Genomic DNA, 68555 nt, shown 5'->3' with positions numbered 1-68555 from the left:
CCGCCCGGCCAGGGTGAGCTTTGAAGCACAAAAACCATGTTCCAGGTTACCAGCTAACAAGACCAGCTAGCCGGAAGCAGAAAGTTAATACGTTCAGAGGCTTTTCCATGGCTGCAGACTTTGATGGGTTAGGCCTTTGTTTTCGTTTTGGCAGGTGGTGCTGTCTTCCGGAAGGAGTTTATAGCTGGCCCTTCCACCGTGGAGTCAGCTGTGCTAAGGCCTGGGGCCCTGCTACGCTAGTGCACGAACACACACGGGAATAAATGGGTCCAAGAATGAGGTGAGCATGTTGGGGATTGAAATCACACTCTCTGGCCTAGAGAGCACCGTGGGAAGAATATAAGGGACGGAACATAAGGAACAAACAAGTACCCAGAGAAACTCCAGAACATGAAGGGAATTATCAGGAGATTTGGTGTGTGTTCGTTCGTTCATTCGTTTGTTTAAATGCAGGGCTCTCAGGTAGCTTGGGCTGGGTTTTTGGACTTTCTATGCAGCAGAGAAGGACTTTGAACTCCTGCCCTTCCGCCTCTGCCTTTCAGTTGCTGAGAAGAAAAAGTAGGATACTAAGCTGATCCAGGCTCAGTTGCTCATTTATTTAGCTGTTGTTGTTGTTGTTGTTGTTGTTGTTGTTGTTGTTGTTTGAGACAGTTTCTCTGTGTAGTCCTGGCTGTCTTGGAACTTGTTCTGTAGACCAAACTGGCCTCAAATTCAGAGATGTGCCTGCCTCTGCCTCCCAAATGCTGGGATTAAAGGTGTGCGCCATTAAAGAATAAAAGTAGAAGTGTTGCTATAGAGATAATAGGATTCCCCAAAAGAAAAAAAAATTAAATAAATTTTTAAACAGAGAGGAAGAGATATTTAAGTTGGTAAAGTTGCTAATTTATTTTTAATAGAGAGAAATGGAAGATCTGCAATGAAAAGGCGCTATATTGGGTAACTTAGAAAAAATGCATTTAGACTAATTATATTTAAACTGAGGAACATAAAGTCGGCTCCAGCTCTAAACGCTTCTACGAGCAGCCGACGTCCTGCAGAGGAGCTCTGAAGCAGGCTCGATGCGCGTCATCAGCTTGTCCGAGTGAGACGGAACACTCCAGGCAGCACAGTGATGGATTAGAGTGGCCGAGGATGGCCAAACCTGGGCTTCCTGCTCAGCCGGTCCCCACAGCTCCAAAGGCTGCTGGGCAGATGGAACTCCAGCCGAGAAAGCCCAGAAAGTATCCAGCGAGGTCCTGTGCATCATCTTGGCACCTACAGAGTCTCCCTCTTGTAGGCACGGAGCCACAGAGCATTTACACAGGGAAGCTGAAGCCACACTTTCTGCGGGACCTCCTGTCAGCAGCGTCCCTTCGATGAGAGCTGTTGGCCCCTGCCTCTGTGAGAGCAAACAGATTTGGGAGTGTGACCAGAAGCCAGACAGCATTGCCCTCTGTGAGGTGATAAGGTGGCCCAGACTTGCAAATGCATTTGTCTAATTAACTTCAAGCCAAAGAAGCAGAAAGTGGCCTCTCCTTATATCTTCAGGCCCTGCGTTCTTCTTTTGGTTTGGTTTTGGTTTTTCAAAACAGGGTTTCTCTGTGTATCTGTGTAGCCTTGACTGTCCTGGACTCTCTTTGTAGACCAGGCTGGCCTCGAACTCACAGAGATCCGCCTGCCTCTGCCTCCCGAGTGCTGGGATTAAAGGTGTGCGCCACCATCCCCGGCTGGGCCCTGGGTTCTAACCCCAGCAACACAAATAATTTTTTTTCCGTAACGGAATCATACACACATTCTAATTCAGGACAACATTCGCAGACGAGGAGGAGAAAGAATACAATACGTGGCTGTGTAGGCAGAAGCTTTCAGCTGATGAGTGTTAATAATTTACTTCAAGTGATTTGAAACAAATACAGGAAAACATTCAAACTCAACAAAACTAATTTGAATATTGTATTATTTTCTTAGTTTTCTATACAACTAAAATATTTCAACACTAGATTGAGAGAGAGAGAGAGAGAGAGAGAGAGAGAGAGAGAGAGAGAGAGAGAGAGAGACAGGCGTGATAGTGCACACCTTTAATCCCAGCACTTGGGAGGCAAGAGGCACACAGATCTCTGTGAGTTCGAGGCCAGCCTGGTCTACAAAGCGAGTCCAGGATGGTCAAAATAACATAGAGAAACCCTGTCTCGAAAAAAGAAAAGAAAAAGAAAAAAAGAATAATAATTTAAGAAGGAAAAGAGAGAGACTCCATGGAGAGAAAGACAGCTGCATACAGGAAAGGGAGCTGGGTAAGTGTGAGCCTTTCCCAGGAAACCACCGAGGGCCACAGACAGTGCTGCAGTGTCTGCAGGGCTCAGAGCAAAGGATGAGGGCCCCAAGAGCTGTACTCCGCCTGCCAAGTAACAACAGTCTCAAGCCGAAAGGACGCGGGAGTCCATGAGCCAAGAGGCTTTGAAATCCAACCAACTGAATAATGAATCAGATAAAGGTGCAGGGATGAAGCTTGCGAACCCTGAATTCAGAGACCTGAGGCTCAACACGCACACAGGCATCCTGATGGCCCGCAGTGAGCGTGGCAGATGCAGCAACACGCTAATACTGACGAGCTCCAGTCATCAGAGCGTGGTAGACTGAGGCAGCGGAAACAGGAGTAGAAGTGAATTCACTATTTTCCCCCATCTTCTTTGAAGAGTTGCTGTGCTGCAACTGCATAAAATAAAATGCGCTGAAGAGTTGGGTTTTTTTCTGCGAGTTTTTTTTTTTAAGGAATTAATATTTCTCAAAATCTGAAATTCAGTCACTTGTTCATCTTTCTCTCCAGGTAAATACAGGTAAAACTTATGTAGGACTTTTTAAAATAGTGTGTGTATCGTGGTACCATTTTTGTACCTTTTTTCCTGTGGATACATCTCACAGTCTATGTAATTGTATTCTGTCCTCTCTTGGTATCCTCAGGGATAATCTGTATTGCTCTCCGCCCCACTGTCTTCCAAGCTCCCGCTACTATGGCCCATTAAGCCCCACTTAGTGTTTTTCCAGTCCAAAGTCCCAGAGTTCACACTCTGGCAGCAAGCAGCATGGCCAGGCCTGTCACAGCAAAACCCCACTCCTGGTACCAACCTCTGTCCGATTGACGTGAAGAAACACCATGGCCACTGCCACTCTTTTTTTTTCCCCCTTGAGACAGGGTTTCTTTGTGTAGCCCTGGCTGACCTGGAACTTGCTCTGTAGACTAGGCTGGCCTTGAACTCTTGTCTCCAGAGTGCTGGGATTAAAGGCTTGTACCACCAAGCCCCACCAGTGTCAACTCTGAACAAAAGAAAAGCATTTCACTAGACCTGGCTTTCAGTTTAGGAGGTTTAGTTCATTATCCTCAAGGCAGGGGGCATGGTGGTGCCAACACACACACACACACACACACACACACACACACACACACACCCCAGTGACATGCTTCCTTCAACAAAGCCACACCTACCCCAACAAGGCTACACATCCTAATAGTGCCACTGCCTGGTGACCAAGCGTTCAAATCTATAAGTAAGCCCTGGGGGCCATTCTTAGTCAACCGGCAACAGAGCGGCTCTTGTTTGTTTGACTCTTGCTGTTGTGTCCTGTCCCAGCTGTCCTGTTCTGTCCTCCCCTGCCTGCGCTTTGTTTCCTTTGCTGCTGCTGTTAGGACAGGGTCAGAGTCCTTCCTGTCCCAAAAGAAGCAGCAAAGGTGGCACACGTCTCTAATCCCAGTGCCCTGGGGAGGCAGAAGCAAGCAAATTCTGTTGGGTTCAAGACCAGCCTGGTCTACCTCGTTAATCCCAGCATTCAGGAGACCAAGTTTGAGGCCAGCCTGATCTACAAAGCGAGTTCCAGGGCAAGCAGGGCTACACAAATAAACCTAAGGAAAAGCTTAAGAGATCAAAGTACACTATGTTGGCACCAAAAAAAGGGGGGGGGGGAGCTAGAAGGCTGTCTCCTGCAATTGTGGTGTCCAGGAGATGGTACTTTAAGATAAAGTGGGGCTGGAGCCATGGCTCAGTGGTTAAGAGCACTGCCTGCTCTTCCAAAGGACCCTGGTTCAATTCCCAGCACCCACACGGCAGCTCACAACTGTCTGTAACTCCAAGATCTGACACCCCTACACCAACACGTGCACATAAATTAAAATTAAAATTAAATTAAATTAAGATAAAGTTGTAGGACAGTAGAAATGGAAAAATACAGGCCATCTGTTGGCCAGGCTAGCCTCAACTCAGCAGTCCTCTTGCCTCATCCTCCCAAGGGCTTGAATTGCAACCACATGTTGCCACAGTTGGCTGAGATTCACTTTTGAGGTAAAAGCAGTAGATCTTGTTAGTCAACTGGATGTGAGAAGTAAGGGAACCCAATAAGAAGAAAAACTCCTGGGACCAGGCTTGGCACAGACTAGGCTTCTGTCAACTCGACACAAACCAGAGTCATGCTGGAAGAGGAACCGCAATTGAGAAAATATCCCCACACTATTGGCCAACTGTATGCGTGTTGTTGTTGTTGTTGTTGTTGGTTTTTGGTTTTTGGTTTTGTTTTTTTTTTTTTGACTGGAGTGGCAAGGCCCAGCTTCCTGTGGGCGGTACCACCCTGGACTGCTGGTCCTGAGGGCTATAAGAAAGCTGACTGAGCAAGCCATGGAGAACAAGGCAGTCATCAGCACTCCCCCTATGGCCTTTCCAGAAGCTCCTGGCTCCAGGTTCCTGTCCTGACTTCCTTCAGCGAGGAACTGTGGTATGCAAGTGTAAGTGAAATAAACCTTTCTTCCCCAAGCCGGGCGTGGTGGCGCACACCTTTAATCCCAGCACTTGGGAAGGCAGAGGCAGGCGGGTCTCTGTGAGGTCGAGGCCAGCCTGGTTTACAAAGAGAGTCCAGGACAGCCAAGGCTACAGAGAGAATCCCTGTCTCAAAAACAAAAAACAAAACAAAAAACCTTCCTTCCCCAAGTTGCTTTTGTTCATGGTGTTTGATCACAGCAATAAACCCTAAGACAAATGTAGACACCCGAATGAGACAGCAAAGAACCCAGGAGAGAAAGCATGGGTTTGGGATGCAGTAAAACTCATCCTCCACATACGAGCACTGGCTCTGTGCCAGGTACTGTAAAACAACACAGTAAACAAGACAGGAGAAAACTCTCCCTCGTGGAGACTAAGCTGTAGTGAAAAAAAGCAATAAACAAATGACATCTTTGAGATTTATAAATGTTATATCAAAATACAAAGCAGCGTGGTAGTCCCAGCTGGCGCGGAGGCGGAGGCTAGAGCATGCCAAGTTCAAGGCCTGCCGGGGAAACTTCAAAAGAGCCTGTCTCGAAGTAAAACTTAAAGCCAGACGTGATGGTGCACACCTGTAATCCCAATACTCACGGAAGCAGAGGCAGGAGGATTTCTGTGAGTTCGAGGACAGCCTGGTCTACAAATCGAATCCAGGAGAACCAAGGCTATACCGAGAAACCCTGTCTCAAAAAAAAAAAAAAAAAAGGTAAAACTTAAGACAAAAAGTGAGGAAGTGAGGTTACAGCTCAGTGGAAAGGTACTGACTTAGCATTTGTGAAGCCCTGGCTTTAATCCTTAGTACAAAAATAAAAGAAAATAGTAGCCAGGTGTAGCGGCATGTGCTCCAAGTGAGTAAAACACACCTGATAAAGCAAGTGGGCGCTTCTCAAGGTGACTCACCATGTGTTCCTGGACAGATAGTGTTTATGGGATCTTGGTGCCCCACCAAGGTACATCTCTAAAGGTTGCTAAGAAACCACTTCCTTTCTCTCTAACTTCACCTAAGGAGTGTAATTCCTCCTTAAAAGTTAGAGGTTTTCTCAGTAAGCAAAGTGGTCATGTACACTCACGAGCAGCACCAGCTATGCCCAGGAGGGAGAAGTAATGGGACAATGAAGTCCTACGTCATCTTAACGCCAAGTAAGCCTAGTTACTGTCATCATTGTCGCTGGTGTCCTTGATGGAGGTGTCTCTGAGAATGCATCGTCGGGCCCTGAACACGGGCAACTTATTCATTGCCTTCTGACAAGATGTATTGTGGAAAACACAGATTGTCTGTGGCCGCCAGGGCCTCGTTGGTGGAGTCTGAAGTCCCTCAGAAGTAGAAGCAGATGCGAAGCCCCCTTCCTCTCCCAGCATTCTCTTCTCCTCACCACCCCGCCTCAGCTCCTCCCTAGGGACACTGGGAAGTGCTAAGATTTTTGAGCAGAGGAGGCACGTGACCTAATCCACCTTTTTAGAAGGTTCACTTTGAGCTGAGCATGGGAGAGCACACCTGCAACCCTGTACTGGGGTTACAGCAAGTCCAAGGTCTGGGCCAGTTAGGCCTATCAAGTGATCTAGCTCCGAGCAAGGCTGACACCTGGTGCCATATGTAAAGTGAGTCATATAAAAAGAACGACAGGCAACGCTTGCTTTAGCTGAGAAGGGACCACGATTCGGGATGGTATCTGAGTATACCATAGTATAGTAACTGAGGTGGTGGTGGGAACAAGGGACTGACTCTGGATGCGTTGGAAAACCAAGCGGCACGACCTGAAAACAGACTCACCAGGGGATGTGAGGGAAGGGAAGGAGCCAGAGGCAGCTCCAGATTTGCAGACTACACTGGGGAGAACGGAGTTGGTGCTGAGGCAAGGGGCCATCAGGAGATTGGACTTACACATGTTCACTTTGAATTTGACCCTTTGCTTCTTGCTCTGTGTTCTAGTCCCTTGGCGAACGCATCCATGTTCAAAACTGAGTTAACATCTTTTTTTTTTTTTTTTTTTTTTTTTTTAGTTCTTTGAGAGGGTTTCTCTGTGTAGCCTTGACTAGCCTGGACTTGTTTTATAGACCAGGCTGGCCTCAAACTCACAGAGAAACGCCTGCCTCTGCCTCCCGACTGCTGGGATTAAAGGCATGTGCCACCACCTCCCGGCAATGTATTTTTTTTTTTCATTTTATCTTTATTTTATGTACATTGGTGTTTTGACTACACATATGTCTGTGTGAGGGTGTCAGATCCCCTGGAACTGGAATTAATTATAGACAGTTGTGAGCTGCCATGTGGATATTGAGAATTGAACCCAGGTCCTCTGGAAGAACAGCCAGTGCTCTTAACCAGTGAGCTATCTCTCCAGCTCCCTGGGTTAACATCTTGAGTGTCCATTTGATTGGCTCTGGAGTCAACTAAAAGACATGCCTCTGGATACGTTTGAGGGGAGTTCCCAGGAAGATTAACACTCTTCATCTTATGTTTAGAGACAGGGTCTCTCCTGAACCTGAGCCTCACTGGATCAGCTGGACAGCAAGGCCTAGGCATCCTGCCGTGATCATCCCCAGCGCTGGCATTACAGGTACATACCACCATGCCTGTTTGGATTTGTTTGTGTGCTTGGTTCTTAAATACATGGATTTTGGGGATGAGATTGCCATCCTCCTGTTCATGCAGTAACCACTGAGCTACCACCAGGAAGGGACACTCTTGGCTCTCGACTGTAGTGGTACCAATCCACAGAGAGTTAGTAAAAGAAGAGGCCTGAGCTGCAGATCTTTGCAGCATGAACGATGCGCCTTGGGTGAGTCACACACACACACACACACACACACACACACACACACACACACACACACACACACCAAGTCCTGAGCCTCAGTGCTTTCCACTGTGAAATGTCGGCACCGGCTCCTGCCTCACAGGGCTGCCAGAAGGAACAACAAACAAGCCTTGGATTCCAAAAACAAATGTTTGAACTTTTAGTGCTGGACACTATTAGGGTTGTAGTCTTCCAAAAGGGATTTTTTTTTTCCCTAGGAATCTAAATGGAAAACAAAAGCTGACGCAAGGGGCTGGGGAGATGGTTCAGCTGTCGAGGACACTCCCTGGCTGTCTTGTTGCCAGCACCTGCATGATGACTCACAGCCATCTGTAACTCCGGTTCCAGAGGATCCAACATCACTTGCAGGGCCCCACAAGCACTAGGCGCACATACGATGCACATACATAGACGCAGACAAAACACTTATATCCGTAAGAATAAATAAATAAGTCTTGATTGTTGTAAGTGCTGCTGTAAGTGTTTTTAGGTATTTTGCCCTTGTGTTACACAATATTCCAGGTCCTAAAGAATGACAAGTCAAGCCACTGATGGCTTTGCCGAACACAACTCACTGGACACTAAGGCGGGGCAACGTGAGACCCTAACAGAGGGCGCTGGGAAAGGCAGCTTACCAAGGCCTGCTGCTGGTCCTCGGGTCTGCCCAGTCTACACTGTCAGCGCTTTTCTCACCCCACACTTCCCAAGGAGCCCTACGTTCTGTCGAGTGACCTGACCTTGTCTTAGCTGTGTTTGGCCCTCTGGGACTTCTCTGGCTTCAGGCCCTGAGGCAAAACCCAGACTGCCACTAAAGTTTCTGGCCTCCAAAAAAACTCAGCTTCCTCCACATAACTCTAGGCTTGAACTTAGACCCTCTAAGAGCAAACTTGTAAATGCCTAGTAATTGTGGGTACAGTGATTTAGCCCCAACCCTCAAGAGACTGAGAGTTTAAGGCTAGCCAGACCTAGAGTGAGAGCCTATGTCAAAACAAGACATGTGGATGGGGGTGGGGGAGGGGCACGATGCCACAAAGATGGAAAGGATTATAAGAGACGTCTATGAATAACTATATGCCAAAAAGGGGGTTGTGGGAGGGGGCTCTGGAGTAGCCAAAATGGCTAGGTTATATAGAGACCCTGTTTCAAAAAATGAAAAGAAGATGAAGAAAACGAGGAGGAAGAGGAAAAGGAAGAAGGAAGCAGCAGCAGCTGGCTGTGGTGATGCTCGCTGCTCACCCATAATTCCTAGGGCAGAGGCAGAAAGGTTGGAGGCTGCCGTGAGCCTGAGAGATCAAGCAGAACTACACAGTGAGAGCCAGGCTAGGTAAGCTTACATAGCAAGACTGTCTCAAAAATCCAAACTAATAGCAAGACATTGAAACAACAGACTGACCATTTCATGAATTCGCATGCCACCCTTGCACAGGAGCCATGCTGATCTTCTCTGTATTATTCCAGTTTTAGTACTGGGCTGCTGAAGCAAGCACAACCCTGAGACATTTTGAAACACATAGGAATAGTACAATTCCATCCTCCTGTTTAAGTGTATTTCTGAGCCCATTAAGCAGACCTTCCGTAATTTGATCATTATGTATTGCATACACGTGTCAAGTTGACATCGCACCCCACAAAATACATACTGTTATTATATGTTGGAAATAACCAAAATAGAGCGTGCCTGTCATCCAGCACTTGGGACGTAGAAGCGGAAAGATAACAGAGTTCAAGTTCAAATTCAGTTATTACGTTTAGCCAGTTCAAGGCTACATGAGAGCCTGTCTCAAAACGACAAAGAAAGCAAACGAACCCCATAAAAATGTGATAGGCAAACAAAAGGAGAGAACTTGTAAGGGAAGAAAGGGAGTCAGATGAGGGCGAAGTGTCATGGGGAGAGCAGAGGACATGATTCAAGTGGGGGGGGCATAAAACTAGAGATAGGGTTCTGTTGTACAGCACTTGCTTAGCACACCTGAGACTGTAGATTCAGGTCCAGTACCAACCAAAGAGGAAGAGGGAGATTCAGGTCCAGTATCACCCAAAGAGAAGGGGGGAGATTCAGGTCCAGTACCACCCAAAGAGAAGGGGGGAGAGTCAGGTCCAGTACCACACAAAGAGAAGGGGGGAGATTCAGGTCCAGTACCACCCAAAGAGAAGGGGGGAGATTCAGGTCCAGTACCACCCAAAGAGAAGGGGGGAGATTCAGGTCCAGTACCACACAAAGAGAAGGGGGGAGATTCAGGTCCAGTACCACACAAAGAGAAGGAGGGAGATTCAGGTCCAGTACCACACAAAGAGAAGGGGGGAGATTCAGGTCCAGTACCACCCAAAGAGAAGGGGGGAGATTCAGGTCCAGTACCACCCAAAGAGAAGGGGGGAGATTCAGGTCCAGTACCACCCAAAGAGAAGGGGGGAGATTCAGGTCCAGTACCACCCAAAGAGGAGGGAGATTCAGGTCCAGTACCACACAAAGAGAAGGGGGGAGAAAGAGAAGAGAAGTGTGGACAAAGACATGGAGAGAACCGGCACCTCCGTGCTCTAGTGGCAGGGTTGTAAAATGATGCAGCTGCTACGGAAAACGGTCTTGAGACTTCACCAAAAATTGAAAGTAGGTCAACAAGACAGCTCATTGGGTTAAGGCTCATGTTGCCAAAGCTGGACAACCTGAGATAGATCCTTGGATTGTACACGGTAACAAAAAAGAATCAACTCTTTGTTTTCTGACCTCCACACATATGTACATACAGAAATAAATAAATAACTGATTGAAAGACAGGTAGGTAGATAGACAGATGTTTACATTTTTAAGTTAGAACAGACTTATAATATGACTCAGCATTCCAATTTCTGAGCATATCCAAAAGCACTGAAAACAAAGTATTTGGGTTTCCTCTGTGGGGTGTGTGTGTGTGTGTGTGTGTGTGTGTGTGTGTGTGTGTGTGTGTTATACATGCATGTATATAGGCACATGTGTGGAGGACCATGGCTGGCATCGTGTCTTCCTTGATCACCCTCCTATATATTGAGGCAAGGGCTTTCACTGAACCCAGTTCTCAAATTATTCCACACAATAGATACAAATGGAACCTTGACCAAATCATTCTATGAGGCCACAGTCACCCTGATGCCCAAACATAAAGACTCAACAAAGAAAGAGAATCACAGGCCAGTTTCACTCATGAACACAGACGCAACACATCAAGAAGATCATCCGCCCTGATCAAGCAGGCTTCATCCCAGAGAGTCAGTGGTGGTTCAATATAAAAACGTCAGAAAATGCCATTCACCATATAAACAAACTGAAAGGGAAAAAAACGCATGATCATCTGATTAGATCTAGAAAAGGCCCTTGACAAAATCCAACACCCTTCCACGATGAAGGTCCTGAAGATATAATGGATACAAGGCACATACCTAAATGTAATAAAGGAAACACAGCCTACAGCCAACATCAAATTAAATGAAGAGAAACGCAAAGCAATTTCATGAAAATCAGGGACAAGACAGGGCTGTCCACTCTCCATATCTATTCAATACAGTACTTGAAGTTTCAGCTGGGGTAGCAAGACAACTAAAGGAAATCAAGGCGATACAAATTGAAAAGGGAGAAGTCAGCTGGGCGTGGTGACGCACGCTTTTAATCTCAGCACTCGGGAGGCAGAGGCAGGTGGATCTCTGTGAGTTCGAGGCCAGCCTGGTCTACAAAGCGAGTCTAGGACAGCCAAGGCTACACAGAGAAACCCTGTCTTGAAAAACCAAAAAAAAAAAAAATAATATATATAAGTGACCCTAAAAATTCCACCAGAGAACTCTTATAGCTCATAAACACTTTCATCAAAGTGGCTGGATACAAGATTAACTAAAAAGAAAAAAATCAGTAGCCCTCCTATATGTAAGTGATAAATTAAGAAAATAGTCAAGGAAACAAAACCTTTCACAATAGCTTCAAATAATATAAAATATCTTGGGGTAACTCTAACCAAGAAAGTGAAAGACTTGTATGGCAAAAAGTTCAACTCTTTGAAGAAGAAAAAAAAAATTGAAGAAGATATCAGAAGGCAGAAAGATCTCCCATGCTCATAGCTCGGCGGGATTAATACAGCAAAAATGGCCATCTTACCAAAAGCCATCTACAGATCCAATGCAATCTCCATCAAATCTCAACACAATTTGTCTGTTTGTTTGCTTATTGTGGGGGTGCCTGCATGTATGTCTGTGCAGCGTGTGCATGCAGTGCATGCAGGGTCCAGATTCCTTGGGTCCAGACATTCAGGCAGTTGTTAGCTGCCGTGTGGGTGCTGGGAATTGAACCAGGGTCCTCCTAAAAAGCAACCAGGACACTTAATCAATGAGCCATCTCTCCAACACCCCAACAACAACACTATTTTTTACAGTCCTTGAAAGGACAATTCTCAATTTCATATGGAAAACAAAAAAAAACCCAGGATAGCTAAAAACAATCTTGAAAATTAAAAAAATAAAATAAAATAAAATAAAATAAAAACCTGCAGGAGGTACCACTATCCCTGACTTCAAGCTGTACTACAGAGCTACAGTAATAAAAACTCCATGGTATTGGCATAAAAAGAGACGTGTTGATCAATGGCATTGAATTTAAGACCCAGCTTAATCCACACATATATGAACACTTGCTTTTTTTTAGAAAGAATCCAGAAACACACACTTTGGGGCAGGGGGAATATCTTTTTCATCTTCAACAAATAGTCCTGGTCAAACTGGATGTCTGCATGTAGAAGAAAGAAAATAAATACATATTCATCACCCTACACAAAACCCAAGTTCAGGTGGATCAAAAACCTCAACATATAAGCAGATACACTGAACCTGATTGGAAAAAAAAAGCAGGAACATTTTGGCAGAGGAGACAACTTCCTGAACAGAACACTGATAATGCAGACACTAAGATCAACAATTAATAAATAGGACCTCGAGAAACTGAAAAGCTTCTGTTAGGCAAAGGACACCATCATTCCAACAAAGTGGGAGGCTACAAAATGAGAAAATACGTTTATAATAATCCAATTTTAAAATGGGGTACATATCTAAGCAGAACTCTCAATAAAGGAATCTCAGGTAGCTGAGAAACACTTAAAGAACTGTTCAACATCCTTAGTCATCAGGGGAATGCAAATCAAAACTACTCTGAAATTCCATCATACACCTGACAGAATGAATGTCTTAAAATCGATAACACAAGTGACATCTCAAGCTATTGAGGATGTGGAGCAAGAAAAATACTCCTCCATTGCTGGTGGTAGTACAAATTTGTACAGCCAATATGATTGTTCCTTAAAAAGTTGGGAATCAATCTACCTCAAGACCCAGTTAGCCGGGCGGTGGTGGCGCACGCCTTTAATCCCAGCACTCGGGAGGCAGAGGCAGGTGGATCGCTGTGAGTTCAAAGCCAGCCTGGTCTACAAAGTGAGTCCAGGACAGCCAAGGCTACACAGAGAAACCCTGTCTCGAAAAAAAACAAAACAAAACAAAACAAAAAAGACCCAGTTATACCACTCTTGGAAATATACCCAAAGGACACTCCATCCTACCACAAAGACTCAAGTATGTTCAATGAAGCTTTACTTATAACATCCAAAAACTATAAACAACCTAAATACCACTCAACAGAAGAATGGGTAAAGAAAATGTTGTACATTTACACAATGGAGTATTACTCAGCTGTTAAAAAGATGGCATCATGAAATTTGCAGGCAAATGATGGAACTGGGGAAAATCTTCCTGAGTGAGACTCAGACCCAGAAAGACAAATATGGTATGTACACACTTACAAATGACTAATAGTCATTAAGTAAATGATAATCAAGCTACGATCCATAGAGCCACGGTGGTTAGGTAAAGAAATGGCTCTGGGGGGACACCTGGATCTCCCTAGGAAAGATAGGGAAGGGGAAATTGAATAGAGTTTTCAGGTAGACTGGGGGCAGGTGGAAACAAGAACAGGAGGGATCCGGAGTGGGAGGAGATGGAATAGATGCAGACAACACAGGGAGAGACTGCTGGAATTAGAAAGCGATTGGGGAGTGGCGTGGAAACCTAGTGCAGTGAAAACTTCATGGACTCTTTGAGGGTGACCCTCGTGATGAAGGACACAGAGTCTCCACTGGCCATCTTTTGTAGCCAAGCAAGGCTTCCAGTCAAGGGACTGGGATGCATATGGTGGAGTTGTTGGCTGGGGAGATCCCGTGGAGAGCTCCAAACAATCAAGGCTGAGGTTAGGGCAGAGGGATTCTCTCTGCAAACTGATGGGGCGGGGCCACAGTGGGGGAGCATCCACACAGCTCTTTGAACATGGAGAGGTTCAAGCTGGTGCCCGCGTGGAGCCTTCACACTTACATTCTAGTCTCTTTGGTGCAGGAAGGTACTCTGCAGGCTACCTAAAGGAAATTGTGGACACCCACCCGGCCACAAAACCTTTGACCTACGATCTGTCCTGCTTCCATGGTGGCACAGAACTTGTGGGAGTGGCCAACCAATATCTGATTTGAGATTTAACTCAGCAAGAGGGGACCCATGCCTGACACTGCTTGGATGGCCAGGAACCAGAGACTGGATATCCCAGAGACCTGGGGTAGAACCAAATATGACCAATCTTTAAAAAAAAAAAAATTCAATGAAATGATTCCTAATGATATTCTGCTATCCTCGTAGATTGGTGCCTTGTGCACTCATCATCAAAGAGGCTTCCTCCTCTGACAGCTGATAGGAGAACATGCAAAGACCCACAGCCAGACACTATGCAGGGAAAGGGTCTAAATTGGAGACCTCCACCAGGCCCCTTCCCTCAGAGCTCAGAGAATCCTGTGGAAGCGGGGGCAGAGAGATTGTAGGAGCCAGACGGGATGGAAGACACCAAGAGAAGATGGCCCACTAAATCAACTAAGGCTCTATGGGCTCACAGAGCCTGAAGCAGCAAGCATGGGGCACTCGGGGGTCTACACCAGGTCCTGTTGTTGTTGTTGTTGTTAAAGATTTATTTATTTATTTATCATGTATACAGTACTCTGGATGCATGTACACCTGCAGGCCAGAAGGGGGCATCAGATCACATTATAGATGGTTGGGAGCCACCATGTGGTTGCTGGGAATTGAACTCAGGACCTCTGGAGGAGTAGTCAGTGCCCTTACCCTCTGAGCCGCCCGACCAAAGCCCCCTAGCTTGGTGTTTTTAATGGGACTCCTAAGTGCTAAGAGAGAGTAACTCTCTGATTCTTCTGCCTGTTCTTGGAACCTTTTCCTCTGTGGCATGGCCGTGTCCAGGCTCTGTGTGAGGGCCTTTGTCTTGTCTTGTTGTGTTCTGTTTTGTTGTGTTTGGTTGTTGTCATCTCTTGGAGGTCTGCTCTTTTCTGGTGGGAGATGGAGGGGGAGTGGATTGGGGAGAGGAGAAGTGGGGAAGAGCTAGGAGTGGAGGGAGAGGAAAATGTAATTGGGATATACTGTATGAGAGAAGAATCTATTTTCATAAAATAAATAAAAATTTTAAATGTTTTTAAAAAGAGGTTATTGTGATGCTATGTTGGGAAAGAAAGGCCAGCAGACCTTGACACCAGCCTGTCTGAGGCACACCAGTTTCAGAAAGTTGAAAAGTCTTAAATGCACTCCAATAAAAGTCTCTGCACCTGGGCCTGGTGTGGTGGCGCACGAGGCACTTGGATCTCTGAGTTCAAGGCCAATCTGGTTTATATAGTGAGTTCCAAGCCAGACAAGCCTACACAGTGAGACCCTGTCTTGAAAGAGATAAAGAAAGAAAGAAAGAAAGAAAGAAAGAAAGAAAGAAACAAGAAAAAGAAAGGGGAAAATAACCTGTGCGCCTGTGTGTCTTTGGGGGCGACCTTCCACTGTGGGTGCAGGCTGGCTTCCTGGCATGTGCCTATTGAGGGCTCCTCAGTGAAGTAGCAGAGAGATGGAAAGGCTGGCATTGCTCCCAGCAGCTGAAAACTGCTTCCCTTTCCTTCTCTGGCCTCCCACAACCCTCTCCACTTACACCCTGTATCCCCAGCCCACACCATCTCTGCATCTTAGAATTAGCCTCTGGAGAAGATCTAAGGCCTCCATGCTAAAGACTCAGGCTCAAGACGGAGGCGTCACGGGCCCTTTTACTTAATGATAAAGTGACGGAAGGACATCTATTATGCACCTGGAAGTTGGACATGAGTCTGAGAATAGCTTATGAGGGCCTTTGGGGATTGCAGGCAAACAACAGCATGCTGGGCTATGTATCCCTGGCTGGCCTTGAACTCCGGACTCTTATGCTTTGGCCTAGACTCTAGGATTACTCATGTGCCATCAGGCCCAGCTTAACTTCTGGCTTCTTGTTGTTCTTGTTGCTTTGTTTTCATATGAGGTTTTTCTTAGGAGATTCTCTAGAGCCTCGGGGTCCAGGGCAAAGATCACCAAGGTGAGATAAATTCCCAGAAAGTGTGGAACATATAAAATAATATTTAAAAAAAAAAATCACAAAGGAACCAGCTAGGAGTTACAAACTCCAAATCCAGCATTTATTTCAGTGGCAGAGCAGAGAGGAGGCTCAACCCAGGTTAGGTCATTCCCAAACAGAGACAGCTGGACAGGAGCCCCTGGGGATGCCTCTCCACCCAGCTAAGGGCTTGGGAGGAGGAGAAGAGGACAAATACTGGTACTGCCATTTCCACAGCTGCCACAGCCAGGAGCTGGGAGACCTCAAGCAGCAAGCTGACCTCTAGAGGCCAGGACAGACCCAGAATCAGGCAAGAGTCAGACAAGACCATCAGACATTGCAGGAGTGCGCAGACTCAAGAGATGAAGAAACTCTTGGTGGGGGAGGGGGAGTGCCCCAAACAGCATCGACATTTCACAAAGGGGACCCCCTCCCCCAGGGCCTGTAGGCTCCAGGGAACGCACTACCACAGTGAGAGACACTCACAAAGAGGCCCTGATAGGCCCCGCCCCCACCCCCTGTGCTGCTGAGCCAGGGTAGGAACAGGTCTGGAGGGAGAAGGAAAGAAAGAGTCAATAAAAAGCGTGGAAAGAACACTGGCAGGGCATTATGGGTCAGGACGTGGAAAGGGGCGCATGAGGCGCCCCTAGCTGCTGCTCTGCTGGCACTCCTGCTGCTCCTGCTGGCGGATGAGGTTGGCCATGGGGCTGGTGATGCCTCCTATCATGGTCCAGTATTCATCAAAGCAGATGCGCCCGTCATGGTTGGCATCGAGGTTCTGGATGAGCTTGTCGGCTGCCTTTCGGTTCCCTGTGTCCTGTGGAAGAACGGGAGTCAGTAAGATCTCGCGATGACCCAGGCAAGAGCCCCTAGGCAGAGCCCCGGAATCAGACCCGACAGCTACTGCCAGGCCACGAACAAACCTCCATGGCCAGGCTAGCAGGGTATGGGGGCGGGAGTGGGGGGAGCGGAGGTCACTGAGCAGGGCACAGGGAGGGGTGGCTGAGAGGACTGAGGGGAGAGATGGGGAGAGCGGGGGGGGGGGGTCGGGGGGGACAGGGGGGCAGTGTGAGAGGAATGCGGGGAGATGGGTGGGGGGAACGGTGGCGGGAGGGGTGGGTGGTGGGTGGGTACCGTCAACATGTGGTTCAGCTCTCTCTGGAGCATCTTGCGGAAACTGCTCTTGCTGATCTTGTTCTTGACCAGGCTGTGCTTGGATACGTATTTATAGAAGTTTTCCACCAGGACAACTACAGCCTTCTCCAGCTCTGTGTAGCAGTCAGCCATCTCCCTGCCTCAGCTCCTCTCTGGGCCTGGGGGACCAGAAAGAGGGAAGATGAGGAGGGACATCACACACACACACACACACACACACACACACACACACCAATATCCCCACACCGCTTGTCTTCCGGACAAGGGAGGGGAGAAGGTGTGGATTTGCAGAGTGTGGGGGTGACACCCCGGAAGGAGAGCTGTGTAACTAACTCCTCTAATCCAGGTGTTCCCCAGACTGCCAACTGCCAAGACAGGTTCCCCAGGCCCTTCCCCTGCCCTGGGCAGCCCTGCTGCACGTCAGAGCCCTCTGAGAGCAGGAGGCTGCAGTGGAGACAGGAGGCAGGCAACTATGCCCCCAAACACACACCCAGGTCCCCTGTTTTAGGGCAACCATAGTTGTGAAGAGTCAAGGCAGAGAGAACCAGGGCCTTTCATCTTCCACCCTGAGGACTGGCTGAGACCCCAGCTCTAGGCAACAAAGCAGGAACAGGAACGTCAGCCCACCTCAACCCCCAGCACAGGCTCTAAAGCAGTGAGTTCAGGGGCTCCAGCTACCACTGCCCATCTCTAGGAAAGAGCAAAGTCTGGCTCCGTCAGATCAGATTTTGTGTGGCTCCCCTCCTGGCCACACCCTGTCACCCTCTCCTCCCTCAAAACCATTCGTAAGTACACATCATGGCCCAGCGACACCCTTTACCCCATACCTAAGGAAGATCCTGGCCCAGTTCTGCCCCAGTTGGAGACAGACTCTGGGCCTCTGGACGCAGCTGCTGCCTGACAGAGGCCACACACATCACCCCCTCACCCCAGAACAAAAGGCCACTCACACTCCAAGCGGATACAGCCTTCTGAATAACAGGATATGAGGGGAGCAGGCGGATCTACTCTGCGAGTCACCGCCCATGTCCAGAGCCCCTCCAAATCAGCCTGGCAAATCAAAGTCCCCTTCCACCCCACCCCCCAGGACAAGAATGAACTCCTGGTACCCTCACCCAGCTGGTCCCAGGAAGGGGAGGTGGACACCAAAGGACACCACCACTGGGCAGGCCTGTGCACCCACAGTCTGATTCAAAAAGGCCCCCTCCTTCGCCAGGCCCCAGCACGCCGCCTGGCCTTACCACCCGCTTTCTACCCCTTGGGTAGATCATGTCTTCTCCCGTGCCCATCACCCTGCATGCTCCTCTTAGCTGACGCCTGCCTGTCACTCTGCCCCTCCCCAAAGTGTGCCTGCAGGAAATCTTGCCTTGACCTCTGTCATCTCTATACCCGGACTCCCACAGCCATGTCTGTCTTCACCACGTCAACCCCCGCTGGGGCCATTAGCTGGTAGATTAGTTTCTGGCTCTGACCGCTCCGTCTAGGAAGCCACATGGCGTCTCTTCATTCCCCGGCTGTCTTCGGAGCCAAATAGCAGAATCTGTCGACCTGGGAGCGAGGTCTGCTAACCCTGAGTTACAGGTGCCCTCCTTTTTAATCTCTGTAGCTTGTCTGGCCCACAGTGCCTGCCCTGCTCAGGGGAGATGTTCCAATAGTCCACCTAATGCCAAGGGCCCAAGGCCCCTGACCACCCTTCTACAACGTTCAGGCATCTTTTTCTTGAGGAATGGTCAGAACCGGAGGAAGCAGGCCAGGATGCAGGAAGGAAGCGGAGTTGAGAGGGAGAGTGGCCAGGCTGGGGCCCCCCCGGGGGGGCTCCTCCCCTCCTTACCCTCCTGGCCACTGTGGTCTGCAGCTGGAAGGACAGCACGCAGAGCCAGACGCACAGGAAGCTGTCCTCTTCCCATACTGTTTGTTAGGGCTGTAACAGTGTGTTTTATGTTTGAAAGATGTTGAAGCAAATTCTCTAACATACGCAAAGGCTTTTTTTTTTTCCAACCCATGATCTGTCTGCACTGACACCCTTGGGTGGAGGTGAGGATGGCCCGTGGCCAGCGTTCCTGGAGATTCTGGAACCTGCCTCAGGAACAGGAAGGGTTGCCCTCAACTCTCTCCCACCGGAGCCTTGAAAGCAAGAGGAGAATCCTGCCCCCACGCCTTACCATCCCAGAGCTGTGCCAAGTGACGAGCTCTGTAGGAAACAGTCAGAGAGAAGAGGACGAGGTAGAGTAGGTAATTGGGACCGGCGCCTCTGCTGTTGCTCTCTGCCAGCTCTCCCTCTACCTGCCTTAAGTCTGTTTCCTCCACCAAGGGAGCTTCCTCCCTGCCGGTCCCTACCTGGCTTCTTGCAGCAGCCGAGCAAACAACTGACAGAGAAACACACACCCAAGAGATGATGCAGCCACCTGTCCCAAGAGCACTGGGCCGACCAGAGGCGCAGCTTCTGTGTCCTGGCTTTCCCAGGCCTTCCTCCCAGGGACCCGCCTCCTCCCCAGGTTTTCCTTATAAAATGGATGGCTTTGAGATAAGCATCGGGACGAGCGTGTGTTTCTGGAGCGATTTCTGAGGACAGAGTATCCGAGTGGGGCAGTCAGGTGTCATTACACTCTTCCTACGCCCTCCCCTCAGGGGCAGAAGACAGGCTCAGCTACCTCACCTGTCTCACAGCCACCTGCTCCTGCAGCTGCCCATCCTTCAGCTAGTCACGCTTGAGGACCTCCAGGCGCCGAGGTGGGGAGGGAAAGGGTACTGTTCTCCCCTCCTAGGCAGAACCTATCCAAGGCCTGGTTTCCTCCCAGGCAAGTCTTGGAATGAAAGTTGGGGGCTATGAGGGCATGGGGCACCAATGAACACTGAAGCCTTCTTTAAAAAAAAAAAGGCAGAAATAGGGACATCACGTTAAAGGGCTCGCTCGCTCCTAAAGAAGCCATCCACCTTGGGCCCCACCCTTCCCCCAATGTTCTCTTAGTCTCTTGGGCTGATTCATCATTGAGCAACCAGGAGGCTTCCAACCCCCACCCCCAACCCCCCCCCACCCACCCACCTGTGCCTGGCTTGCTGACTTTTCCAAAAGCCCAAATTGCCCTGACCATGGATGGATGGCCCTGGATCTCAGCCACTCCAGCCCCACCCTCCCACCCCCAAGTCTGGTCCCCACCCCTTTTCCAAGAGCCTTCCTTCAGTCCACCTTGGTCTGGAGCTCTGAATGTCCACCACACCCTCACGTTCACCCCACATACGCTTAAGCGGTTATTTCCAAATGTCGAATATGTCCCTACCCATCTCTCCTACTCAGCATGCTCCCCCAAAGCCTACAAGATTTTCCATTTTAACTCTGGCATTCTCTGGGTCCCTCCCATCTACCCCAAATCCACTTAGTATTTCACCATTTGTTTACTCATTCACCAACGGCCTCGTCTGCTCACTTTCCACCTGCTCACTAATCCGAGCAGCAACGCAGTCATGCTTTCATTCATTGAGGCATTCAGCCCCTCCGTAACTAGCTCATTCCTCCCAGCCCCTGTCGACAGGCAGGGCTAGCAGAATAACTGAATGGGGCTGTAGTCTCTACTTGCAAGCCTGTTTGCCCAGGTCTCTCTGCTCTCTCACACTCTTTCCCTGGTCTTGGAGGCTGTTCCTACCTCTGTACCCTCACAGGACGCATGACATCACACCCATATATCAACACACAGGAATTCGGCCAGTCCTAATCTGCTTGGGTACCCCATTTATTTGAATTTATTTTAATTTTTCCTTACCTTGTAAATCCATGCACACGCACGCGCGCGCGCACACACACACACACACACACCCCTATCTCTACCCCAGGCCTCCCCAACATTCATAGGGCTCCTCTCCTGGGTAGAGGTTGAGCCTACCTTAGCGTCACCCCTGTCCTTGCCCCCACCTCAACTGGGCTGGGCAGGCAAACACATCTATCTACCTTGCAGGCGGCTCTGGCAGGCAAAGCCAGTCAAGCTGGGACCTGCCTAGATCCTGAGTGGAAAAGCTTCCCGTCTGAAGCTCCCCTCCTTTCTCTTTCCCTCTCCCCCTCCATGGGACCTCCCACCCTTCCCCAGGCCCCTCCCAAGAAACACGACCCAGAGCAAATGAGGCCTGCATCCGGTCCCTGCCTGAGCCCCAGGTGAAGAAGAAGCCACCTCAGCCCCTGCCTCCCTTGCCTGGCATCTTAGGCTCTCTGGGCCCTGTCTTGGACCCCTATTAACTTTCCCAGGTCACAGCTACCACAGCCCAGTAAGGCCTTTGTCTAGAGTCTGCTGGCCCCTAACCCCCACCAAGGCACACTCGCTTCCCTGTTCTGTGCCGCAACAGCTGTGGGCAAGGCCCTGGAATGTTCTGCCCAATGTCCCAATGCCTGGAGATGAGCCAGGTCGGCTGCTTGGCCAGGGAGGGGAGTCCTGCTACCCCACCTACCCCTCCACAGGTCTCCTTACTGAGTAACTAGCCTTTGCGGAGAGTTAATAATTACCAAAATCTCCCTGCCCGGAGTCTACCAGGCACCTCTCTCGGGGTTCCCTTCCTTGACCCTTCCCCTGACTGGCCCACCAAGGCTTCAGGGTCCCACCAACAGCCCCAGACTAACCCCCAGAGGGCCCTGGGGTGCTCACCTGCCTCCTCTGTGTCCGCCTCCTCCAGCAGGGCTCTGAGGCCTGAGCTCTGGCACCGACAGCCTAGCAGCTCCAGCTCAGCGGAGCCAGGACTCCTCCCCACTGCCCTCCCAGAATCTGTCCCACTCCCTCCCTCAGCCTTGCCTGGCTGAGCTGGCTGTGGGAAGGTAGTGACTGAACTCTTGACTTGGCCTGGGGTTGGGCCCTTGTTAAAGGGATACACACCTTTAAAAAAAAAAAACCCACCCATCTACCCTCACCCTAGAGGGAGTGGTAGAAGCTGGCACTCCCCCAGCCCCACCCTCCTAACCCCACAGGCTCTAAGCAGACTCCTACCGAGACAGAGGAAAGAAAGGGAGCTCTCATCCCCTGCCCTTCTCACCTCGGTCACTGAGGGCCAGGTTTCAGGGCAACCCCCACCAAAGACAAATTCAGTTGGATTACTGCCACAGGACTTCCCTGCTGTTGGGATTAAAGAGCCTAACCCCCGATTTCGGTGACAGAGCAAACACAGCATCTCTTCCTGGTCTCACCTCTCCAGTTCAGACACCCTAAGCTCAGGGATCCACTCCTAAGACCCTTCTGCACACCAGATGCTCACTCCCATGATGACTTCTGTCAGGTGCCGGAGAACACTCTCCACACACCCCCACACACCCCCACACACCCCCCACACACACCCCCAACACCCCCCACACACACACCCCCACACACCCCCACACACCCCCCACACACACCCCCAACACCCCCCACACACACACCCCCACACACCCCACACACCCCCCACACACACACCCCCACACACCCCCACACACCCCCCACACACCCCCCCAACACCCCCCCCACACACACACCCACACACCCCACACACCCCCACACACCCCCACACACCCCACACACACACACCCCCACACCCCCCCCCAACACTTCTCCTTGATAAATGGCTGAGATGCCTATTATTAGCATATCAAAGGCCATGCCAGGCTCTCTCAGCACCTGTTACAGAGTCCTGGCTCTTCTCAACACTTCTCACCACCAGCCCCTACCTCTCCAGCGTGGCGGGGTGGGTGGGGTGGGTGGGGGAGGCGGGGGGACATACAACCAGCTTCCCAGCCATTTTGGCCAGCCTCTCGGTTTCTGGTTGTGCTTTCGGCTTCCGTCTTGGCCCTGCACTCTTGGCTCCTGTTCCCACCTCCCTTCTCTTCATATCTCACAGCCCCGCCCCGCCCCCTCCTCTCATGGCCCGGTCTGTTCTGCTGCCACGTTCAGTTGTCTGGACTCTTCCAGATGCTTCTGGCTATACTCTCTCATATTTACACCATACCTAGGAGCAGCCATGTCCCCTCCTTCCAAGCGGCTCGGCCCCTCTCTCTTATGACGGGACTGTTAGGCGATCCGTTGCTCATTTGTCTCTCCTAAAGAGCTGATGGACCATGGATTGCTGCCCGAGTCTGCCACCCACCAAGTCTGACTCCAAATCCTAGGGTCTGCGTCTTCAGCCATTTCTTTCCTCCAGCTGCTCTAACCACTCAACTGTCTTTGTCTACTCAGGAGGCCTGCTGCGCCCTCCAGGGCACCCAGCAGCACCTGGGCGCTCGCTCCTCTCCCTTTCCCCAAAAGCCTCTCCCAGGGCTCCCCTTCGGCTGTTCTCTCCTCTACCTGCTCTAACCACTCAACTCTCCTCCTCTACTGAGTCATTGTCACCCCTAGAGCTGCCTGCTTTGTCTACTATTAACTACAAAAGCCACACGAGTGTGCCAGAAAGCTCCTCCTACCCTGCTGGTGCCTGTCACCTCTCTGATTTGGCTCATTTCTCTCTGATATGGCTCTCAGTTCAGTGGAGGATGCCCCAGAGTGAAAACCTTGACACCATGCAGAGGAAGAGGAAGCAGCATCTGCTGCCTTTTCTCTCAGCTCCTTCCTGTAGCTTCCTCACCTTCCCCTGGGAGCAGCCGTGGGCTTCCTCCTGCCCTCCTAGACTCTATGATATGGAATCCTTCCTTATGCAGAGCTTCTACTTGTGACCCTTGTCCTACCTTCTGTCTCCCGGCTCTTTCCTGAGAATCCCATTGCTTTCTTATGCCCTTCTGGGGCTCTAACTTTCCTACACCCTCCTGGGGCTTATATGACTCTTCATTTCCTTCTTCCTCGAACTCAGAGATTACATTAAAACCTCCTTTCTTACTGAAAACAGCTTGGCCTCAGTACAGCTCAATCAATGGCCAAAACTTGACATACTCAATTTTCAAACCTTCTCATACGGTAACGACCTCTGCACAAACACATGAGCCCCAAATCTCTTTCTTTTTCTTCCCCCCCCCCCCCCGAGACAGGGTTTCTCTGTGTAGCCTTGGCCATCCTGGACTCACTTTGTAGACCAGGCTGGCCTCGAACTCACAGCGATCCGCCTGCCTATGCCTCCCTTTATAGCTAAACTTTCTCGGCTGTACACTTCCAAAGGTCTCTTATCTCTAAGGTTTATCTACTTTTACTCTTTAAAAATCCATTTATCTCGATGGGCAGTGGTGGCGCACGCCTTTAATCCCAACACTCAGGAGACAGAGGCAGGTGGATCTCTGTGAGTTCAAGGCCAGCCTGGTCTACAAAGAGAGTCCAGACCTACCAAGGCTACACAGAGAAACCTTGTCTCAAAAAACAAAAAACAACAACAACAAAATCTCTAACAGTAGATGAAAGGGTCCACGCTGTGACAATACTACAGCTTCCACAACAAGGTGAGTCATTCTGTTGTGGTTTTGGTTTTGGTTTTGGTTTTTTGAGGAAGGGGGAGGTTGCAAGGGTGAAGAGCAGATATGAAAGAATGGGGAGATGAGTAGAATTGGGGTGCATGATGTGAAATTCACAAAGAATCAATTAAAAGTTTTTAATCTGTTACAGAACTTAACTTAAAGCTTATAACAAAAGGCTTATAGTTAAAAATCTATACATAGGTAATCTTAATTTTCTATAACATATTATACATATAGATGATTCAATTCTTGTTTAGAATGTACTATATATCTAACTTGGACCCCGTTTAACTTGTTTAAAGAAAACATAGGTCTACTAGAAAAATGGGTGTCTTTAAATAGCCTTGAGCAGGGCGTGGTGGCACACGCCTGTAATCCCAGCACTCAGGAGGCAGAGTTCGAGGCCAGCCTGGTCTACAAAGTAAATCCTGGACAGCCAAGGCTCTGTTACACAGAGAAATCCTGTCTCAAAAAACCAAAAAAATAAAAATAAAAATAAAGAAAAAATAAATGGCAGCCATGTAGTTCACCTTCCTCTTGGCTGATAACCTCATCAAGATGAAAGCCACCATGTGGCTGGCAGCCATCTTTACTAAGGTTAAAAAAGAGCACATGCAATGTAATTTGACCGCCATCTTAAATAAGATGACCACATGGTATAAGCCAACTAAGGCATCCATCCTGGAACTTCTTAGTCCTACTGAGCCCTCTGATAATCACTGTAACTCCTTCCTTTTTTTTTTTTTGTTTGTTTTTTGTTTTGTTTTGTTTTGTTTTTCCAGATATGGTTTTTCTGTCCTGGCTGTCCTGGACTCTCTTTGTAGACCAGGCTGGTGCAGTGGAAGTAAACATGTTTTTTTGTTTTGATCCCAAGTGTGGGATAGGGAGCAGACTTGTGAGATAGCAGGTGATGTTTATCCACTAGAATACAAACTACTTCTTGGGGATCTTGGTTTTTTCCAGCTGAAAAACATCCTAGTATAGACTCTGAGAGGAGACATATATATGAGCCCAAAACAGGAGGCTGGGTTTTTTGTTTTTTGTTTTTTGTTTTTGTTTTTGTTTTTGTTCCCCTCCCCCCCCCCCCAGTCTTGGTATTGCTTGACTGTTCGTTGTTCCACTGCAAGAGGCTCCTAGAGAGAACCGCTCCAGGGAAGGCTTCAAGGCTTTGGGCTCAGGCTGAGGCCCCAGGTTCCGATTGCTCCAGGTTCCAGCAACTTTGGTAGAATTGCTGCTCTGCTGAAATCCTGCTGACTAGGCCAGGGAATTGCTCCCAGGAACTGGTACCCAGAACGTTTCATTCTTGTTTTTCCTTAATCTCCTTTTCCTCCTGTTTAGGGTAGTTGAGTTGTAAAGGAGATACATTCATTTAATAAGTTCATAATAAAGTATAACTGTTAAGGAAACTGAGCCTATGGGCTGGCCTCGAACTCACATCAATCTACCTGCCTCTGCCTCCTGAGCACTGGGATTAAAGGCGTGTGCCACCACACCCAGCTTGTAACTCCTTCTTGACTAAGAAGGAAACAGCAAGTCTCCAAAATATTCTGGATTAGGATGGATTTTTTTGTATGATGATAAATTCCTAAGGTTATAAACATCTACTCAGGTTAACAGAAACTGACTTAGGGATGCATGTCTAACCACTTGTGTCTTTGCTAAGTGTTTAACTCCAGGTTTCTAGAACATTTAAACAATAAACAACATGTTTGATAAATAGTGTATATTCCTAAAGTCTACTCAGGTTAACAATAACTGCCTTAAAGACATATGTCTAGCCTCTTTGTCTTTACTAAGCTTTAGCTACTTGAATAAACTGAGGCTTGCAAGAATCTATAATATTCTGTAATCATTCACTCTAAAAAGTTCAAGAAAATAAGGTTCCAAATCCCTCTGTGCACTGTACTTTTTATGATTTAAAGTTTTATGTTCACCCTAGAAGGTCTTCAATTAAATCCTCAACTCCAATTTTTTTTTCCCAACTCTTTGGATTCTTAAGGCTCAAACTTTACAGGGATAAGTTTGTAAAATCCTGGTCTTGTGAAAGGTACTAACTTGGGCTGGAGGGGCAGGACAATGGTTAAGAGCACTGGCTGCTCTTCCAGAGGACCCAGGTTCAACTCCCAGCAACCCACGGCAGCCCACAACTACTCTCATACAGACATACATGCAGGCAAAACACTATTTATTGTACATAGAATAAAAATAAACATTTTGAAAGGTACTAACTTTTTTGTAAACTGTTAGTGATTATTAAGACATGCAAGTTAATGGTCAGCCACCTTATATAACGGTCAAATTCTTTAATGTGCTCAGCACTAGATGCACAGTCAAGCTAAGTACAATGTCACTTATTTACAGGGACAAGCTTTATTTAGCTCCCTGCAGGCGGATCTCTATGAGTTCGAGGCCAGCCTGCTCTACAAAGCAAGTCCAGGACAGCCAGGTCTATCACACAGAGAAACTCTGTCTTGAAAAACTAAAAATAAATAAATAAATAAATGGTCCTCAAACTCAGAGACCTGATGAATATGGCATTTAAAATGTTTAATGGAAACCGCTTCCTGTGTAGACAGAACTGCAAGCTCCTAGAAGTGACCCTAAGGTCCCCAAAGAAGATGATGGGGCCCAGATGACTACCAGGATTGTGGTAGTGCTAACCACTGGGGGAAGAACTGCCCCATCCCCCGCCTGCCACCAGGGACCTGCCCAAACAAGGGGCACTGTTGGCTTGACTGTCCTACTCTGCCTTGTCAGGGTATGTCAGCTTTCCCAAGTTCCTCATCCATAGAAAAATCTCTCAGAGCTTCCCGGTCTGGCAACCAATGAAAGGCCAATGCTGTCCTGTGTGGTAGCCAGGGACCAACTTCTCCTACCCACAACAAAGCCATTGAGACGACCACAGGGAGCCCGGGGTAACCATCGAGGTAGTCCAGAAGGCTCTGTCGGTTTATTTGATATGTAGGCCATTTGGATCTTACTCCCTGCTAGAATGTATCCCTCTCAACTCTCTGATGACTAACTTTATGTTAACAGCAGCAAGCAAAGCATCCCATCCCCTGCTTGGCCAGTCCATTTCATAGGCTAAGTAAGAACCAGGCCTCCCTTGTTTCTAGAGCTGTGGGATCTCCTGCTGAGAAAGGCAGACACACAGAGACACAGATACCTTGTTGGCAGACTTAACACTGAAAAAGGGAAACTCACAAAACAGGTTTCAATGTAACTTTTTACTATTCCTTTATTTAAAGGAACTTGTTTTACAGTGGCTGCTCTCAGTAACCAACCACCTGTGTCTCAGGGTAAATGATTGGATGGGAGGAGAAGGTTTGAGGTTGATGAAAGTTGTAAGGATCTAAGGAAGTAACTTGAGGTATGTAAGTGCACGTTGTAAAGGTCTGAGAATGTGAAAGCTTAAGTAAATTGTGAGGGTCTAAGAAGGTGTTTTAAGGTATGTACATGCAACTTGTAAAGGTATAAGAAAGTGATTTAGGTATGTGAAAAATGAGAAATGGTTCCTCTTTCCTTCCCTCTCCATGCTATTGTTATATAAAGACTTCAAGCTGGGTGTTCGTGGAGCACACCTTTAATCCCAGCCCTCAGGAGGCAGAGGCAGGCAGATGGATCTCTGTGAGTTTGAAGCCAGCCTGGTCTACAGGTCTACAGAGCTAGTTCCAGGACACCCAGGGCTGCATAGAGAAATCCTGTCTTGAAAAACAAACAAAAAAGACTTCCAAAGTTCAGAGTTTTAACATTAACCAATGGAGTTTTTACACTCTATTAGTGTAGCTCTGGTAAGCACTGACTACTATTATTATAGTCAGTCACAAGCTCAAGATTCTAAATTCCTTTTGGTTGTTTTCTAAGTATGGACCTCAAGGGTTTCTCATTGTGCTAAAAACGTCTGTTCAATCCTTATATACATAGTTTTCTGGGTAGAGGACACTGTTCAGCTTCTAGCCTGGGATCACTGTTTGGGGATCCCCAGCTTTTACTATGACTCAAAGGCATGAGTCATCTGCTTTTTCTACAACATGAATTTCAGCACAGATCACAAAAGAGTAATAATGCTTATGGATCTAGAACAATTTTTGTAAACTTAAAGGATTCTTGTAAGCCTCAGGAAGTCATGAGGCTGAGACCACCTCCCACAGGACGAGCAGACTGCAGAGACGTGTGCCTGCTAATCAATCAGCAGCCTAAGATTCCCGCCTGCCTATTCCTGAGGGTGGGATCTCCCTCGCTCCCCTGGCCTTGGGGCTCCCCAATTCCCCTGCAACTACCAGGACTTAGAAGTTTCAAATGTGTAGCCAAGATAAGAATGTTCCCCTAAGCTCCTTAACCTCCCTTTCTTTCCCTAGTCTCTGTGTGTCTCAGCAGATTCCCAGTCAGCTGAAGAGTGCAAACTGCTCCAAAGCTGCCTGCAACCGCCACCTCCAGACGCTCCTTAGGCCCTGCACCGTAGCCTGCTCCAAATCAGTCTGTTCTTCACCAGCCCCAGGTGGCTGCTCTGAACGCAGGGCAGTGAGAGGAGCAGATGTTCCCCCAGCCTGTACTCCTCTCCTTTTCCTGCCTTTGACCAACATCTCAGCCTTCCTGGGCTCTTTACAATGACGCCCCAATATCTGCTAAGAAGCAGCTACAGAAGACGTGATCTCGCCCCTTATCAGTCAACAAAAAGGCTGGGATGTCAGAGTCCAGAGAAAGCCCTGGACAAATGGCTGGCTGTGGTGCCTGCTTAGCCTACCCAAGCCAGGCTCTCTCAGCATCACAGCTACCTGATGCAGAGTCCTGGGTCCTCTCAGGACTTTTCCCCCCACTCCCTACTCTAAACCTCTTCAGCCCCGGAGCTTCTCTTCTCTCCTCACCCCCCCCCCCCCCGGCCAGTTCCTAATTCTTATATAACCAGCCATTTTGGCCACACGCTCTCTTGGTTCTTATTTGTCCTCTTGTTCCTCTCTCTCTCTCTCTCTCTCTCTCTCTCTCTCTCTCTCTTTTTGTTTGTTTGTTTGTTTGTTTGTTTTTCGAGATAGGGTTTTTCTATGTAGCCTTGCCTGTCCTGGACTCGCTTTGTAGACCAGGCTGGCCTTGAACTCACAGCGATTCGCCTGCCTCTGCCTCCCAAGTGCTGGGATTAAAGGCGTGTGCCACAACCATCCGGCTTCTTGTTCCTCTCTTGATCCTCTCTCTCTTGCCCATCTCTCGCTCTCCCTCCCTCTCTCTTCTCTCATGGCCCAGTCTATCCTGCTGGCCACGTTCAGTTTGGACCCTTCCAAATGCCTGTAGCTGTTCTCGCTCATAGCTACAAATAAAAACTTTCTTCTTCAACCATACCCAGGGGCGGTCGTGTCCTCACTTTTATTCAACCTCCACTGACTAGAAGAAGCACACTGTAAGAGAGTGAGTGGCTGGAGCTCACAGCTGTGAGTGGCAGAGCTGGGACCCTGACCTCCAGCCTCTCAACCTGTTTCTCTCCGTACCTATTTCCCTTGACCTTAGTCAGCTGTGCCCCAGGACACCTGGTTCATCCCTTGCCCTGGGTCTGCACGCCTGCTTTCATCTCCTACCAGAGGGCCAGCCTTGGCCCGGAGGAGCCTGTCTCAGGGAAGCACACTTTCCCTAGCTTTTAGGGCAGGACCGCCTTCAAGTCCATGGAGAGAAGTGAGTCTTTCCCATGGCCAACCACTCCATCCTCACGCCTCCCACCCACCAAGGATGCTGCCATTTGCCCCCCAAAGAACCCCTCGTGCCTGGAACCTGAGACATGAAGCAAAGGAGAGGAACAGAGAGTCAAGACAACACACTTTACTTTTTTTTTCCAATATTTTTATTAATCAAATGATATAAAACAACTATCATCCACAGATGCCCAAGCACCTAGCTGGTCCTCTGGCCCCGAAGTTCATGCCCTCCTCAGCCTCCTTTACAACCCCGCTCCTGTCTCCCCTGCGCCTACTCAGGGACAGACCCTGGAAGGAGGATGGGGCAGGAGGAGAAGCAGCGAGGATGACACAGAGAAGACAACAGCTAGAGTTCAGGCTGGTTCAGATTGGAAGGGGTAGATTTCTCAGACACACTTTCCAGGACCAAACATCCAGCCAGATTCCCAGCCCCACTCTTTGCATCACTTCCCACAGCTCAGTTTCTTTCTGCCCTCCCCCTCCTACCAAATCGCTCGGCCCTTCCCCTGCCAGGACCCCTGAACACTCTCTCCGGCCCCCAACCCCCACCCCCACCCCCACCCCTTGAGTTCCCTTGAGTTGAGAACTTCTGGACCCCAGGAGGTCCACAGAGCCCCCAGGGAAAGCTGTCCTGAGCCTGACTGTTACAGAGCTGAGGAGAGGTGCAGGATGGGTAATGGGGTGGGGGAGTGGGGTGGAAAGAAATTTCGTTTCCAGGCCCAGGGCCTCTAAAAAATCCCCTACCCGCAACACCCCCATCCCCACCCCCAACGAATTCCAAGAAGAGGTCCCTCAGCTCCGAGTAACATGGCTCTCCGTCTTCACACTCTTGGCTGCTTCTCCGATCAGCTCCCAGAAGCTTCCAAACTCCAGCTTCGAGTCATTACAGTTGCCCAGGTTGGCAATTTTCTCTTCTAGCCCACAGTTGCTCTGAGGACAGGAAAGATATCACAACTCAGTAAGGCAGCACCTTCAGAGCTTCTGCCCCACCCTGGCCCGGGGCAAAGAAGCAGGGCAGCCGCCTCCCAGGTGTTGGCAAGGAGGAAAGCAGGGGGCGGGAGCTCCCAGTGCCAGTGTGGGTGGGGTCTTGGGGCACTAGCTTGAGAAGTCAGGGGTCTGCATGGGGTGGGGTCCCCTCCTCAGTACCGGCATGAGGTGTGGCAGCTGCTGGGTGACCAGGTCCCGCAGTTCAGCGGGGGTCAGCGTTTCCTTTCTACCCTCCACAGAGTACTGATGGAAGTTCCTGATGAGAGTCTCAATGGCCCTCTCCACATCACTGAATTCTTGGGCATCCTGAAGATTTTGGAGACACAAGCCAAGTCAGAAGGCCCACCCAACCCCACCCAACCCCACCCACCCCATCCACCCTACAAAACCCTTCTCAGGAGCCTTTGGGAAATCAACAGGGTAGAAAGCAGTTGGAAGACACTCTAGAGCCCAGAATCCTATCCCGCTCCTCTCCTGCAGTCCAGCACCTAGGCCACAGTGGCCTCTGCCCTAAGCCACAGATTAGGCAAGCCCCACCACCCCCGATCCCAGGCAGGGCAGGCCCTAGCATGTGCCTAGACATCCTATTTCCAGAAGAAATCCATTTGCATCATCGCCCTGTGTAGGCATAAGGGCGGGCATCCGAGGCTTGCTGGCAATATTTATGAGAAAAGGCCTAGGCAAAGAGTAGAGGTCAGTGGCAGGCATGCGCCCTTATCACAGAAGAGTGTAAGAACAGACAGTCCCGATGAATGGGCCCACCTCAGCATTGGCCGACCGACACTGTCCCATGGTGCCTGGTACACCGGTCGCTCCTTCCGTGGGTGACTTCGGTTGTCTGTCCTACAGCCTGCCCCACCGGAGCTGATGGATCATGATCTGCCTGGGGGTTGGGGGAGAGGCCTGAGGTTAGGGGCGAGCTCTCTTTTCTTCATGGCCCCTTTTGGCTCCGCCCAACATATACCTTCACCTAAGCGGTTGGAGTCTACACAGGTCCCGTCTTGCCCAAACTCCAGGAGCTAAGACCACAGCCCCCAGGCCAACCCACTCAGAGGGAATCCCCCCTGGGCCTCGCCTCTTCTCAGCTTCGTTCTCCCTACCTCCACCAGCCACCCCTGTAAGACTCGGGACCGGAAGGACAGCCCGTCTAGGCTGAAGGCGCTGGGCTTGCTTTCTTACCTGCTGGCAGCTTCGGAGACAGGATGGATGAGGCAGCTCATCTGAGCTCAGCTCTTATACCTGGGGGAAGGGAGGGGAGGCCAGGGGCAGGGCCAGGGCCTTATCCCTCAGCCACCCCAACTATTGCAGCCTCCTGGGCTGGGCGCCAGCGTGGAGCGCCGCACCCCTCCACAGTTCTACAGTCGCTCCCCACCCCTACCATGAGGAGGAAGCCACGGAGGGCTGGGTATGGGATGCCCCTGGCACAGGATCACCTTACTACAGAGTCACAGGAGAGAGGAAAGGGAAGGGAAGGGGGTGCAGAGGGAATCTTAGCTGGATGCAGCTAAGTCCCGGATGCAGTGGGAGTCACCATTGAAAAGAGAGACAAGGAGCTGACCAAGGTGAGTTTGTGGATTATGGAGCTTGAAAAAAGAAAGGCCCACAAGGTCTCTCTTCTCACTCCGCTTGCTCCAAACTAAAGCTAAGCTACCTAGTAACACTCAGGACTGCTGACACCCAGAGCCACGCCTTTTCCAGTCCTGACAGCCTAGAGATGCAGAGTTGAAAGGAAGGGCCCTGCACCCTGGGATTGGGAACCACACTGAGCCTTCACCTGATGTCCTGTAGGCGCCTTGCAGCAGCCCAGGGTACACATGTGCAAGGCTCAAAGGAGTTACCTGGCAGGTAACAACCTCTCCAAACTGGTTGGGCTGCCATCTCCTCCCTCCTTCAAAGTCCTACCCCGTCCCTGACCGGCACCTCAATGCCAGCCCTTCAAGCTGCTACCCAAGCACCCCAGGGGGAGCCTAGACTGTATCTCCTGGGGCTGGGACTAACCCAACTAGCCCTCCCACCTGCCCAGGACTTAGGACGCAGACAGAGGTGGAAGGGCTTGAGGGGTCCGCAGAAGGATTGCATGCGCCTTGAGTCAAAATTCCTTTGCTAACTATGGAATCAGAAGACATATCCAGACTTCCTTCCTTGTATCACAGGCTGAGGTCCCCTGGATTTCTGGTCTCAGTCGGAGACTCTTCCATAGGGCTCATTTGGAGAGCTCCTAAGGAGGGCTTCAGTCTGGAGACTCCCCGTCTGAGGGGCTGAGGAGTTCGAAGGCCTCTCAGATGTCTCTGCCAGCAGCATCGTCCCCTCAGAGAGCCTGGGGATCCCTCTGAGGTCCCTCCGGGGCCTCTTTCCTCATGTGTGACTTTCCTCATGTGGTCTTTCCTGATGTGGAAATTTGTCCTGCTTCTCCTCTGGTTGACTAGCTGCCCCAAGTGGACATTCACAGTCACAGCAGTGACAAGCCAGGAGGCTTACGTCACTGCCGCACCCCTACTCTCCCTAGTGGTGAGTTATACAAGCCCTTTGCCCCTTAAGTCAGGGAGTGTTCCATACCATCACAGCTCCATCAAGCCAGGGAGTGCTCCATACTGTCACAGCTCCCTCAAGCCAGGGAGTGCTCCATATTGTCACAGCTCCCTCAAGTCAGGGAGTGCTCCATACCGTCACAGCTCCATCAAGCCAGGGAGTGCTCCATACTGTCACAGCTCCCTCAAGTCAGGGAGTGCTCCATACCGTCACAGCTCCCTCAAGTCAAGGAGTGCTCCATACTGTCACAGCTCCCTCAAGTCAAGGAGTGCTCCATACTGTCACAGCTCCCTCAAGTCAAGGAGTGCTCCATACTGTCACAGCTCCCTCAAGTCAGGGAGTGCTCCATACCGTCACAGCTCCCTCAAGTCAGGGAGTGCTCCATACCATCACAGCTCCATCAAGTCAGGGAGTGCTCCATACCATCACAGCTCCATCAAGTCAGGGAGTGCTCCATACCATCACAGCTCCATCAAGTCAGGGAGTGCTCCATACTGTCACAGCTCCCTCTCCCTGTCACATCTGAGCAGCACTTCTCCAGGCTGGTCTTAGCTATTGGTGTCTTCGTAACCTAACCTCCCTAAAAATGTCCCCTCAGAGCCAGGAGTAGTAACGTTCCTGTTGTCCTAGCACCTGTGAAGGTGAGGCAGGAGGATTGCTGAAGGTAGCAACACTCTATCTTAAAACAATAACAACACAAAAAGCAAGAAAACAAGCTAACAGAGGGCTAGGGGTGTGGCTGCTCCCAATTCACCTAATATGTGCAAGATCTTAGGTTAATCCTCAATACTGTAAGAATTAATTGAACTAGTTAACCTTAGCAGCTGTGACAGTTAACTAGGGTAAAGAGGTCAAATGTTTAGCACGCGCATACTATCAGCCCCAGCGAAAAGACAAACTCTAGGAGTTGCATGGGGGAAACTGGGAGCTGGAGCCCCAGCAGCCACCTACCTTATTTCAAATCTGTGTATTTTTCACTCATCAACTCTGTATTTAGTGAGCACCTACTTAGGGAAAGATCTATTGCTGTGCCGCACAAGGCCATGCTGGGTCAACACTAGAGGCACGAAATTACATAGCACTAGAATGCTGTCGGATATTTGAAGATGAATCACGTTCCCGATCTTCAAAGTGCCCATAATTTTCATGTTTTTACCTCAGGCAAAGATAATTTTCCAGAGCCGGGCAGTGGTGGCGTACGCCTTTAATCCCAGAATTTGGGAGCCAGAGGCAGGTGGATCCTTGAGGCAGGTGGATCCCTGTGAGTTCGAGGCCAGCCTGGTCTACAAAGTAAGGCCAGGACAGCCAAGGCTACACAGAGAGACCTTGTGTCGAAAAAGAAAAAAAAGAAAAAGAAAATCATAGTAGTGTATAAAAAAATAATAATAAGCATCTGTGTTTCAAGGAAGCTTTATTTGGGGACAGTGGCATTCTGCCTGGCCCAGCGCAGCAGGCCCTGCTGACCCCCAGTCCCGACAGGCAGGCTTTACTTCTTCCGCATCTCCAGGGCCTTTTCCTTCCTGATTTCCTTAGCCAGTTCCCCAATCAATCTCCAATACTCGTTGAACTTGAGCTCCGAGTCCTGGTTCACGTCCAAGCTCTTCATCTTCTCGTCCAGGGAGCCCATGTCCTAAGATGTAAAAGGGAACGGTTAGGAACTAGGACTCCTGAGGCAGGAAGACAGGGAAGAACTGTCGGGTGCCTTCCTTCAGACAGCACCGACACCTGCTCCTGAAGGAGGAGACCATGGTCGCACTGCCTGGAGGTCCCGTATCCAAGGGACAGCGGCGACCTAGCTATCGCTGATCTAGGCCACTCTCCTCCTCCACAGGGCACTACTGCCACCGCTGCTCATCGGCAACATCCTAATGCCTTGTCAGTTTAGTCACCACCCGGTAGGGCAGAGGAATAGCAAAAATACCAGGTTATCTGGTTTTCTAGGGTGCTCTTGAGAAAGTGTCTCATGGCTATGAAACCAGCGGATTCTGTAAGCCTGTCTTCATGGGGAAAGGATTTGTTGCCAGATAAACAATTACAGCATAAACGTCATTGCTGGGCAACCGGTGGATGTCGGAGTGAAGGATGCCTCTCAGGAGTTTCAGTCTCAACACTGGGGGGGGGGGGGGGAGAGGGGTTTTGGGGTTTTGCTTTTTAGCTTTATTCATTTTATTTTATGTGTATGAGCATTCTGCCAACATGTGGCGTGTACACGTAGCACAGATGTGCCGGGTGCCCACAGAAGTCAGAAAGGAAGATATCTGAACACGAGTTAAGCTGCCACTTGGGTGCTGGGAACCAAACCCGGGTCTAGCTCCCACGCTCAGTATTTGAGTCAACGTTTGGACAAAGGCAAAGATCTGCCAAACAAATCTCCAGATGACAAACTCATTGGACGGCACCTCCACTACCAGCGGGAGGGAAGAGTGGCCGTGCGAACAGCCAGCTTTAGGGCCTTGTTCCCAGCGTTATGAGATTACACTATGTTTTGTGTCATTTGATCCTCAAGATCTGCTAGCACGGCGGCCCCCCTCAGTGGCTCAAGGACCTTGTCTACCTTGTTCAGCACCATACTTTCACTGTCAAGTACACAGCTGAAGTTTGCTCACCAAGACAGAATAGGTCTTCAACAAATACAGGTTAAATAAACACACCACCAGGGCTGGAGAGATGGCTCAGAGGTTAAGAGCACTGCCTGCTCTTCCAGCAACCACATGGTGGCTCACAGCCTAATAAGATCTGGTGCCCTCTTCTGGTCTGCAGGTGTACATGCAGACAGAGCACTGTATATGTAATAATTAAATATATCTTTTTTAAAATAGGAAAGAAGAAGAACTAAAACAGACCATCCAGGCAATAAGAAAGACACGATGACAAGTCTGCCTAGCGGATGAGAAATGTAAACCTCAGAAAGATCAGATACTGGTGTCAAGCACAGACAAATAGCTGGAATCTGTATTTGAGTCCAGGTTTCTTTTTCTCTTTGTACTATTTTATTTTGTTTTGTTTTGTTTTAATATATGGCTATTTTGCACCATGTGTGTGCCTGGTGCCTGCTGAGGCCAGAAGAGGGTTTGGATCCCCTTGAACTGAGGTACAGACAGTGATGAGTCATCATGGGGCAATGGAGCTAAATCCTGGTCCTTTGGAAGGGCAGCCAGTACATTTAACCATTAAGCCAAACCCAAGCTTGCTTGCTTTTTTTTCGAGACAGGGTTTCTCTGTGTAGCCTTTGCTGTCCTAGGCTCACTTTGTAGACCAGGTTGGCCTTGAACTCACAGTGATCCGCCTGCCTCTGCCTCCCAAGTGCTGGGACTAAAGGCATGCGCCACCACGCCACGGCTTTTTCTTTTTCTTTTTCTTTTTAAAATGTATTTACTATGTATACAGTGCTCTGCCTGCAGAGCCAGAAGAGGGCACCACATCTAGTTATAGATGCTTGTGAGTCACCATGTGGTTGCTGGGAATTGAACTCAGGACCTCTGGAAGAGCAGCCAGTGCTCTTAACCTCTAAGCCATCTCTCCAGGACCAAATCTAAGTTTTTCTATATCATGGCTTTCACTGGGCGTGCACCTCAGCCATGCCTGGTAGTGCAGAACAGTAATCTCAACTACCCAAGAGACAAAGGCCGGAGGATTCAGAGTTCAAGGCCTACAGGTCAATTTAATGGCAGTCTCTTTCAAAATTTTTTTAAAGGCTAAGGATTTGGCTGAGCCCTGGGGAGCCTAACATGCACGAGGCCCTGGCTTCAGTCTCTAATACCATACACACAAAACTATTATTAACAGGTAAACTTGTATAGTGGCACATGCTTGTAATTCCAGCACTTGGAAGGTAGAGGCAGGAGGATCAGGATCAAGATTATTCATGGCTCTATAGCAAATCTGAGGCCAGCCTGGGATATATATGGAAACTATGTCTCAAAGAAAATTTAATTGCTTTTAGTTATAAGAATAATAACAGAGAGCCAGGCACGGTGGCGCACCTTTATAATTCCAGCACTGGAGGAGACAGAGGCAGTTGGATCTCTGTGAGTTCGAAGCTAGCCTGGTCTACAAAACAAGTCCAAGACAGCCAAGGATACACAGAGAAACCCTCTCTTGGGGGGGAAAAAATCTCTCTCTTCATACTAAGCACAGAAAATTACTTTGGATTCTACCTGATTTTGTTTTGTTTTTCTGACAAAGACTCACTATATGGCCCAAGCTAGCCCTGAGTTCTGCCTCCTCTTGCCCCCTTCTTCAAGTGCTGAGTCTAAACGGAAGTTCCCAGGAAGAAAGCCACACTCCTGTTAAAGATTCTACAGGGCTGACTGTAAAAGAAACTTTTGTTATCATGGCTCAACTGTTGTCTGGGAGGCTCACTGCCTCTGTCTGCTAACCTAGGCCTAGTCCTGGAAGCTTCTAGCCTCCATACAATCGGTTTAGAATGTTTTCAACCTCTGAGACTTACTGCTTAACAAGCTCACCCCCTCTCCTTCTTTCTGAGCTCTGCGCTGGCTGGTTCAACTCAGCTGTTCTGACTTAAACTCTTCTCCCAGCTGATTTATTCAATCTGGCTCCTCTCTCAGCCCAGAATTGCTCTGCTTGGCCTCAAACTAACTCAGCAGTCTGCTCTAATCTTCCTGGCTTCTCCTCACTTTCTGGCCCGTTCCATCTTCACCTGGATTCCCTTGCTGCAAACCCATCTCTCTATTACTGTCCTGGTAAAACTGCTTCCTCTTCCTGTAAAACTACCTCTTAAGTAGCTTCCCTTTCCTCTCTCCTGAGATGTGGGCAGGTCCTATTCTGTCAAATCTTCTCTGATCCAGAACTTTTTCTGCCACTCAATTAGACATCACTTTAAAACATGGGTGTTTCCTTCTACAAACTAACTTTTTTGTTTTGTTTTGTTTTTTGTTTTTTCGAGACAGGGTTTCTCTATGTAGCCTTGGCTGTCCTGGACTCGCTTTGTAGACCAGGCTGGCCTCGAACTCACAGCAATCTGCCTGCCTTTGCCTCCCGAGTGCTGGGATTAAACGTGTGCGCCACCACACCCGGCCCCAAACTAATTTTTGGTTAGGGATTAAAGGCATGTGCCACCAGGTCTGGACCTAAGCTTTTCTTTACCTGATACCTGCTCATATTTGGCCCAGAATAAACTCTCTCTTATTCTCTTTGAAAGCTGCTTTGCAATGATGTGGAATGCCAGTCATGCGCTACCATGCCTGCTGTCAACACAGAACACTTTCTGGGTTGGTTGCCTCTTGGACAGGGTCTCATGTACTCTAAGCTGGTCTTCAACCCGCCGGGTAGCCGAGGATGACGCTGAAGTCCTAATCCTCCTGCCTCCACCTCTCAAGTGCTGGGAGCACAGGTGTCCACCACCCAGCCCCGCTTCAACACGGAACACTACTACAGCAGATGTGTGCAGGCGTGCATACCAAGCAGTCCTCCAGCAGACACTGAGTGTTACAGCCTCAGCTTCCTTACAGGTATACTTTGTTTGTTTGTTTGCTTGTTGTTTTGGTTTTTCGAGGCAAGGTTTCTTGTGTTAGCCTTAGCTGTCCTGGAACTCACCCTGTAGAGCAGGCTGGCCTCGAACTCAGAGAAATCTGCCTGCCTCTGCCTTCCAACTGCTGGGATTAAAGGTGTTATGCCACCACCACCCGACTAACAAGTATATTTTATTATGAACTTATTAAATGAAAGTATCTCCCTTACAACCCGGACTGCCCTAAACAGGAGGGAAAGGAGATGAAGGAAAAGAGAATGAAACCTTCTGGGCGTCAGTTCCTGGGAAAGATTCTCCTGGCCTAGTGAGCAGGATTCCGCAGACCAGCAATTCCACCAAAGTTGCTGCTGGAACCTGGAGCAACTGGAACCCGGAGCCTCAGCCCAAGCCCGAAGCCTTCCCTGGAGCGGTTCTCTCTAGGAGCATCTCAAAGTGGACCGATGAACAGTCAAACAATCCAAGACCCAAAAAAGCCCACCCTCCTGTTTGGGGCATATGTGTATGTATGTGGGGGGGGTGTGCATGTGCATGTGCTGGTGCGTGTGTGTGTGTGTGTGTGTGTGTGTGTGTGTGTGTGTGCGTGTGTGTGTATCCTCTCAGAGTTTTTACTAGGATGTTTTTCAGATGGCAAAAACCAAGACCCCCAAGAAATGGTTTGTCTTCTAGTGGATAAACATCACCTGCTATCTCACAAGTCTGCTCCTCATCCCACACTTGGGATCAAAACAAAAACATGTTTCTCCCCACTACAGAGTGTTCTGGATTTTGGTCCAGTTCTGACACTCTCTACTTAAAGTACACATCTTGGCAAGACTCAGTTTTTTGCCTTAAATGTAATCAATGGGATTCTAATTCAAATATTTATTGGGCACTTTTTAACATAATAAAATGAAGTGAGCCAGATGTACTGTAAGTGCTTGTCATCGGGGCTGGAGAGATGGCTCAGTGGTTAAGAGTACCACTTGCTCTTCCAAAGGACCCAGGTTCAATTCTCAGCACCCATATGGCAGCTCACGATTGTCTGTAACTCCAGCACACATAAATTAAATAAAATATTTTTTAAATACTTGTCATCTCCTTCAGATGGGAGGCCAAGAAAAAAGGACTACTGTGAATTCAAGGCCAGCTTGTGACCGTGAGTTTCAGATCAGCCAAAGCTACACAATGATACCCTGTCTTAAAAGATCTAAAAATTAAATAAATAATTAAAATGAAAGTTCTCCTTGAAAACTAACACAAACCTGTTGGTGGTAATGAATGCCTTTAATCCCAACCCTGGGGAGGCAGAGGCAGATGGAGCTCTGTGAGTTCAGGGACTAGCCTGATCTACGAAGTGAGTTCAGGATAGCCAAGGCTACACAGAGAAACCCTGTCTTGAGAAACCAAAAATGAAGAAAAATAAGCAGTCAAGAGATCCTGGTGACATCAAGAGACAACTAAAGATCCTGGTGACGTCAAGACTCTCATGCCTGAATCCTGACTAACGCTGAGGAGGCCAAAACTAGAGACTACAGTGACTTCAAGGCTACCTTAAGTTACATATTTTTTAAATTTTTTAAATGTTTTTGGTTTTTTGAGACAGGGATAGTCTTGGGTGTCTTGGAACTCAATCTGTAACCAGGTTGACCTTGAACTCAGAGACCTGCCTTCCTCTGCCAGATTAAAGGCATGAGTGTGCCACCATGCCCAGCAAGACTTATTTTCAATTTCCAGCACCCACATAGCAGTTCACAACCACCTGATCTGATGTCTTCTTCTGGTTTCCATGGGCACCAAGTACACAAATGAAGCACAGAGACACACATGCAGGCAAAACACCCATATACAGAAAGTGAAAGTGAAAGTGGGGGGGGATAATCTACATCGTGTTGCTACTGGTGGCACACACCTGCAATCTCAGCACTTATGAAATAGCAGCACAAGTTTGAGGCCATCCTTAGCTACGTGAGACATACACACACACAATCTAGGAGCTGGGTGGGGTGGCACAATCCCACACTTTGAGAAGCTGCAGCAGGGTAGGCCAGCCTTGACTACATAGCAAGTTCTGGGTCAACCAGGACTATATAGTGAGACCCTGTCTCAAAAAGGAGGGAAAAAAAATCACACTTTCTTTTTTGTTGTTGTTGTTTTTCCAGACAGGGTTTCTCTGTGTAGCCCTAACTGTCCTGGAACTCGCTCTATAGACCAGAGTGGCCTCAAATTCAGAAATCTGCCTGCCTCTGCTTCCCGAATACTGGGCTTCAAGGCGTGCAGCACCACCATGCCCAGCCGTCTTCATATAGTCCTATGTGCCTGTGAATGTTCACAAGTGATGTAAAATAAACTGCTAGCAAACCAAAATAGCATGAAAACTCAGACTCAATAAATTAGAAGCCCCCCATTAACTTCTGTAGAATGAGCCCCCCTATTGAGGGGATATTCTTAGGGAGTAGAAAGTAGTCATAGATGTTCCTCATACGCCTGGGTAGACTTAGAGTATAGACCACTATGACTTTATGTACTGCTTGTTGAGAAAGGGTCTCCCTAAGGTGGCTTCAAATTCCTGATCCCTCTCCCTCAACCTCCTGAGTGCTGGGGTTACGGATGGACAGGCATGCGCCCCCAAATCTTGCAGTTGTATCTTTGTTAAGCCTCCTTTAGTTCTTATTATGTCTGTAAATCTCCTGGAATCCACCTCTGGGCCCAGTAAAATGTTGGGAAAATGAGACTAGAGAGACACAGGCAGACTCAAGTAAATAACATTGCTTAGCAGAAGCATTGGGCCCAATAATAACACCAACATAGCATCTTTGCTCATCTAGTTTTACACACACACACACACACACACACACACACACACACACACACACACGCACACACCTCTACCAGAGGCAGGGAAACACAGAACCACCCACACGTGCAGCCGCCCGTCACATTGTCTACTCAGTGTCATCACCTGTCATACATAGAAAATCTCGCTCCCTAGAGACCTCTACCAACCTTGAGCAAATGAGGCAGCTGCTGGGTGACCAGTTCCTTAAACTCATTGATGCACAGGCTGCCTTTCCGTCCTTCCCGCCCCGCAAAGGTGAAGAAAGTAGTGACCACGGTCTCAATGGCCGCCTCCAGCTCAGTCAGGGGCTCTGCTGCCATTAGTACGCCAAAGCAGGGGTTGATGTCCTCACAGACTGACCTGACAGGGACGAGACCAGGAGAGTCAGGGATCCGAGAATGGGGCCAGTGGCTGCCTCAAAGGGTCAGCGCGGCAACGATGAAAGGGCCCAGAACAGACACTAGGACTTCAGTGTAGGTTCACTTCCGAAAAATCTTTTTCTCTGACGCTCATGTCCTACGTGTCCTCTTTGAGTGTCTGTCCTAAGGATGCCTCTGTAGTAGTGGTCTCTCTTGGGGCAATCGCTCTATCTGTGAGGATCTTTCTACAGAGTTCTCTGAGTGTGGTAGCATCCTGTGTGGGGTCTGTATTCTAGCGGCCCTTTCTTTTTGTCACTCCCTGTCATAGGGTCAGGAGACGGGGGTCTCCACCCTCCCACATACTGGCTACTGTCCCTGAGAGAGAAGCCTAGGGTTGGCAAAGGCCCAGCCGAGGTCAGGGTGGCTCAATCGGGACAGACCCATCTTCTCCGCGCCATACCCTACCTCTGCTAAGGGGGTTGGCGGCTGCTCAGCACAGGAATACACCGACCCTCCCGTCTCCTCTCTATGGTTGACAAGGTCTAGAAAGGGATTCTTCAGACTCTTCAAGCCCCCCACAACCTACCAAGTGTTTGGCCTGGCCACCAGGCCCCTCGGGGGTGCAGGAAGAAGCCTGCCTGCTCGCCCGGCACTTACGGCACTTACGCCCAGCCTTCCACACACTCCTGCAAGGACCCTGCCTGCTCTCCTAAAGCCACTTCCTGAATCTCTGCCTGAATCCGCTTGGAAGGAGGAACCCGGGAGCCGATATAGAAAAAAGGGTCTCCAGGCTCTCTGTAGAATCAGGAAGAGTAACTCACCTCGAGACAAGGAGAAGGGATGCAGCTTCTGCAGCTGGAGCCTCGAGGCTGAAGTTTTTATAAGCACCAGCAAACGGGAGAGCCACTCCCAAGTCCCAAGTGTCAAGTTTCCGCCTCCGCTGATTCGGAAAAGAGGGACCGCCCCTGCTGTCACTAGCCATCCCATTACAGCGCCCCGCGCCCCGGACAGAGCCTGCTCAAGAGAGACCGTGGGGTCCCATCCCTCCTTCTCAATTATGGGGCGGGGCGGGGGGGGGGAGGCGGGAGCTACTCAGGAGTCTATGTCAGAGAGGCTGCTGTTTGTAAAAATTAAAAAGCAAAAATCAAAAAACACTTGGGGAATTCAGCACTGGGAAGTGCCCATGTGAGAGCCTACAGTTCAAGGGCACTCGGAGAGCCCAGGCTGAGGCCCCCATAGTAGAACTGAAATTGGGGAATTGAAGTTGAGTTGCGCGACAGAAGCCCCTCACGGAGGCGCCCTCCTGGACAGAATTCCTCCCTTCCCGTGCTCAGCCCGCGCCACAGCACCCTTCCCAGGACTTCTCTTCCCACCTCCTCCCTGCTGGCCTGGGGAGGGGGTGCAACCAAGAACGGAAAGAAACACAGGGCAGCCCGCTCCCGCCCGCCCGGGAGACAGAGGGCGCCTCTGTCCACTCCTGGCCCCTAGCCCTTCGGGTGTCGCTTGTTAAGGGGTGGAGCCGTCGGGGAGGAGGGTCTGCAGGGAAGGACAGCTAAAGCCCAGGTCTCCCCACACCGCTCCTGGGGCCACATTTGCCGCCTGCCCATCGGCTCAGAACGTGCTCCCACCTCAGGCCAAGGCCAACCGTGAGTATCCTACGCTGCCTAGGATAGACAGGCACCTGGCTTAGCCAGTCTGGAGGAAAGGGGGCCTCAGAAGGACCCCCAAGAGCCCTGAAAAGGGCTACTGTGGTGCTGCAAGGGACTGGGAGCAATCAGTCAAGGGAAAGCACAGTTGGGGTCTAGAGGAAACGAAGTTTGAAAAGTCATGAGAGGAGGTGAGTGAAGGTCAGAGAGCTGGGAGATTGGTGAGCGAGGACGCCACGCAGCTTCCCGGCTACCAGGTCCTCCTGCACAGAGCCCTGCGCCTCCTGTCAGGCATCCCCGTCTCTAGGTGTGGGGAGAGGCGGGATACAGCCCTGCTCCTTGCCGGTAAGAATAAGAAAGGATAGTCCTGCCCCTCTCCAGCCGCAGTCTCTGCCTTCTCAAGAACCAGATCCCAGAGAATTGTAGGAGCAGCAGAGCTCAGGCCTTGTGATACCATGAAGAAGGGGGCCTGTGCGGCAGTGTGCCCTGTCACATCGCTGCCTTCCCACCTTCCCAAGACCTCTTCTCTATCCCTTTACTCAACCCTGACCGCCCCCCCCAATTCTCTCTCCCCTAATTTTTCACTCTTTGTTTTCCCACTGCTCCACCCCTGCCCCCCCCCACACACACACACATAAAATTCCAGGCGGCTAGAGGGCTCAGGCAACCTCCAGGTGCCCCCCCTCCCAGATGAGACTGGTAACCGAGCCACCCAAATTCCTCCCCTGAGCGCCCCCTTATCCCTTTGATCAGGCCGGCTTGGGTTCTCTCTCCCCTCCTTCTCTGTGACAACTGCTTCTTGTGACTGGAGTTCAGGTGACAGTCACAAGGGCTCCATTGAAGAGCTGGGGTGTCATCTAATCAGAACCCATTGTCCAGGTACAGCCAGTGGTGAGGAAGGACGAGGACACCTGAGCTGAGACACCTGAGCTGCCTTCAGGCTGTGGGAGGCATGACCGTCCCGGGGCCAAAGGGCTGAGACCGAGCTTGGCAGTGTCCTCTCAGCCGACCTCTCCATTCTTCTGCACTCACCCAGCCCCTTGAGCTCAGATGACCTTAGCATTCAGCCCTTTATCTAAACCCGAACCAGCCCCATCCTGCTCCCACTGGAGCTACTGAAACAGGGCTGGCCTGAGGCAGGGATGGACAGCGGCAGGGACAAGGCCTTCAGGTTAGCTTCCTCCCAGGAAACCCCCCAGACATCCCCCTCTCCCTGCCTTCTACCTGAGGAACAGGGATGGCTCTGCAGAGAAGAAGCCTGCAGCAGGAGTACGGGAAGTGTACCCCCAGAGAGAGGGGAGCCAGGCATGGTGGCTCAGACCAGGAATCCCAGCGCAGGGAGGAGGGGCTGCCACAGGTGGAGGGCCAGCCTGAGCTAGTTCCAGGATAGCCAAGGCTATAGAATGTGAGCCTGTTATAAATAAATAAACCCCAAAGCCAGAAAGATGGAGATATAGCCAAAAAGACTTGGGCTTAACCCTCGGTGCCTAAAGAGGAAAAGCTATGCTGCTGACAGGAAGCCCAGGAACAGTGAGACTCCCCTCCCCAGTAACTCTTGCCCCCCCCAACCTGCCCCCCAACCCCCACTGCCACTCCTCCATCAGCTCACCAAAGGTACCAGACTTCCTCCTGGGGTGGGCATTGGAGACCTCAGTCCACTTAACTACCAACAGCATGGCATGCCTGTGGCAGGCCTGGAAGGTAAAAATAGAGCTAGAAGCCTGCCTGGTTCTGTGTCCACCCATGCCTGACACCACCCTCAAGTATCTGCCCAGGCAGCCAGGAGCCGGCACCGCGTGTCTTTTACAAGCTTCTGAAGACAATCCGATTCCTATTGCTTCCTTTCCATGCCCACCCCTGACTCCCTCTGACTGGGGGATGACAGAGGGGTCCAGGACACTGGACTAGACTTAGGTGGGCTGTGGCTTCTCCCACACTGCAAAATCCCAGTGAAACATAAAGTACAATGGGGGAGGAGGGTCCCATCTCGAGGCTACTTGCGCTGTGAAACCAGGGCCAGGTGTGAGGATTCCCCTTACCCAGACCCCGGCTGTGCTGAACCTGCTTTACAGTTCATGTCCATCCTTGTGGGGGTGGGTAGGTGTGCTGCTGAAATGGGCTCCGAGCTGGAGACTGCCATGGAGACCCTCATCAATGTGTTCCACGCCCATTCGGGCAAGGAAGGGGACAGATACAAGCTGAGCAAGAAGGAGCTGAAAGACCTGCTGCAAACTGAACTCTCCGGCTTCCTGGATGTAAGTGGAGGGTTGAGGTACAGGGGGGAGGAAGCGGGTGGGTGCCCCTGCCATGTCCCTGCCTCACCCCTGGCTCAGCCCAACCATCCTCCTCTTCCAGTCTTAACTAGACTTTCCAGGCTCCCTAACTCCTCCCTGGAAAAGCCAAAATGCCCTAGTGTACCGAGCACCTGTTACTACTGGGCTCTGCGCCCTAACCACAGCCTCGAGTGGAGTCATGAACAGCAGAACACAGGAGACGGCACTCAGTCCTAGCACTCGGAAGTAGAGACAGGAGGGTCAGGAATTCAAAGCCAGCCTAGGCTATGTGAGATCTTGTTTAAAAATAAATACATTTAAAAATGAACAAATAAATCAACCACAAAGCCGAGCATGGAAGCTCCCATGTAATGCCTGACACTTGTGAGGCTGAGGCAGAAGAATGACCATGCATTTGAGGCCACCCTGGACTACATAATGACTTCCTGGGCGGCCAGGGCTACAAACTGAGACTGTCTTTTTTTTTTTTTTTAAGGACTAGTGAGATAGCTCAGCAGGTAAAGGAACTTGCCACCAAGTGTGACAACCTAAGTTTGGACCCACATAGTGAAAAGAGAAAATGGACCCCCACAAGCTGTCCCCTTGTCTCCACAAAAGCACCTTGGTATGGGCATGACCACCCATATACACACAGATATAAAGAACTTTTTTTTTTTCTTTTGAGACATGGTCTTACTGTGTGGTTCTGGCTGTCCGGCAACTTAGTATGTAGACCAGGTTAGCCTTGAACTCACTGAGATTCCTCTGCCTCTGCCTCCCAAGTGCTAGGATAAAAGGCATGGGCTACTTTACTTACCCAGTGAACTTTTTTTTTCTTTAGACAAAGGTTTTACCAGTTTTGCCTGGCCTAGATCTAACTACACAAACCAGGCTGGCCTTAAACTCACAGAGATCAACCTGCCTCTACCTCCAAAATGCTAGTGCACCACCATACCCATGAGAATTTTTTTTAGTTTTTGTTTTTGTTTTGTGAGACAAGGTTTCTCTTTATAGCCCTGGCTGTCCTGGGCTCACTTTGTAGACCAGGCTGGCCTCGAACTCACAGAGATCCACCTCCCTCTGCCTCCGAGGACTGGGATTAAAGGTGTGTGCCAGCACCCAAGAAAACTTTTTAAAAAAGTAGGCCTGGAAGCCGGTGGTGGTGACATAGCGCACACCTTTAATCCCAGCGCTCGGGAGGCAGAAGCAGACAGATCTCTGAGACTGAGGCCAGTCTGGTCTACAAGGACAGCCAGGGCTACGCAGAGAAACCCTTCTCAATAATAATAAATAAGCAAATAAAAAGTAAAGCCATGAACTCAAATACAGAACCTTAGCAAGGGCCTACAAAGAGTTGAGGTTAGTCCTGAGGTCACATAGCTTCCCCACCAGGGTGATGTTTGAGCCATGGGTGTCCACTGGAAGACTGGGGGTAAATTAAGACACTGTAGGAGGCGTCCACATGAGAAGAAGGCTGGGAGGAAGGATGGAAAGGGTGCCCAGTAGCTTCATTTGACTGGAGGATGCAGAGAGGTAGGAACAGATGCTCACAGGGACCACATGCAACCCTCGAGAACCTTTGCTAGGCTTCACTCAAGCTGTGGCCCTGCGAAGGTTTGCTGCTGCCTAACTTTTGCTTATGCCCCAACTCTCAATTTGTTTCTTCCCTATAATGGGAGCAGTGGGAACAGCTCGCACATTATTTGCACTAGGGTTAAAGAAGACAGGCTTGGTGCCACTCACCTGTAATGTTGGCACTGACAGTGCAGACCCAAGAAGACCTCAGGATCTAGACCAGCCTGGGTCACACGGCAAAAACTGGGGTTGCTCATTTTTGAGACAGGGTTTCACGTAGTAGACCAGGCTGACCTTGAACTCTTAGATCTGCATCTCTCCCCCACTGAGTGCTGGGACTAAAGGCATCTGCCACTGTACCCTAGAATGTATGTGAGTGGTTTTGGTTGTTTTTAGTTTAGTTTTAAGACTTATTTATGCTGGGCGTGGTGGCACACACCTTTAATCCCAGCACTCGGGAGGCGGAGGCAGGTGGATCTCTGTGAGTTCAAGGCTAGCCTGGTCTACAAAGTAAGTCCAGGACAGCCAAGGCTACACAGAGAAACCCTGTCTCAGGGGGGAAAAGAACAAAAACAAAAAAAACAAAAAGGATTTTTTTATGTAGATGAGCACACTGTGTTCATGCACACCAGAAGAGGGCACCAGATCTCATTATAGATAGTTGTGAGGCAGCATGTGGTTGCTGGGAATTGAACTCAGGACCTCTGGAGGAGCAGTCAATGCTCTTAACTGCTGAGCCATCTCTCCAGCCTTTTGTTTGTTTGTTTGGTTTTGGTTTTGGTTGGTTGGTTGGTTGGTTGGTTTTAGTTTTTTTGAGACAGAGTTTCTCTGTGAAGCCCTGGCTGTCCTGGCCTCGCTTTGTAGACCAGGCTGGCCTGGAACTCACAGAGATCCACCTGCCTCTGTCTCTGAGTGCTGGGATTAAAGTCCTGCGCCACCACGCCCCGCTTTTGTGTGCATGTGTTTAATTAAATGAAACAAAGCATGCAGTCCTTGTCACATAGTAGAAAATCAGGTACGTCAGCTGATGCTAATATTCACTCTGCTTGGTTCTGCAGGCAACGGGAGCGCACCAGTCTTTAGGGCTGCAGACGATTCCCGTAATTAAATACTAATATTATCCTGTCACTTGCTCATCTCCGCCTCCTCCTCAACCACTACGCTGGCTCTAACAGGTGCAGAAGGACGCAGATGCTGTGGACAAGGTAATGAAGGAGCTGGATGAAAACGGAGACGGGGAGGTGGACTTCCAGGAGTATGTCGTGCTGGTGGCTGCTCTCACCGTGGCTTGTAACAACTTCTTCTGGGAGAACAGCTGAGCACACGGCCCCAGTGAGCGGCGCCCTTGTCTCTCCAACTTCCCCTTTATCCTTCCTTCTCCTCGCCCACCTGCACCTCCCTATGTCCCCATCCTTGCCTAGTCCCAACAAGCACCAAGGGCGCAAGAGCGGCAGTCCAGATCTGCCATTCATCCTAATAAAGGCTTCTCTCTCTCACCGAGTGTCAGCGTCTGTCTCCTTTGGGTTGGATATGTGTGGAGTAAAGAGGGCTCCACTCCCCAACTCCTTGTCTTGGAGACTTTATGCACATTAGATCTTACTTAAGGAACACCCAAGACCCAGAAATGTAAGGGTACAAAGTTCTGGCTGAAATCCAAATATCACTGGTTTCTTGAGGATTTGTATGAGTAATCAGTAATGCCAGCACTTGAAGGATGGGGCAGGAAGACTGAGTTCCAAGCCAGCCCATAGCACATAGTCAGAGCCTGTCTCCAAAACCAGCCATCAAAAACACCAAAGAAGAAAGTTCCAAGGCAGCCCACAGCACATAGTCAAAGCTTGTCTCCAAAACCAGAAAAAAGCCATCAAAAACACCGCAGAAAAAAAGAAAAAATACCAAAGAAAGCTAGACACAGTGGCACATACCATGGTTGTTTAACCTAACACCTGGCAGAGGTACATGTATCTCTGTGAGTTCAAGGCCAGCCTGGTTTACCTAGAGAGTTCCAGGACAGCCAAGGCTACATTATAGAGACCCTGTCTCAATCAAACCAAACAAACAAACAAACAAACAAAAAAACTGAAATTTTTTTCCAGCCTTCATGCAATGTTTACTGATGTCCCACCATTGCTTGGCATTATATAAGAGCTGGGAATAGAAACACTAGTGAGCAAAGTAAGTGAGACCCCTGCCCTCAGCTATGGTAAATCCAGCAAGGAAAATGACCACTAAGCAGCCTCCAGTCATCACAAACTGCTAGGAAGTATGAGCACATGGGGCAGGGGAAACCGAAAGTGTTCATCCCTCAAACACCTGAGCCCTTTATTTTGTCTCCAGCCATAAGAAAAAAATACCCTGAGCTGGGAGCGGTGGTGCACACCTTTAATCCCCAGTGCTCAGGAGGCAGAGGCCAGATTGGTGTACAGAAAGAGTTCCAGGACAGCAAGGGCTACACAGAGAAACCCTGTTTCAGAAAACAAAAGAGTGAAAGGAAAAAAGAAAACACACCAAAGCCAGGCTTTAGAGCCATTTACAGTTCTGAACACAGGCACTGAGGGTTGGGGGGAAGGGGGATTTAGTCAGTGGGTTCAGTACGCAGCATAGTGTGAGAGGGGGCCCTAACTAGGTGTGGCGGGGTACACCTTTAATACCAGCCCCCTAACACAGAGGCAGGAGGATCTTTGAGAGTTCAACGGATAGCCTGGGCTCCATGGTGAGATATCCTGTGGCTTATCTTGGTTGTCAACTTTGACTACATTTTTTTTCTTTAGGCTTTCTTTTTTTTTTTTTTTTTTTTTTTTTTTGGTTTTTCGAGACAGGGTTTCTCTGTGTAGCCTTGGCTGTCCTGGACTCTCTTTGTGGACCAGGCTGGCCTCGAACTCACAGCAATCCGCCTGCCTCTGCCTCCCGAGTGCTGGGATTAAAGGCGTGCGCCACCACGCCCGGCGTTCTTTAGGCTTTCTAAAAAGGGTTTCTCTGTGTAGCCCTGGCTGTCCTAGACATGCTTTGTATACCAGGCTGGCCTCAAACTCCCAGAGATCCATCTGCCTAAGCCTCCCCTCACCCCAGTGCTGGGATTAAAGGTGTGTGCCACCACACCAGGCTTCCTTAACCACATCTTGAATCAACCAAGCAGCTGGGCACACCTGTGACAGATTAGCTTTATTGGATTGAGTTGAGAAGACCCCACCCTAAACAAAACTGGCCACGATTTCTAGTGGGACTCCACATAAAAAGATGTGCAAGAGCCGGGTGTGATGGCCCACGCCTTTAATACAAGTATGGGGGGTGGAGGAGGGCGTCAGAAGTAGGCGGGCGGATCTTTGTGAATGTGAAGCCAGTCTGGTCTACACAGAAAAACCCTACCTCGAAAAACAACCACCCACCCACCAAACAGGGCTGAGGAGAGGGCCAGAGCAAATCACCTAGGCTCTGAGGTCCTAATAAAGACTTTTTTACAGTTGTCCCCAGCTTGGGGATAAGGGAGTAACAGAATACGACTTCCCATCACACCTAAAAACCCCACCAGAGCTGGGTATAAATTTGTCCAGAAGATAGTCCTGAAAGTACCCTAAAGCGATTAAAGCCACTGACCACGCCCCGACGGGCGGAGCACTAACGTCATTTAAGGGCCCTCGGCCAAACTCCACGGGGGGGGGGGGGAAACGATTCGCCTGCGACTGCGCAGGCCAGAGCGCCCGTCTGGCCACGCCCCTAGCTGCGCGCGCAGTGACGCAAGTCCGCCGGCGCCATTTTAGCCGGTCACGCTGCCCCTGGTAAGGCCTGGCAGCCATTTTGTTTTGGACACCAAGCGGGAGTTGGCGGTGCCGGCTGTGGTAGCGCAGGCGAGAAGAGGCAGGGAAGGGCAGGCCCGACGGGCAGGGGGATCGGCCGGCGCTAGACACCTCAGGCCACGGCGAGGGAGCCTCTCGTCCTACCGTTTAAGCATCCTAACCCAACCGGCCCCCGCCCCCCGCTAGCTAACCCGTGCGGCCCGCCCGTCAGCTCAGGTCCGGCCGGCGCCCGGCCCGCCCCGCCGCAGCCGTGGTGGCAGCCCCGGGAGGAGCGCTGGTGTCCGTCTCTTTCGGTAAGTCCGTCCGTGCCGGAGGCGGAGGCGGAGCGCCGAGGGGGCGCGGGCCGCGGCGGCGCGGGTGGCAGGTGGGGGAGTGGAGCCGAGGTGCGCGCAGGCCGGGGAGGGGGCGGAGCCGGGAGGCGGAGGCTGAGCCGCGTCCGCAGCCAACAAGCAGGCGGACGGGATCGCTTGGTGCCGGGGGCTGTGGCGATGGTGGTTTGGTTCTGGCTTCTCCGCGCCGGGCCTGGGAATCCGGGGTCTTGGCTTAGGTCGATAAGCACCGTACATCGGAGCCCAAGCCTCGCCCCCAGAATAGCGTTTGATGAGGACAACGGAAATAGGCACCTGGCCAAAGTGGGGGGGCGGGGGGGGAGCTGGGGCGGGGGGGGGGTTCTTGAGAGGCTTGGAGGATGGAGTGGAGGTTAATAAGCACTACAGGATTTAGTGGCGGCTCTGGGTGTTTGTTTTTGCGACACCGAAATTGAGCCCAAAATCCTGCTGTGGCTAGGCAAACACCCCGAGTTAACATCACCAGCTTTTTCTTTTTCTTTTTTTTATTTTATTTTATTTTATTTTATTTTTATTTTTTTTATCTGTTTATTTATTTATTTTGGTTTTTGTTTTTTGTACACAGGGTTTCTCAGTATAACAGCCCTGGCTGTCCGAGACTTGCTTTGTAGATCAGGCTGGTTTTGAACTCATAAGAGATCCACCTGCCTCTCCCTCCAGAGTGCTGGTATTAAAGGCCTGCCCCGCCCAATATCCCCAGCCGTTTAAAAAAAAAAAAAAAGAAAATTAACTTTAGGTTGTGACAGGGTCTCTCAAGTAACCCAAGCTCCCCGTGAGCTTGTTGACTCAGCCCCTCTCCGGTGTGTGTCACCAGGTCTGTCTGTGCGGTTCAATTTTTTTCCCCTACCATATCTTACTAGAGCCCCACTTGCATTTGGAATTGAGAGATGAGAAACTGGTTTTTAATCTAGGCATTTCTTTCATTGCTTTGAGTGTGTGTGAGAGCATACGTAACCCACGATGGCCTCGGCCTGTTACACCACTCCCCTGCTGCTGCTGGGAATTGAAGTTAGGGCGTCATCGTGCTAGACAAGCACCCTACTACTGAGCCATCTGCCAGCTCCTGCGTTTCTCTAGATCCACGGCCCTCGGCTTGCTATAGCCATCTAAGATGCACCCCCAAGCCCAGTTAATGCCGTTACCGTCAGCCTTTCGGCCAGATTGTAGTTTACTTGGTCTGGAGATTGAGTTTGGTTTGGGGCCTTTCTTTTTTAACGTTCTTTGGCCGAGTCAATCTCTATTCAGGCTGAAAAGGACTGTTGTGATTAATTGAAAGCCAGACTCCTAAGCTTTGCCTCCATCTGATTCTGCCATTTTGGAGATTCTGACAGGGCTGTGAGTTTGAAGATGGATGTTCTTCATCCTGCGGCTTTGAAGTTCCGATAAGTTGAGATAACGGACATATAAACTTAGTGCACACACACCCCATTGCCCACTCATAGGGTTTGTCCCCTGTAACCTTGACTGTCCTGGAACTTATCTGTAGACCAGGCCAGCCTCAAACTCCAGAGATCCACCTGCCTCTGCCTGGGGAGTTCTGGGATTAAAGGCGTGCCCACCACACCCAGCTAACTTAAGTTCTTAAGATGATCTTTAACCAGTAGTAATGTGGCCTCTCGTCGGCTTATGCCTTGCCTCTTGTGAAATGCAGTCTTCACTGTTCTGACTCCCTCGTTGTGCGTATTGTCCTTTGTAGATTCTCGGGATTTGAAGATGGCTGCACAGTCAGCGCCGAAAGTTGTGCTAAAAAGCACCACCAAGATGTCTCTAAATGAGCGGTGAGGCAGCCAACAGCAACTCCAGCTCCTTCCTAAGGGAACATTACTTAAATTGGCCCTGGGGTCCAATACACAAAGCCAGTTGTAAGCTATGACAGACGGCTACAGACCTCTGTTCTTAATTGTGTCTAATGTGGTACACAAAACAAATTGGGCGGTTGTTTCAAAACCCCTTATCAGTAGATTTTTATATTAAGCTATCTGAAATATTTACCTGGTGGGATATATTTTTTAAAAGACTCCTCACATCCTCCCTTTAATTTTTTTTTTTCTAACATTGATACAGGGGTGGTGCAGCATGATGATCCGGTACATCCTGGCTGCAGTGGGCTTGCTGCCTCGTCCAAGGCCAGCAGGGTTGTGTCTGGCCTGTAAGAGGCAGGTAGCAAGCCATGACTATGTCCAAAGGCCCTTGAATGTCATTCTTGGGCCTTGTAAGAGGCACTTGCTTTGCTCCATTTCACCTTCTACCCACTCTGCTTTGTAGTTTGTTTTGTCTTGATTCTTTTGGCAGCTGTGTGTTTTCTTCCATTAAATGTAATCATAGCAGGAATGATCTAATGTCTCATAGGCTCTCAGTGATTTAACTAACTAACTTTCTCAGAAGTCCTGAGTTAGAAAAAGTGATTATTTGAGGCTAAGAAAAATTAAAGTATTTAAAGGCTTGTTCGTGAGAGTTTTTGTTTACTTGGTGTCTTTGAGCATTTTATTATGTTGCTGCTAGAACACCCAAGGCATTTAATGCCTGTTTTTGCTTCTAAAGCACATGTGCTTCTCTGCTCATTTTAAAATGTGATACATTATTTACCTGTGTGCATGTGTTACAAAGTAACATGTTAGAATGTGGTAAACTTGGCTGATTTGTGTCTGTGCTGTTTGAGTGGACTTGGAAGGGGCTCTGGTCCTCCTCCTGTTGGTCCTCAGAATGAGCCCTCACTCTCTAACGGTGTAGGCAGTTTTGTGTGTCTTTGTAACTGCATCTCTATTTATTGTCATCATTTTTGCTTAATGCGTGTTTTTCATACTTTCCACTTCTCTAAGAGCTGTTACCTGAGCCCTTGTTATCACTTCTAATTGTGCTGCACTTGGCTGCATTTCTGAGTTTCTGGTTCTTGCAAGTTTGTGGAAACAGAGGAGTCTTTAACCCACGTCAGCCTTGATCCAAATGTACCACTTTAAAGTTCGTGGGATCTGGAGCTCCTGGTCTAGCAAGCCATGAAAATGCCAATAAGGGTTTATAATAAAGCTTTTATTTAAACACCCGTTTTGTTCGACCTTGAAGCTTTACTAATATGCTGAAGAACAAACAACCGATGCCAGTGAATATTCGGGCTTCGATGCAGCAGCAGCAGCAGCTAGCCAGTGCCAGAAACAGAAGACTGGCCCAGCAGATGGAGAATAGGCCCTCTGTCCAGGCAGCACTAAAGCTTAAGCAGGTGAGAGAATGGGCCTTGCCCTCTGTCAGGCAGGCCACCAAGGCTGGCAGGGTATGATGGATGATTACAGCATGGCTCAGGGTAAAAGCTGAAACTTATCTGAACGCTGTTCAAAGAATTCCAATTTGGACAGGTACCAATTAAGTAACTTTTTAATACTTTTCTCTTGTAGGGAGTTTGACACCTGTAACCTGTGTTATCAATGAGGATTAAATGATAATTTTCTTGTCCTTGCTTTTAGAATAATTTTATTCACTTTTATCTTTTTATACAAAGAACCTCTGGTCTAGGAATGTTGCTCGGTGGTAGAGCACCTGCCTAGCCCAAGGCCCCAGGTTCAGTTCTCTCCACTTACTAAAAAACAGGAAAGTAATTTTGTTTTGGTTACCTTTGCTGTCTGCAAAAATGATTTACAGACTTGATTAATCTTATTCTTCCTAGTGCAGAATCTGAATGGCCTTGGTCTAAGGTTTTCGGTGCTAAAAACAGCACCTAGATTCATCAGCATAGTAGAGCAAGCATGCAGGATAGTCCAGTGTCAGTTCTCTTTCCCATTTCCAGTAAGAAGTGATCCTGTTCAGGCCTGAAATAAAACCTGCTCTTTATCGTTCGTAGACCTTATATGCAAGTCCGGACAGTGGCTGTGGAAGGATATGTCCAAGCTGTGGCTGGGCGTCCAGAGGGCGGTGCCATGCAACTGTAAGGATTTTAACCGCAGCACTGCATGGCTGTGCATAGAGTCGGCACTTACAACACCCACCCCCACTCTGAACCACTGGGCTCACTGACCGAAAATAAGCAAGGCTTTCTGCTTTATCTCCCTTTCAGCCTTGGAGTGGTTAGGTTCATCCCTGACTCGGGAGAACAAGCCGTAGGCCCACCACTTTCTAAGAGTAAATAAAAACTGTGAGGTTTCTGATAAAGCGTGCCAGAGGTCCTTTCCACAGGCTAACCCCTAAAGCAGCCGCATCCACCAGCTTCTGTGTTGGTGGGATGCTCTCAGTCTGTTCAGTAGCCATATGTCCTGTCAAAGAGCGTCCAGTGTGGCTAGTGTAATTGAGGGGCTTTTTTTTTTAACTTAAGGCTAAACAAAGGGCACACGGTTATAATCTCAGCAAATAGGGGCATTATGAGCTCAAGGCCAACCCAAATTCTGTTAGTTTTTGGTTATTATTGTGCAGTGTGGTTTTGGGGCCAGAGTCTCGCTCTGTAGCTACAGTTGGCCTGGAATTTTATATGTAGATCAGGGTGTCCTCAGACTAATTTTTGTTTTTGTTTTTTGAGACAGGGTTTCTCTGTGTAGCCGTGGCTGTCCTGGACTCTCTTTGTAGACCAGGCTGGCCTTGAACCCAGCGATCTGCCTGCCTCTGCCTCCCAAGTGCTGGGATTAAAGGCGTGCGCCACCATCGCCCTGCCTAATTTTTTTTTTAATTTAGCCATATATAATCAGTGGCTACCTTATACAGCACAGCACTAGAGTAAAAACTGAGTAGTGCTCTCAGTGTACACAGTGTCCAGGATGGAGAGCAACTACAGCTGGAGATGAACTCCACCCTGTACAGTTCTTCCCTAAGGCAGGGGACTCAGGAAATGAGTGAGGTCAGTGGTTGAGCTTGAGAATGCAGTCCTGACATCATAATTGTATGCTAGGGTCTAGAGGTGCGTGCAGTTCAGAGGTAAAGTATTTCCCTACCGTAGCCATGAGTTTTATGCCCAGCACCACAAAAAATAATTGCTGTGCTAATTGGGGGAATGACAAGACAGGCCTTTAGGGTTGGTTGTGCCTGACTGTATTAAATGTCTAATGTTAGGAGCATTTCTCCTGTAATTGGAAGTAGTTTAAGGTTTTGTGCTAGAAAGCTAATGATAATGCCACAAGATCTTCTTCAGAGCTCTTTTCAGGCCAAGTATATATGCAAAGACATTTGTATATGCCTCTGCTGTCAGTATGTGGTGGAAGTTGATTGGATGCAGGTACAAACTTTTAATATTGCCTGGCTTTTTGGAAGAACAGAATTACAAGGCCTTGGTTGTATTCAAGGCTGGCTGTATTGTCTCCTTCTCCTTTGAAGAAATCTAATTCTCTGAGATGTGATCTTCAGGGACTTTTGGAAAACTAATTATTGAAAATCGGTATCGAGTTTGGTGGCTCTCTATGAAGATACAATTGAATTGTGTGTTTAAGACCATTCTACTGGCTTAAGGGAACTGTTGGCAAGGAGAGATGAGGAATTTACAGATATTTAAGAAATGTAAGGGAAGGAATGTTGACTTTTGTGTTTATTTGCATCTTAAGGTTAAAAAAAAAGGACCGTCTGGAGATAGATACTCAGAACTGGAGCACACTGGTGTCTTTGACTGTGAGGAGTCAATCTTGCCCTTAAGTCTCAAGAGTTGAAGTGAACTTGTAACTTTAAGTTTACCCCGAATGTGATGCACTCTGTGGTGTGTGAGTAGCCTTTGCCAGCAGTGTAGTCCTTGGGCAGGTAGGGATGAAGTCATGTCCTCGTCAGCCTGCAGCTCAGAAGCAGCAAGTTTGCAGCTGCTGCTGTGATTTGAATAGCCTAATAAGGGATTTGTGCTGGCACCACTGTTGTGGTTCGTGCTAAAGCTTTTTAGAGCCTTTGTTCTGGGTCAGAATTGTGCTTTTCTCCATGTTCTAAAGTAAATAAAAAGTCTTTCCTTTGGAATCATGTCATCCTCAGCAGGCACTCCCTTTACACCAACGCCTCACTTGCCTTTTTTGTCCTGTACTTTAAATTGCCAAATCCCACTGAATTGCTTTTTTTGATCTCAATCCTCTAACACCTTTTCTTCCAGAAGAGCTTAAAGCAGCGCCTGGGTAAGAGTAACATCCAGGCACGGTTAGGCCGACCCATAGGTGCCCTGGCCAGAGGAGCAATTGGAGGAAGAGGCCTACCCATAATCCAGAGAGGCTTGCCCCGAGGAGGACTACGCGGGGGACGGACTGCCAGAACCCTACTTAGGGGCGGGATGTCACTCCGAGGTCAGTGTCTCTGTGTAGCTGATATTGCTTGGGCTCTATCCTCTTCCCCTTTCTCTTGGGCTGCTTATCAACACATTTGTTTAGCATCTTTAATCCCGAGTTTGTTTTAATATAATTAATAACTTTGAAATGACATTTTTAGTACTGCTGCATGTGTTTTGCCAGTATCATTCCTTTTCTGATAATGTGCAATGGTGAGAGGCTATGACCTGCGTAACGACAGGTAACCCATGTCATCTCCATTCCATCTGAAAACACCCGCTGCTGCTGCTTAACACAAAGCACGTTCAATCAAGTTCTAGGAAGAAGTCTAAGAAATGTGTGGTTAGCATGTGCGAGGCCCTGGGTTGAATATCCTCAATACCAAGAGAGAAAAGATTACGGGTCGTTTGGCCTGTGTCATGACTAACCGTGACTAATCTGTGTTCGTCAAGTGAAAACTATTAATCTGGATAAGGGGGAACAGTTTAGTCTATGGTGCCTACCTCTTCCCTTTATAAAATTCTTGCCCCCTTTAAAAAATTTTTTAAAGCAAGAAACATCACATTTACTTTTAAATCTACCATAATGCTAGGCATCCGATTGTTAACTTACTAAGTGTATGAGCTTACTTAAGCCCCAGCTTTTTCCAAAGATGGCTTGTGGTCAGTATTGCTGAATTGAATAAAGATCTGTTTAATTTGTTCACACACACTGTGCAATTTGCCCCACCCAGACTAAAAATTAACTCATTATTCTTATTTAACGCTCACCTGCCTTCCTTTGGTTACAATCTACTTTGTCTCTCTTGGATTTACCTGCATATACATTGTATGCCTCCTCTCCAAGGTCAAAACCTGCTCCGAGGTGGACGAGCCGTAGCTCCCCGAATGGGCTTAAGAAGAGGTGGTGTTCGAGGTCGTGGAGGTCCTGGGAGAGGGGGCCTAGGGCGTGGAGCTATGGGGCGTGGCGGAATCGGTGGTAGAGGTTAGTCAGCTACCAACTTCAGAGAGTAGCTCCCTTATTCTCCTCCCTTTAAAGCTCAGAGCCACCTTTCTGCATAGCTTCAAGTCATAGGCAGGCTTGTTTGTTTGTCTTGTTTGTTTTTTGAAACTGGCTTAGTTTCTAAATTCACATGGCGAGAATGCAAAGATCTGCTAGGATTAAGTCGGGTACATTTCCAGAGCCACATTTTAGGCGTTCTTCTCCAGGCTCTTAAAATTTTTAAGTTGTGCCGGGCACTGTGGCGCACACCTTTAACCCAAGCACTTGGGAGGCAGAGGCAGATGGATCGCTGTGAGTTTGAGGCCAGCCTGGACTCTACAAAGCGAGTCCAGGACAGCCAAGAGAAGCCCTGTCTCGAAAAGAAATTTAAGTTGTATTAAAATAATGCAGTGATCGGTTGGGGGTTTCCGCCTTTTTGTATCTGCCTGCTGCCACCCCCGCCATTGCACACACCCAACCCCATAGCCCAAAAGCCAGAGAGAGAAGTGGAGCTGAGGTGAAGGGCAGTATAGACCACTGACCTAGCCCACGGGCGGCTCTGGGCTCAATCTCACACCATAGCGACAAAAATAAGGGAGAGAGGCAAAAGTGAGACAGAGATTAAGGAGAATGGTAAGGGCTGGACAGGTGGCTCGGTGAGTAAGAGCGGCTCTTCCAGAGGACCCAGGTTCAGTTCCCAGCACCCTCATGGCAGCTCACAGCTGTCTGCCAGCCACACGCCCACACAGCCATACAAGCAGGCAAGACACCAGTGCAAATGACACAAAAATAAGAGAGAACAGTAAGAAGCAGAGCGTAGCTCAGCGGCAAAGCACATGCTTAGCATGCGTGAGACTAGATTCAGTCCAGCGACACTGACGTAGAGGGATGAGACCTGGCGCCTGTTGTTGGCTTGAAACCAAGTAAATTTAATGTACGTTTTGTGTCTGGAGAACCAAAGACCATTTTCCTGATCAAAGCTGACAGTTGGCCAGCTGCCTATTAGTAACCTTAGCTTTGGGGCCTTGATTCTTGTCTTGTGACCTCATGGACCAGATTAGAAAAGAGTTTAATAATGGTGTTAGGGCCAAATTTCACTGGGGCTTTCTGGCTTATTGCTGAGTAAACTCCCAACGCATGAAGCATTGGTGGTTATTTTTTCTAGTTCTTTCTAAAATGTGGGACAGGTCTTCATAACCCACTGTCCTGACGGTGCTGCAGAATAGCGTAGGAAGGGACATTTGATGGCCCAGGGTTACATTCTTCTCTGCCACCGTGTGTCACGTGTCTGACTTGTATGGGCTTCGTCCAGTTGTATTGACATGGTTTCTGACAGGCCTCAGAGGTTAGGGGGGAGCTAAAGTTGCTTTGAGAAAGTTGAGTGTTTGGTTAGTCAATTGAAATTACTTCTCAGATAATAGTTGTCCTAAGGTGGCCAGTCAGAGAAGTAGCTGAGTTTTTTCAGTCTTTGGATACATGGGATCACTTTATTAGACCACATTCAGAGCAGATGAGGTAACAGTCTAGAATATCTCAGGTAAAGCTTAATATTACCCTGAGTCTCTGTGCCCTTTGACTGCCTCCAGACTAACTAGGGTCAGATATACTGTTTTAATTATGAATTTACAGTAAGCCCCAAATTGTAGAATAGTCCTTTGTCCTAGGGGAAGTTAATGTTTAATATTTTTCAGCTAATACTACACACCTGTAATCCCAGCAACTGGGAGGCTTTTGGTTTATTTTTGAGACAGCTCTCCTGTAGCCCTGGCTGGCCTTCAAGTTCTGGTCCTCCTGCTTCTGCCTCCCAGATACTAGAATTACATTCTGTGGTGCTGAGGATTGGATCCATGGCTTCGTGCACACTAGGCAAGCACCTGCCGCTGAGCTGCACTCCAGCCCGGGAGCGCATGCAAGACCCTCTCAGAGCGGGAGGGGGCAGGGTTTTTGTTTTTGTTTTTACTATCATTTAAAGATGAATACGTAAGAGGGATTCATTGTGTGTGCTTTCCATGTGTTGCTTTCTACCCAGTGTGTTTCTTGTTTTTTCAGATTTCTCTTTGCCCTGTCCTTGAGCTTGTCTCAGCTAGGCCCCGCAACTATAAAGGGGCACTCTGCTAGGACCCAGCAAACCAATACGTAACTGTCTTTGTTTTTTGTTTTTTTGTTTTTTTTTCTTTTCTTTTCTTTTCTTTGTTTTTGTTTTTTCTTGTTTGGCCAGGTCGGGGTATGATAGGTCGAGGAAGAGGGGGCTTTGGAGGCCGAGGTCGAGGGCGTGGCCGAGGAAGAGGTGCCCTTACTCGCCCTGTATTGACCAAGGAGCAGCTGGACAACCAATTGGATGCATACATGTCAAAAACTAAAGGACACCTGGATGCTGAATTGGACGCCTACATGGCACAGACAGATCCTGAAACCAATGATTGAAGCCTGCCTGCCTGCCCGCCCGCCTGTTAGACTATTGTTAAAGTCACCACATCTGTAAAACAACCAAACTTGAGAAAACATGAGAAGAACCCTGATTGACGCTGAAAGGACCTGTCACAATAGGATGTGGACTTAACCTGCCACCAGTCGGTGCATTTAGTCTGTTCTGTCTACTTTTGATACTGTGTTGTATGAAACCCTATTTCCTTTAATTTGGTTGAGTTTGTTTTTGTTGTTTATCCAGTCACCCAGACTTCTGTTTGAACAGGAATGCGTTGGCCTTGTGAGTAGAACAATTTTTCAGCCTTTGCCTCACCTGTCACATACTCCCACATTTTAAAATATTTCCTCTAACAATTTTTATGAATATTTTATGATCCCAGATGGAGCCAGTGTTCCCACTAACACTGGGATTAGTGTTCTACATCTTCCTTAAAGCTTGTTAACAGCTGGAGCTAAAGGTGTGTTAGCTGTGTTGGTAGTGAGGGTAGTAAATTGGAAGTGTTGCTGTTGCTGCTGGGCCACAGAATGGGTTACACAGGGTGGCAACTTGGATTTGGTTAAAGTTGGTGTCACCTACATTGACACCACATAAATGGTAGCTGACAAGCTGAATTGGGTATGTGTAGTTTCCACCCTGAAACAAGATGTTTAAGCTTTCCTTTTGGCTTCGTGTCATGTCCAAGAGGCTTGTGCACCTCCATCATAAAAGCAGCAGCCCTTGGGTTGGGCACAAGTGGCAGAGGAGACAAGGGTGGGAGACGGCTTACAAGCTCACAACTGCTGAGCGGGGTCATATGCTGCTGCTCTGCTAAAATGCCGTTGCCTGTGTTTGTCCGGAACCAATCTTGGTCTAATCCACTTCACTGGCTTTATTTGACCTTGAAGGTTTAAGTTCAACCATATTTTGTCAGCTGTTCAGTTTCAGTGGAATCTTGTATTTCTGGTTTATTATAACAAATTGTTCTCTCAAATTTAACCCAGGTTTTCTGTTTATTTGGGGGGGGGGGTCCTTAAATGCTACATAACCATTTTTGTGATGTGTTAATAAGTCCCTTGTATAGTTGAAAGTTCTCATGTTAAAGTTACTGAGGTAGGGCCAGGTGGCTGGCTCACACCTTTAACCCCAGCACTTGAGAGGCTGTCTACAGAGCAGCTACACAACCCTGTCTCAAAAAAGAAACAAAATTCGGGTGGGGAGTGGGGCTTTTTGGCAGGAAATAAAAGTTATTCTCAACTTTGATTAAGCCCTTAGGAAGAATTACCCACCTAGTGGGTACTAGTGGACTGCACTGGGTTTTTAGCTGTTTAAAAGATCACAGCCCGGTTGGGGGGAGGGGGCCACGCCTATAATCCTAGCACTTGAGAAGCAGAGGCAGGTGGATCTCTGTGGTTCAAGGCCAGCCTGGTCTACATCGTTCAGGACAGCCAGGAATATACACAAAACCAGGAGACACAAAACCCTGTCTCTTAAAAACAAAACAATCACAGCTTACTTACTGTGCTGTGCATTAAGAGCCAGGAAGGAAATACTGAACAATGTCATCTGACCTTGAATCCTTGCGTGCTTGCAGGGGAGAGTCTGTGGGACCCAGGGAAGGGTTGAGAAGGCTGGTGATCGGGTAGATCTCAGCAAGAGCGCTGACTAGTCTATAACCTCATCCTACCTCTGGCACTCCTCCTTCATGAAAAACGTCATTGGTTTACCAGCCAAGGCCCTTCAGCCCTGCCCGCTGTGTACAGTTCTCTCCTGGTAACGCCTCAGGTGCACCAGACACCAAACCTGACTCCTGATCACCCTTTGAAGTCTACTCAGTTGCCATCTACTGAGGACTCACCTTCCAGAACGGCCAAGAGAAAAAAGTTAACCGGCTAAAGCTTTCTGAAATCTGAAGCTCAGGAAAGTTTAAGAGATAGCTGGGAAGAAACAGGACAAGGGCAGAAGAGCTTGTTTCTAATCCCAGCACTCGAGACTGGGCTGGGGAGGATTGCGTGCAAGTTTGAGGCTAGCCTGGGTTGTGTCAAAAAAATTAAAATACAAGGCAATAGAGTGTGCAGGTACCACAGACGGAAATTGTGTTCAGTATCTTGGGGGAGGGGGAGAGTGTGTGTGTGTGTTTTGTCCACCATGTATGCCTGTGCCCTCAGGTCAGGAGGAAGCCGTCACATCCCCTAGACCTGGAATTGTAGGTGGTTAGCCACACTGTACTGTGACGCAGCCTTCTCCCCCATTCGAATGTTTGAGAAGCACATAGGATGGTTTTCACAGTCCTGGTGGGAGATGGGACGACAGGGACAAAGCCCTAGCTACCTAGTCACTATGGTAAGCGCTCTGAGGCACCTCCTACTCTCAGGTGTCTTGGGGCATTTAACACTAATGCCTGTTTTCCCTGGCAACCAAGCAGCAATCAGAGTGGCTCTGAGTTTTAGGGAGGCAACGGTCCCAAAATGCCTGGGAGAGGGCTGCACCTGGTGTCTCTTCCCTTCCTGCCGAACCCCAGCCGCAGCATGTACTTGAACCTCGCTTTCATTTCCCCAAATAACCTCTCGTGCAAATATCATGAGATGCTGCTTTGTGAACTCCATGCGGCCTCCCCGCACCCAGTGCTACTGCACTAACCAGAAGTCCACATCCAGGTGTGTGATGTTCTGCCTCCTGTATTGTGAGACTGGTTCTTCTGTTGTTTGGTTTTCCAAGACAGGGTTTCTCTGTGTAGCCTTGGCTGTCCTGGACTTGCTTTGTAGACCAGGCTGGCCTCAAACCCACAGCGATCCACCTGCCTCTGCCTCCCGATTGCATGTATCTTAATGATACAGCCTAAGTTGACCTTGAACTCAGGGTCCCGCCTCACTCCTGGATGTGTCACCGTGCCCACCTTGTTTGCACAGTTTGTTGGTAGGTGTGCCAACTGGGAGTAGTCCTGGTGCCACTAGTCATGGCAGAGCGAGTAGGGGTAGGGCTGGGGTTCCCCTTCTTGAGTGGGCTCCAGCCTCCTCTCACCAAGCATGCTGGGGGCCTGGCTGGCCACAGCTCAGGCCGAGGTACTGGCAGAGGAGTGTTGTATATTGTAAAGCAGGCCGAGGGTAGCTGCCCTGCAGGCCCAGAATGTAACTAATGGATTATGTTTGGAAAATTAAGGGATTCATTTGGTTTAGATTTGTCCTGGGTTTATCCACAGGAAGGGGATGCAAAAAAGGCTTTATGGAAGTATGATGAGGATTCTCCCAAAATGCCATGCAACCTTGAAATTCACTAGCTCACCCTCTAAAGCAGTGGTTCTCAGCCTTCCTGATGCTGTGACCCTTTAATACAGTTACTGTTCGTGACCCCACCACCACCCATAAAATTATTTTCATTGCGGGCTGGAGAGATGGCTCAGAGGTTCAGAGCACTACCTGCTCTTCCAGAAGTCCTGAGTTCAATTTCCAGCAACCACGTGGTGGCTCATAACCATCCATAATGAGATCTAATGCCCTCTTCTGGCCTGCAGGTGTACTGCAGAGCACTGTACATAATTTTTTTTTAATCGTGTATACAGTGTTTTGCCTGCAAATACACCTTCAGGCCAGAAGAGGACACCAGATCACATTATAGATGGTTGTGAGCCATCATGTGGTTCCTGGAAATTGAACTCGGTACTTCTGGAAGAGCAGTCGGTGCGCTTAACCTTTGAGCCATCGCTCCAGCCCCCATAATACATCTTTTAAAAATTGGGGCTGGAGAGATGGCTCAGTGGTTAAGAGCACCATCTGCTCTTTCAGAGGTCCTGACTTCAATTCCCAGCAACCACATGGTGGCTCATAACCATCTATTGTGAGATCTGGTTACTTCTGGTGTGCAAGTGTACATGCAGGCAGAACACTATATATGTAATAAATTATTTTCATTGCTACTTCATAACTAATTTTGCTATTGTTCTGAATAGCAATATATATCTCTGTTTTCTGATCATCTGTGAAAGAGTCTTGTCGGCCACCCCCAGGGATCGAGACCCACCAGTTGAGAACCACTTCTTTAAAGGGATGAGAACAGATGAGGGAAAGGATGAATAACAAAAATGAAAACATAAAAGGCACCTGGTGTCCTCAGCACTGCCAAGGCCAGGACCACAGGCTCATCTCTCCCCCTTTTGTGGCAAGCACCAAGTCGAGGGCTGCAGCTAGAACCCCAAGCTGCCTGCCTGCCTGCCTGTGCTTAGCCCTTTCCAACACTCATCCCACAACCCTTCAGCTCTAATGGCCTCCCAGAAGGGCAAACTGAATCCTTGTCCCCATCCTTGTCCTTTGGGTTTGACAAGAGACGAAAGGTGTGAGCTGCGGAAGTCCTTGGGTAGAGCTGGCCCTCCCCTTGTGAAAGTGCGCGTTGTCTCCCCAAGGAGTACAGGGTGCAGGTGACCTCGGGGCAGAGGCGCTTTGTGCTCCTGAGTTAACATTGCTGTTCCTGCATAGTTTCCTTATGCACCTACCTACCTTCAGGCATCCAAGACAGAAGACAAGTCAACCTAATCACTGCCCAGGAAATGAAGTGACATCAAAGAGTGAACCTGAAGCAAGGCAGGGCTAGAGCCTCTAGGGGTTACACAAAAGCTTGGGAGTACTGAGATCCAACAGCACCAACCCATGCGATCAGACATCCAGGCAGAAGGGAGAGAGGGCTGTGTGAGCACAGCTGGGTCATCAGGGTATATACGCTGGGCACCAACCTGCTTGCAAGGGCTTGTGTGTGCCAGTTGACGTATGACAGACAAAGCAGCAAAGGCCACAACTCACCACCACCACCACCACAGTGGTCAACATCTCCAGCCTTGACTCTGGACAAGTCCCTGTCACGGTGATTTGGAAGGGAGGCAGTGCATTGACTGTGGGGTGCAGTGGGGTTAACCTAGCAGATCATCAAAAAGGAAGCGTTCCCTTGTTGAGATGTTGGAAGGGTTAGGGAGATGTTCCGGCTGAAGGTGACTTGCTTGGGTAGGTTCAACGCGGGGGATCCTTGAGTTAAAGACACGAGGACATTGAAGAACAGAGGCCCAAATTAAAGGCCAAGAAGTAGGTCAGCCAGGCTCCAGCCCCTCTGCCACTTAGGATTTTCAGATGTGCTGGCATTGTGAAAGTTGATGATGGATGGTACCCATGAGCCCCTGCCTAAGCTTTGTGGATGCTAACTGACATCCAGTGTGAGTACAGATGCTGCTGAGCCGGGGCTTGAACACCTTGCTCCAGCTCACTGCAGCTGCCAGCACTGTACAACTAAGCACCAGTCTGCTGGCTACAAGAAGCACAAAGATTTCAGAAGTGTAAACCACAAATGACCCATGCTGGGCCACCACAGGGAAAACAAAGACAAAAAAGAAAAACCCACACCAAAGTGAGCTAGGTAGCAGGGGACCCCAGTGGTGGTCAGGATGTGAGGATCGTGGTCTCTGTATTTTCTTGTACAACTCCCCATTAATTCTACCCTCTTTCCTCCCCCTCTCCTGACTTCAGATGCCCTCTGCCCTTGTTTGTTTGTTGAGTCAAGGTTTCTCTGTGCCCTGGCTGTCCTGGAACTTGCTCTGTAGAATAGGCTGGTACAGAGGAATGTTAATTCAGAACATGGCTGTTCTGGCAAGAAATCACATCCAAAGATTTTTCTAGGTCTTTGTGATCAGGTTGGAATACAAACACACCATTAATTGAGGAGATAGAAGCAAACAGAACTGAGTTCAAGGACAGCCTGGGATAGAGCAATTATCAGGTAAAAGCTTAGGTCCAGGGGTGATGGTACATGCCTTTAACCCCAAACAAAAGGTAGTCTGTAGAAGCAAGCACCCATGTTTGAAAGTGATGTCTAAGTGAGTGCCAGAAAAAGTGATGGTGGCAAGAAGATTTGACAGAATAGGACATGCCCAACTCGCAGGAGAGAGGAAAGCGAAGCTATTTAAGAGGCATTTTTACAGAAAGAGGAGGCAGTTTTACTAGAACAGTAATAGACAAGTTGTAGAGAGAGAACTCTGGTGAAGCCCGAGTGGGCCAGAGAATGAGAAGGAGCCAGAAGATTAGAACAGACTGCTGGAGTTAGTTTGAAGCCAGGCAGAGCCAGTCAGAGGCTGAGAGAGAAGCCAGATTAAACAAGTCAGCTGGGAGAAGAGATCAATCCAGAACAGCTGAGCTGAACCAGCCAGCCCAGAGCTCAGAAAGAACAAGTAAGGGTGAACTTATTAAGCAGTAAGTTTCAGAAGCTAAAAACATTCTAGATCTAGGTTGGATTGTACGGAGGCTAGAAGCTTCCAGGACTAGGCCTAGGTTAGCAGAAGGAGGCAGTGAGCCTCCCAGACAATTGAGCCAAGAGAATAAAAGTTACTTTTACAGGCTGGTCTGGAACTCATTGAGATCTGACTCCTAGGATTAAAATGCTAGGATTAAAGGCATGCACCAACATGCCCAGCCTCCTTTTTATTTATTTTAAACATTTTGATGCAGTTCTAGGAAAAAACAGTCCAGGTATGGTGGTGCAGGCCTTTAATCTCAGCACTTGAAAGGCAGAGGCAGGTGGATCTCTGTGGGCTCAAGGACCACCTGGTCTACAAAGGAAGTTCCACGCCCGCCAGGGGTACACAGTGAAGCCCTGTCTGAAACAAAGTTAAGAAAGTTACCCTCCAAATGTTACATTATCCTTTTTGTCTAGTCAGTGAAAATGGTTCTGGGGTTCTGGAATGTTTTACTTGCCATGTGACAGAGAAGGCTGGAGAAACATTCAGAAGAAAATGCTACTTTATAGCTCTCGTGGCTTGTCCCCGTTTAAGGTGCTGGGATGCAGGATGGCCAGTGGCATCCGGAGTCCTCAAGCTTTTTCATAGCAACAGGAACTCCAGAGGGCAGAGTCCAGCGACCCTGCACTGCAGCAACTGCTCCG

General features: G+C 49.1%; 5 protein-coding genes across 14 annotated transcripts; 2 read left to right on the top strand and 3 right to left on the bottom strand.

Annotated features, from left to right (window-relative positions):
* Positions 1 to 16088: 16088 nt before the first annotated feature.
* Positions 16089 to 21993, bottom strand: S100A16 (S100 calcium binding protein A16). Of its 4 annotated transcripts, none has more exons than XM_084768655.1 (3): positions 21812 to 21993; positions 17163 to 17341; positions 16089 to 16845 (listed from the first exon to the last, which is right to left on the bottom strand). In XM_084768655.1, exons 2-3 carry the CDS (start codon positions 17313 to 17315, stop codon positions 16675 to 16677), a joined length of 324 nt encoding a protein of 107 aa, XP_084624781.1. In that variant the 5' UTR covers positions 17316 to 17341; positions 21812 to 21993; the 3' UTR covers positions 16089 to 16674. The 4 variants fall into 4 exon arrangements, with proteins under 4 accessions (XP_084624781.1, XP_084624784.1, XP_084624782.1 ...); XM_084768658.1 differs by lacking the exon at positions 21812 to 21993 and adding an exon at positions 21479 to 21502; XM_084768656.1 differs by lacking the exon at positions 21812 to 21993 and adding an exon at positions 19521 to 19657.
* An 8369-nt stretch (positions 21994 to 30362) lies between these two features.
* On the bottom strand, positions 30363 to 32542 carry S100A14 (S100 calcium binding protein A14). The gene is made up of 4 exons (XM_084769201.1): positions 32406 to 32542; positions 31989 to 32109; positions 31386 to 31532; positions 30363 to 31169 (listed from the first exon to the last, which is right to left on the bottom strand). Exons 2-4 carry the CDS (start codon positions 32016 to 32018, stop codon positions 31032 to 31034), a joined length of 315 nt encoding a protein of 104 aa, XP_084625327.1. The 5' UTR covers positions 32019 to 32109; positions 32406 to 32542; the 3' UTR covers positions 30363 to 31031.
* Positions 32543 to 35149: 2607 nt separating this feature from the next.
* S100A13 (S100 calcium binding protein A13) lies at positions 35150 to 43378 on the bottom strand. Its single transcript, XM_084769176.1, has 3 exons — positions 43242 to 43378; positions 42229 to 42421; positions 35150 to 35385 (listed from the first exon to the last, which is right to left on the bottom strand). The coding sequence occupies exons 2-3, from the start codon at positions 42379 to 42381 to the stop codon at positions 35242 to 35244; spliced, it is 297 nt and encodes a 98-aa protein (XP_084625302.1). The 5' UTR covers positions 42382 to 42421; positions 43242 to 43378; the 3' UTR covers positions 35150 to 35241.
* A 513-nt stretch (positions 43379 to 43891) lies between these two features.
* S100A1 (S100 calcium binding protein A1) lies at positions 43892 to 49410 on the top strand. Its single transcript, XM_084769181.1, has 3 exons — positions 43892 to 44066; positions 46168 to 46321; positions 49090 to 49410. Exons 2-3 carry the CDS (start codon positions 46181 to 46183, stop codon positions 49231 to 49233), a joined length of 285 nt encoding a protein of 94 aa, XP_084625307.1. The 5' UTR covers positions 43892 to 44066; positions 46168 to 46180; the 3' UTR covers positions 49234 to 49410.
* Positions 49411 to 51620: 2210 nt separating this feature from the next.
* On the top strand, positions 51621 to 62642 carry CHTOP (chromatin target of PRMT1). Of its 7 annotated transcripts, none has more exons than XM_084769168.1 (7): positions 51635 to 52001; positions 53752 to 53833; positions 54120 to 55269; positions 55885 to 55968; positions 58090 to 58276; positions 59105 to 59242; positions 61458 to 62642. In XM_084769168.1, the coding sequence occupies exons 3-7, from the start codon at positions 55126 to 55128 to the stop codon at positions 61661 to 61663; spliced, it is 759 nt and encodes a 252-aa protein (XP_084625294.1). In that variant the 5' UTR covers positions 51635 to 52001; positions 53752 to 53833; positions 54120 to 55125; the 3' UTR covers positions 61664 to 62642. The 7 variants fall into 7 exon arrangements, with proteins under 7 accessions (XP_084625297.1, XP_084625294.1, XP_084625293.1 ...); XM_084769167.1 differs by having other exon boundaries at positions 51638 to 52001; positions 55116 to 55269; XM_084769171.1 differs by lacking the exon at positions 59105 to 59242 and having other exon boundaries at positions 51621 to 52001; positions 55116 to 55269.
* The last annotated feature ends 5913 nt before the right edge of the window (positions 62643 to 68555 follow it).

The sequence above is a fragment of the Acomys minous genome (assembly GCF_964271855.1).
Source record: "Acomys minous genome assembly, chromosome: 19".
Classification (NCBI taxonomy): domain Eukaryota; kingdom Metazoa; phylum Chordata; class Mammalia; order Rodentia; family Muridae; genus Acomys; species Acomys minous.
Note: the sequence above shows the minus strand (reverse complement) of the source record. Positions and strands in the feature narration are given on the sequence as shown.

What these genes read in the sequence shown, in the direction of transcription:
- S100A1 (XM_084769181.1), top strand. Translation starts at nt 46,181, where the DNA reads ATGGGCTCCGAGCTGGAGACTGCCATGGAGACCCTCATCAATGTGTTC. An exon ending in AACTCTCCGGCTTCCTGGAT is followed by an intron (nt 46,322 to 49,089) that starts GTAAGTGGAGGG and finishes TGGCTCTAACAG; the next exon opens with GTGCAGAAGGACGCAGATGC.
- S100A14 (XM_084769201.1), bottom strand. Translation starts at nt 32,018, where the DNA reads ATGGGACAGTGTCGGTCGGCCAATGCTGAG. An exon ending in GTCGGTCGGCCAATGCTGAG is followed by an intron (nt 31,533 to 31,988) that starts GTGGGCCCATTC and finishes CAAAATCTTCAG; the next exon opens with GATGCCCAAGAATTCAGTGA. An exon ending in AGCTGCCACACCTCATGCCG is followed by an intron (nt 31,170 to 31,385) that starts GTACTGAGGAGG and finishes TCCTGTCCTCAG; the next exon opens with AGCAACTGTGGGCTAGAAGA.
- CHTOP (XM_084769167.1), top strand. Translation starts at nt 53,769, where the DNA reads ATGGCTGCACAGTCAGCGCCGAAAGTTGTGCTAAAAAGCACCACCAAG. An exon ending in AAGATGTCTCTAAATGAGCG is followed by an intron (nt 53,834 to 55,115) that starts GTGAGGCAGCCA and finishes TCGACCTTGAAG; the next exon opens with CTTTACTAATATGCTGAAGA. An exon ending in TGGCGGAATCGGTGGTAGAG is followed by an intron (nt 59,243 to 61,457) that starts GTTAGTCAGCTA and finishes TTGTTTGGCCAG; the next exon opens with GTCGGGGTATGATAGGTCGA.
- S100A16 (XM_084768655.1), bottom strand. Translation starts at nt 17,315, where the DNA reads ATGGCTGACTGCTACACAGAGCTGGAGAAGGCTGTAGTTGTCCTGGTG. An exon ending in AGCTGAACCACATGTTGACG is followed by an intron (nt 16,846 to 17,162) that starts GTACCCACCCAC and finishes GTTCTTCCACAG; the next exon opens with GACACAGGGAACCGAAAGGC.
- S100A13 (XM_084769176.1), bottom strand. Translation starts at nt 42,381, where the DNA reads ATGGCAGCAGAGCCCCTGACTGAGCTGGAGGCGGCCATTGAGACCGTG. An exon ending in AGCTGCCTCATTTGCTCAAG is followed by an intron (nt 35,386 to 42,228) that starts GTTGGTAGAGGT and finishes TTTACATCTTAG; the next exon opens with GACATGGGCTCCCTGGACGA.